At 37.5% G+C, this 72,089-nt stretch overlaps 2 protein-coding genes and 1 pseudogene across 2 annotated transcripts; all 3 read left to right on the forward strand.

Moving 5' to 3' along the window:
* Positions 1-4,976: 4,976 nt before the first annotated feature.
* LOC111892768 (uncharacterized) lies at positions 4,977-10,052 on the forward strand. The gene is made up of 2 exons (XM_023888823.1): positions 4,977-5,831; positions 9,885-10,052. Exons 1-2 carry the CDS (start codon positions 4,977-4,979, stop codon positions 10,050-10,052), a joined length of 1,023 nt encoding a protein of 340 aa, XP_023744591.1.
* A 7,812-nt stretch (positions 10,053-17,864) lies between these two features.
* On the forward strand, positions 17,865-18,726 carry LOC111892769 (RING-H2 finger protein ATL78-like; annotated as a pseudogene).
* Positions 18,727-58,091: 39,365 nt separating this feature from the next.
* LOC111892765 (RING-H2 finger protein ATL78) lies at positions 58,092-59,451 on the forward strand. The gene has a single exon (XM_023888820.3). It carries the CDS (start codon positions 58,137-58,139, stop codon positions 58,806-58,808), a length of 672 nt encoding a protein of 223 aa, XP_023744588.1. The 5' UTR covers positions 58,092-58,136; the 3' UTR covers positions 58,809-59,451.
* Positions 59,452-72,089: the final 12,638 nt, after the last annotated feature.

A 72,089-nucleotide genomic window follows, 5' to 3' on the forward strand; every position in this document is an offset into this window, starting at 1 on the left:
TGTGGCAGGGTTGATCATATCAGCTGGAGGTGACTCGGATTCCTCCAGATGTTGCGGGTATGTCATCTTTTACTACTACTAGATTGATGTTGGGAATACATATCTCTTTGGAATTGTGATTGAGTTTGGATAAGTCAGACCTTGGGTCGGTTTTCCTGCTAGTGGTTGGGTTATCAAGGGTCATATATGCCATCCTACATGCCAAAAGGTCCTTGATGAATCCACATAGGGATGCATCTTGCGGAGTGGGTTCTGCATGTACCATTATCATTCCGGATCTTCGCCAGGATCTATGTGGGGTATTATTTAGAGGATATTCGATCAGGGTTAGAGCGATAGTTCTCCAGTGAAGTCAGCGTGCAGTGGTTCTATCATGGTTAATGTATGGTTGACGATTGTCTATGGATGAACTTTGGAGTTCAACGCACTATCGTTGCTAGGGAAGGACTGGTAGCATGAAGATAGTGGAGTCAGTTGCGAGTGTTACACGTATGGGTGTTCTCTCATTAGATGTTCAAGAGAATTGCATTTCTCACATGGGTTGTGTTCGGTCAGAGTTCAATAGCGCTGCTAGATTGAGAGTGGGAACGAGGATTCGTCAGCTAGAGTGAAGATGAAGGTCTTCAATTAACAGCGTGTGAGATGGATTGATGTATGAGATTGGATCAGATTTCAAGAGTACTCGTCAAGATTTCCAAGGATGGGAGATCTCAAGGTTTAATCGGTTTAAATGCTAGCATTGGCAGGCACGGGTTGTCATTAGTGGGATATTAGAAAGCGAGAAGGATTGGGAATCCTTCAATTCTCATATACCGTGAAGAAGTCAGTGGCCTTTCGTTGGGGTCCTAAGCAGCAGGCAGCCTTCGAGACTCTTAGACAGCAGTCGCGCAAGGCACCGATTCTCAACCTGCCAGAGGTTGTAGATGATTTTGTCGTTTACTATGACGCTTTAATCACAGGCATGGGTACGGTACTGATACAGTGGGGTCACGTGATAGGCGATTTCAGGAACCAGGTTAGAGTTCCAGTTAGGATTCAAGTTCAGTTGTGTGTTTGGTCGAGTGCATGTTCGACTGGTATGGAAAGTGTTGTAAGACTGCAGGGGTAGCCGTAGCATTCACTAGCAATTAGATAGTTTGGAAAGTGTTATAAGACTACGGGGGTAGCCATAGCATTCACTAGGAGTCAGATAGTTTGGAAGTGTTGTAAGACTACGGGGGTAGCCGTAGTATTCACTAGCAGTCAGATAGTTTGGAAAGTATTGTAAGACTATGGGGGTAGCTGTAGTATTCACTAGCAGTCAGATAGTTTGGAAAGTGTTGTAAGACTACAGGGATAGTCGTAGCATTCACTAGTGGTCAGTTAGCATGGGAAGTGTTGTAAGACTGTGGGGGTAGCCGTAGCATTCACTAGCAGTCAGAGAGTGATAGAGTGTCATGAGACTGTGGGTGTAGCCGTAGCATTCACTAGGTTGGTAGATGACATGAGCATGTTGTTAGAATGCAGAAAGAACAGTAGTACCCACCAGGTCGGGTGTAGCGGTGAGGATATGGAAATCCACTTATTGGATTTTGGATTTACCCAAATGGAATAGATATGGTTAAGCCAGTAATGTGACTATAGGGACATCACTATAGTTATGAGATCAGAGAAGCAATGGACTGCTTCAGGACGTGTGAGATAAGGCTACCATTGGTCAGGTAGCAATCACTTTTAGCCTTGGATTTGATGATGACAGGATTCGACGTATGGACTCGATCAGTTAGATCAGGAGGTTGTTAGACCCACAGTGGCATGATAACTAGTCGCAAGTAGTTCCAAAGAAGGATTTCGTTCAGAAGAAGTGTGAGGCGACTAAGTTGGGGTCCTTTGGCTCTGTAATCGGTCTGAAACCCGATATTTCAGATGATTGGCGAGCGAATTGAGACCCAGGAGGTCTCGGTAGCTTATGGGATGTAGCCATGTGGCAGCATACTGCTTCAGGCAGTTCAGTGTCCGGACAGTTTCAACGTCTGGGCAGTATTAGTATTTGTGTTTGGGGTTGCAAGTTCAGGCGGAATAACAGATTGTTTGGGGTATGCCAAGTCACTCGTAGTGGAATTAGTTGAGCTTTGGTCGAGTCTAAATGTTATTGAAGGATAATTGGGTCTGTGACCCTGTTTTATAGTGGGAACCGCGAGTGATCAGAAGTTGAGTAGTCAGTCGAGGGATAAACATACTAGATTCAACGATAATGATTCAGTATGAGTGGTCTGTTAGGGATTCAGATCATCTCGAGACAACAGACTTCAGACGAAGTAGACAAGATTTGGTTGCGAGGAATTTGTTCACCTGCGGATTTTAAGGCTTCGCGAAGATTCGTTACAACTACCCTGGGAAGGCTAAGGGGTGCCCAGGATGGTGACCATGTTACTTGAGGGGTTTGGCACATAAGCAATGGTAAGGAATGATTTCGAGGACGAAATATAATTTAAGTGGGGGAGAGTTGTAACACCTCGTTATAAAATAAATAAATAAATGTATAGAAGCCCTAAAATCAATAACAAATGAGCAAGGCATTAGTTCGAGGAGGTAAAAGTTATAATTATAGAAGTTGGGGGATGAATTGTAATTCACGGATTAGTTTGTAAAGAGTGTTGGAAGTTGAGAGTGCTTTGGTAATTCTGGATTGAATTTTAAATAAAATCATGAAGGAAGGGGTTAAGTGTAAGTATTGGATTCAATTTGAGAATAAATTATGGAGGAGGGGCTGTTTAGTAATTTTGGGGTTTACTATGAAAAGAATTTTTGAAGTCGGGGTATAAAGGGTAATTATTGGATTAGATTGGAAAAGATCCCAAGGGGAGGGACCAGAATTGTAATTATGGGAAAGATGTATATGGATCGGGTATATAACTCCTTTAGTCATCAAACCCTAACCCTAATATGAGAGACGGCCGTCACCCTTATGCCTCCCTCTAGCCGCCATTCACCTCATTTTTCATCTCCGACCCAGTGCTGCCATCTCCCTTCCACTGTCAACGAATAGTGTAGTGGCGAAGAGAAGATCCATGCATCGACGTCGTGTTATTCGGGAGGAGCGGGAGAGTGTGGATCGTGGAGGTCGTGATTGCTGCCGGCGTCGCGTCAGTCGGTGACGGAGGAGCATTTCATCTCCGTCGCACCTGCTTCACTCCACTCTTTCTTCTCCCTTAGTTCGTTGAGGTTCCATAGTCCCTCCATGCCTCCTTCTTCTTACCCTTCCTATTGTCGCTGCTTTATCTCATCACCACCAGCCGCCATGGGTGGTGGCTATGAGTTTGGGTGGATGTGTGATGTTGCTTCGAGATTCGTGTGACTATTGGCTTGCTGTCACCGAGAGCGAGCTCCTGACACTACAAGAATAGAGAGCTATGCAGACGACTCCTATCCAGACGACACCTGTCGTCGGTAAAAGTCGACCTATACAGACGACATGTCGTCAGTACAGGGTTTTCAAACGTTGACTATCTGCCTTTGACCAGAAGAGCTATACAGACGACAAGTTGTCTGTATAAACTCGGCGGGAAACGTGAATTGTTGGCGGTATATCGAAAATCTTTACGGACGAAATGTCTTCTGGAAAAGGATTTAAAAAATAATTTCGATTTATTTTAATCCTTGTAGCAGGAATTCAAAAAGCCACCGTTTTTGTCATCCTATACCGACGACATGTCGTCGGTATAGGGTGATTTAAAATTAATTTCAATTTATTAATTATCCTTGTTGCAGAAACTGGAAAACGATGTCGTTTCTTATGCTATAGAGGCGACATGTCGTCTGGAAAGGTGGGACCGATCCACGTGAATTTTTTTTTTATTTTCTTTTATTTATTAATCACGTGAAGCAAAATGACGACGTATTTGGGTACCTATATAGACGCAGGGCGTTCCAGCACCCGAGTTCATCGGCCACCATAAAGGTAAGTGTTTTGGTCCTTCATTGCTTCTTAATTTGTAATAGATTGGTGCTCGATTTGTAATAATTTGGAGCCCTAAATCAGAGCCCCATTTCTCTATTGGCCAGCAAGAAGGTTCAACTGCTCCATAGAAAAGGATTTCCAGTGATTGACCAATCTCTAATACCAATTTTGAGGTTAGTTTGTTGAGTTCTTTTCCTGTTTATGCTACCACAGTGACGATTTTTTTTCAATAAACAATGATATGTATATGCATTTGTTTATGCACCATAATGTTGCATAAATCTTACATGTCTAAATGTTAAATATGTGAAAACAGGGTATAATGTGACATTTTGCTTTTTCGCTTTTTAAGTGCATACAATGTTATATGTTGGCCACATTTTGCTTTCCATGTGCATACAATGTTATATATTTTACTTATCTACAAGTAAAAGTGATGATAGAAGGCTATAAGATCTTTACAATTTGAGTTTATGTGCAACTTTATAGAACTAGCAAACAAACTTCATGTATACATTATGTTAAGTTAGAAACATTACCTTAAAAAGTATTATCTTGAGTTATTTGATGTAATTAGATGCTATTGTTTGTATTGTAAAGTGTTTAATATGGTTTCAAAGTGTTTAATTTTCTTAGTGACTTAATGTTGGTCATTATGGCTTTAGCTTAATTAGGTTATTAATAGCAACATACTTTTAGTAATTTTAAAATAATTATGAAGTAAAGGTGAATTTATTCAAATCAAATTAAATTAGTTTTAAAATCAAATTAATATTAAATTAAATATAAAATCAAATTAATATGATTTTCTTATTAAAACATGTTGAATTGTTGATTTTTAGTTTAAGTTTCTTCTTCATAACCATGGTGAATACTCTATCCAATCAATCTGATTTTTACTTCTCGAGTATATATTTTTTTTATGTACAAGTGAATACTCTATCCGTTCTTGGGTATATATTTATTTATCTAGCACAAATACAATCTAACTTTCGATAACTATATATATAATATAATTTTTAAAAGTGAAACAGCGATGACGATCGATAAGAGTTGGATTATAGAGAACCGAATGTCTTCAAAATACTTGGAAGGTCTTAAAAACTTTATGATGATTGCTCAGAAACATGTCAACTCTATAGGCAAAGTGTGTTGCCCGTGTGAAATGTTTGTGAATTCGTATCGACATGTTTTGCCTACGGTTTATGCCCACTTACATGCCATTAGGTTTCTAGAAACATATACTACGTGGATTTATCACGGTGAGAAACATGTCGGTTCTTCGGATTTAAGCTACAATTCGACTCCAAGAACAAACACACCCACAAGTAATGAGATGTTTGATGTAATTGATGATGTTATGGCGGAAGAAAACACTAATGAAGAAAATATAGATGAGGAGGGACGAGGTATAGACCCGAAATTTGATGATTTGTTTGAGGAGCTCAATACCAAGTTATACCCTGAATGTAGCGATATGTCCGCCTTAAAATTTTTGGCAAAGTTGTTTCATACTAAAGTGATCAATAGATGGACAAATAGTTCGTTTGATCAACTTGTAGAGTTACTAAGAGCTTCTTTCCCGAAGAGCAAGATTCCAGCTTCACACTATGAAGCTAAAAAGAAGTTGAGAAAGATAGGGTTAGGATATCAATCGATCCACGCTTGCAAAAATGATTGTCCTTTGTTTTGGAAGGAGAACGGTTCCATGCAGAATTGCCCGATTTGTAAGCAGAGTAGATGGGTGGACACAACTACAAAGGGGAAAAAAGTACCACCAAAAGTGTTGCGATACTTTCCTTTGACTCCAAGATTTCTACGAATGTATAGCTCCAGATTCACAGCTAAAGATATGAGTTGGCATAATACTTGTGACAACCGTCAAATTCTGGTCAATGCAAAGTCAAATAAAGTCAACAAGTCAAACCGGTCAACTCAACTAACCCTTGTGTGCTAGGGCTTACGTTATGTATTTACTAAACAACTCGCTAGAATGAGAGATCAAAAATCGAAAAGTATGTACATCTAGATCTCCTTAACCTAAAACTATGGTAAGTGACGAGCTAAACCAATAAAACAATGTTGCATACTCATCCAGAGTGTGTAAGATCCTTAAACAAGGCTTAACAGGGTTTACGGACCTTGCATTGCGAAGCCGGACACTCAAAAAGGTCACAAATGAAACCTCTCTCAATCGTTTTCACTCTATCTCTCTCTATTTAGAAATCTCTCCTAAATCTCTCCAAGAATGTGAAATCTCTCCCAAATATCTCTTTGTATGTGAAATCTCTCCAAGAATGTCAAATCTCTCCCAAATCTCTCCAAGAATATGAAATCTCTCCCAAATATCTCTTTGTATGAGAAATCTCTCCAAGAATGTCAAATCTCTCCAAGAATGAGAAATCTCTCCAAGAATGTGAAATCTCTCCCAAATCTCTCTCAAAAGTTTCTGTAACTTTTTGAAGTCATTCGAGTCATTCCAACCCTTAAACGGGTCAAAAACGGACAAAAAGGGCTGAAGGACCCGAAACCCCTCTTAATGACCCGAAACCCCTCTTAGGGCCGAAAGTCCTCTTAGGGACCGAACCCTTTTGAACTGAACCCGAAGGCTGCTGAACCGAACCCGAAGGGTCCTCTCGGGCCTGAACCTCGCACAAGACCCGAACCCGAAGCCTCGGTCCGTTTCGCTCCATGATGCCTTCGGTCTAGTTCGCTTCTGACTGCTTCGGACCGAGCCTACTCTTCTCGCTGTACCGCTTCGTTTCGCCTCGCACCCAGCCTCAGGAGGACCGAACCTCCGACCCCTTTCCGAGAAGCCTCGCTGGAAGTTCTTTTCTTCCCGGTTTTCGACTACGATTTCATTTTAGCTTCGTTTTTAATTGTTTTAATACCGGATTTTCACCCAAAACTTTATTTTAACATATAAGGACCCATAATTATTAAATTATCACGTTTTTAAGGACAAAACCTTATCCAAAAAGAGTTGGTGATGTACAAGAGGTGGAGTGTTGACTTTCCTTTATTCTATGACACAAGCAACCACCATACCCACTCCATGACTAACCCACACTCCACCCCACCATACCTTGTCACTTCCTAGTCCTTTATACCTCACTCACATGCCATCCCCATGTTTTTGAGAGCTGGACACTCAACCACTCTCCTCATTTCTTTCATTTGCTCTCATTTCACCAAAAATCAAACACAACTTTTCTCTCAAACTTTTTCTCTCTATTTCAAGACTCTAAGGCTGATTTTCAAGCTTTATTCCTCTCTTGGTAAGTATAATTCACCCTCCTTGTGATTATTACACCTCATTCTACTCAAATCATTGATTTCTTACACAAACATCATCACATTCTTGTTAGATCTTCGAACCGTCAAGTGATTCTTCAAGTGTTCTTGAGTTGAACACTTCTTCTCTCCATCATCCATCTTCTGAAATCACTCAATGTGAGTTCATACCCCTACATTTTCATGTTTTCTCAAGTTTTTAGGGGGGGGGGGGATACAAGTTAAAACACCAAGAACATAACTAAACTTTTCTAATAGCCTTCATCAGAAAATTTCAACTCCATTCACGGACTATTTTGGACAACTTAAACATTTTAGTTTTCAAAACTGTTTTTGGTGCAAGTATTTCCACTTCTTAGCTTTACAATGACTACTTGCACATCTCCACACGATTTTTCTACAATTTATGGTGATTTTTACAAAACAGTCTATCCTTTCAAACACAAATCCGGACCAGTCTGTGAATATGAGCATTTTAATACAAGTTAAAGGCTTCCAAAAATCATGATAAAAATTATGAGTAAACTAGACACATTTTAGGAACTCTCAAAATTTACGAATCTAGTTTTCTACTTCGTATGATTTTTCTATGATTTTTCTAAAATAGTGCAGAAAGGTTAAGAGTTAGTTAACAACTTATAACTTTCAAAACACTTTGTAATATGTTGAGCAAAGTGTTAAATCTTTGATGACTTCATATATTACATGTATTTTCTTGTAGTGGCATAATTATATAATAGAAAATACTTACTGAATTTATAAGAATCCCCCATCATAACCATTAGTACAAAACAAAGCAAGGTAAACATAGCTATATTGTACTATACATTTGACTTACAAAGAAAGGGTTCTTATACACCACAAGTAAACATACTAAACTATAGTTAGGTTGCATATACATTTCAAACATTTTGATAAACTATAATAGGTATAGTTTATGATCATTTACATTACAAAAAGGTTTTCATACGAATGGGGTACATTCCAAAGTACCGGGTTTTCATATAAAGGGGGTACATTCCAAAGTACTGGGTTTTCATATGAATGGGGTACATTCCAAAGTACTGGGTTTTGATACGAATGGGGTACATTCCAAAGTACCAGGTTTTCATATAAATGGGGTACATTCCAAAGTATCGGGTTTTCATATGAGTGGGGTACATTCCAAAGTACCACGTTCTCACAAAATAGTTATTATGATATTAAAACTATATTTCATCTAGAATTGTTAGGCTTCAACTATAATCGCTGAGCGTATATGCTTGAGTCGTATAAGAATTTAGTTTCAATTGGCTTAGAATTGGTGGGCCCGCCTCATCTCCTGTTCCTTGTTTGGTTGTGGACCTAGGGCAGACCCACTATATTCAACGTTTTATCTAACTTAAATCTTATAGAACTTATATACGCTAGACAATTATAGGAGAAAGCTACGGGTCATTCTAGGGTTCATTAGCACATCATATAGGAATATTCTGTTCACACTTAACTAAGAAAATATTGGATTTTCTGGAAATTAAACTCTATCGATTTTACAAGGAAAACGGTTTCTACTTCAAACAAAACTCTTATGAACTCACCAACTTAATTGTTGACACTTTGTCAAAACTACTTGTATTCTTTGGAAATCAGTGAAACAGGAAAACGTCAGCGCTTTGAGGATGGGACGTTAAACCATGAACAATTTATTTTTGTCATCATAATGTAATTGATTTTGAAACATGTAAACATATACTTTGATGTAACTTTTTCAATTATATTTATGATGGTTGTATTTACTTTGAGCACTATTATACACGTTGTTGTGATATTGTACATGAAGTCCTCCACCCCCGGACGTTTCCGCCATCCTTGGTTTGGGGGTGTAACAATACTGGACGCTCAATATATGGTATGATGTATCATCCTGTTGATGGGAAGTCATGGAAAGATTTTGATCAGAGATATTCAGAGTTTGCTAAAGAACCTAGAAATGTTCGTCTAGGTTTGGCTGCTGATGGCTTTAATCCATTCGGCAACTTTAATAGTACTTATAGTACTTGGCCGGTTATATTAACTACATACAATACACCACCATGGATATGTATGAAAGAGTCTTCTTTCATGCTAACTTTGCTGATTCATGGCCCTAAATCACCCTCAAAGGACATTGATGTTTTCTTGAGGCCTTTGGTGGATAAGTTGAAAATGTTGTAGGCTGAAGGAGTCCAAATGAGAGATGCGTCAACCAACACCGTATTCAAAATGCATGCAATGTTGTTATGGACTATCAATGATTTTCCAGCGCGTGGAAGTTTGGCTGGATGGAGCGTTCAAGGTTATTAAGCATGCCCTACTTGTAACGCAGACACATCTTCCATTCATGTCACCAACAAGATGTCTTATGTTGGTCATAGACGATTCTTGCATATGAACCATAAGTGGAGGCAAAGTTTATTGTTTAATGGTCAACCTGAGAGAAGGCTACATCCAAGACGATTTAGCAATACAGCTATATTAAAGCAATTGGCTTGTCTCCCCGATCGTATTCCAGGGAAACATCCTGAGCACGGGGGTGCAACAAGAAAGCGCAATGATGAAACAAGAAAAAAAAGAGTTGAATTGGACGAAACGTAGTATCTTTTTTAAGCTTGAGTATTGGTATTCCCTCTAGCTAAAACACAATATAGATTTTATGCATGTGGAGAATAATGTGGATGAGAGTTTTGTAACTACTGCATTGATGAATGAAAAAACCAAAAACAAAAAAGAGGCAAGAGAAGACTTGAAAATATGGGCATTCGGCCAAATTAGTGGCCAAAAGAGAAAGTCAACAAGATGAAGAAAGTCAATAAGAATAAGGAAGACAACAAGAAGAAAATAATACTACCACATGCTGATTACTCTTTTAAACCAATTGATCGACAACGATTCTGTCAATTCATTAAAAGAGTGAGGCTACCTGATGGTTTTGGATCGAACTTTAATGAGAAGGTGAATGATACCGCATCAAATTTGGTTGGGCTAAAGTCTCGCGATCATCACATCCTAATGCAACGATTGTTGCCTATAGGGGTTCAAGCATTTCTCCCAGAAAATGCTTCAACAACAATCATTGACTTGTGTAAATTCTTCAAAAAAATTTGTGCACGGTCATTAGATGTTAACGACATGAGAAATGCCAGAAAAGAAGTGGTGGAGATTTTATGCAATATTGAGTTGATATATCCTCCAGCATATTTTGACATCATGATTTATCTTATTCTTCATTTACTTGAAGAAGCCATTCTTGGAGGGCCTGTATACATGAGATGGATGTATCCTTTTGAAACATACATGAAAAAACTTAAAAATTATGTCAGAAACAAAGCCAAGCCAGAAGGCTCAATAGCAAAGGGTTATGTTGCAGACGAAGCTTTAACATTCTACCTAATGTATCTTGAGGGTATGCAAACCAAATTCAATCGTGTTGATAGAAATGAGGATCTTGGCCTTCCAAAAAGGAAATTTACTATGTTCTCATCAGAATGTCGACCAATGTCCACTAAGAAGCTCGCCGAACATTGTAAAGATGCCAAAAAATCATTGCATTGGTTTGCACTAAACAACTGTGATGAGGATGAGCTGAAAGGCTACATATCGTAAGTTTTGTGATCTATTAACTACTTTTTCGTTAGTGTTACCATATCTTCAAAATATTCTAATTGTTTTGTCTCATATCCAGTGGATTCAAATCAGAATTGCCTGAAAGTGATTTGAAAACAGAATTTCCTCCATGGTTCAAAAGAAAGGTAAATACCTTATATTCTAATATATAATATAAAACTAATTTATATTATTAATTAAATGTACAGTATTATATTTCCTTATAGATTTATCGTCTCGAAAGAGAATCACCTTCGAACTGTACTAACGAATTAAAGGCATTAGCACATGGTCCGTTAGATGAAACTTCTTACATTGACGACATAGTAAATGGTGTTCGATTTGTTGTACATAGTCGTGATATCCAACGTACTACTCAAAATAATGGCATTCTTACATTAGGAGTAGACGGTACATCATTTACGGTCAATTGGAGAACATCATAGAGTTGCAATATGTACATGGTTATTCAGTTGTACTCTTTCGTGGTAAATGGTTCAATGCATCATTAGATAATGGATGTTTAATTAGTAAAAAGAATATGGTTGTTATCGATACCAGTCATGAATGGTATGTCGGTAAAACATTGTATGACGATCAACAATACATCTTAGCCACTCAATCTAAACAAGTGTTTTATCTCCAAGATCCTACTTGAAACAATAATTGGAGAGTTGTGGAATATGTTCATCATCGAAAACTTTGGGATCATCCAAGTATCAGTGTTAATGAGATAGATGTGGTGAATGACACTCGATCAAATGATTTTCCCTTGGCTGTCAATTTAGGTGATGGTGATGATGATACATACTCCGTTGACGGTGATGATATGTACTTTTTAGATAATAATGATGATGGTGAATCAAGTGTGGCTCCTACTATAAACGATGATAGTTTCTTTAATGATGATGATGATGGTGGTGATACGTACCCTTCAGATAATGATGACGATTTCATAAACGATGACGAATTTATTAATGATGATGTTGTACATTTTGTTATGGTTGTTATACATTTTGATTGCTTAAAACTTTTTATTATTTTTTTTAAAGTACGTTTAGTATATTTTCTAGTATTTGTTAAACAGATGGCTACACATGTTGCGAGGGGGCATGGAGGAGACGGTGAGGAACGACCTCCACATGAGCATGCAGGCAAGATACCGGCGGATTGTCAATCTTGTAAGTTACATCAATTTCTTAAATATATTGGATATATTTTTAAAGTTTTAAATTTCTAAATTTTTAGTTCTATGTATCAATGTAGCAAACTCGACGCGTCGGCGTGGAAAATGAACATGCTTAAATATGCGAAAAAAGTTCAAGCACAACGGTCAACCTTTACATGTGGAAATTGATAGCGTCGGGGGGACCTATAGATTCATAAATACAAATGGCAAAATGTTGACAAGGTTTATCTCAAACTTTGTGGCAAATCATGTACCACTCCATTATAGGACTTTGAAACGTGTTCCTTTCCATTACTATGAAGCTATGTATCCTGAGATTGAAGTAAGTACAAAATACTTTTTATATGTGAAAAAATTTATACTTTTTAAATATTTTTTTATTAATTAAATATTTTTTTATTGCAGACATATTTTGATCTTGATATGTATCGGGGTACAGATCTGTGGGAAGCCGTTCGAGGGACTGTACAGAGCGACTGCCAAAGAGCTTATAAACAGCACAAACTTGACGTGAAAGATTATTTTGATAGGGTTGGTGTATATGATGATGTGGAAGGTGCAAGACAAACTCCACCGGATGATATGGACGACGAAGCTTGGAATAACATGATCGATCTTCTTTTTTTGGATGAGGGTTGTAGGAAGCAGTGCAAAGAAGGTAAAGAAAGCAGGTCCAAACTTCAAATTACGAGTGCTCATAGAAGTAGAACATATGCAGGCAGACGATGTGAGGAGGTAATTAAATTAATTTGTATTTTATAAATTTTTTATTAACACTTATATAAATATATTAATTGTTTTTGGCTTATTATAGAGAGAAATAGGAGAAGACCCGCAACATATCGACGGTTGGAGACAGATGCGACTTAAAGAAAGTCGAGGTTAGTGTACACCACAAGCAGAAGTACTTTGGGTAAGTAATAAACAAAGTTAATAAGTTGTTTGATAAATATGTTATTATTATTTTAGTTAGTTTAAGGTATAATATTATTATTTTAGTGTATAAATTTACTTATTTTTTTAATTAATGTACTTTTATTGTTTTCTTTATCTTAGGAAAACATTCAACGAAAGAAGATGGTGATGCAATCACAACTCGGGGAGAACGAAAAGTTAAAAGAAGAACAATGACTCGCTCGTGCCCTCGGTGAGAGACGTGGGCATATTCACGAAATTGGAAGGAAACCAAGCATCAACAATAATTTATTTCCAAATGAACATACCAAACATTCCAAAGCTTCCACATTCCAATCTTCAGATAATCCCAAAGTTGATGTATTATCCCAACAAATTCAATTGATGCAGCAACAAATGCTACAAATGAACCAAATGTTTAATAACACTTTCACCTCTTTCATTCTAAACTTCCAACCACAACCAATGCCACAATTCCAGTTTAATCCCAATATGGTTCCACAAAATAACCCCGAAACATCAAATGAACTCGCGGATGATGATGATGATGATTTTGATGATGGTGGTGATGAGGAGGAGGAGGAGAACTAGAATGGTAATGACAACAATGTTTGTTAAAAACGTGCTTTTTTTATTATTTTGTTTGATGATGTTGATTATGGTGGTGATGATGAGGAGGAGGAGGAGGAGGAAAACTAGAATGGTAATGACAACAATGTTTGTTAAAAACTTGTCTTTTTTTATTATTTTGTTATGTAGTAGAATTTGAATGGTATGTTATGTTTATTAAGTGCTTTTGGATTTTAATGATATGTTATCTTATGTTTATATTATTCTGCAAATATCCCTTTTGGATTTGTTTTAAACGGTATATATATAACAAAACTTGTGGAAGATATTAAAAAAATGGCTATAGAGACAACATGTCGTCGGTGTATCTTTCCAACTGTAAAAATTGTTTTCACTTTTACAAACGAGAAGTCGTCTCTATAGCTCACACATATCCAAACAACAAGTCGTCTCTATAGTGTTACACTTTTACCGACGACAAGTCGTCTCTATAAGGTGCGAATAAAACTTTTTCTAATTTCCTCGAAAATCAATCTCGACGACCCTTTGCAGACGACATGTCGTTTGGACTGACTATGCTATACCGACGACACCTATACCGACGACATTTTCGACTTTTACCGACGGACCTATACCGACGACTTTTTACAGACGACATGTCATCGGTATAGGCTTTAGCGACGACAAGTCGTCTGGACAGAGCTCAAAATTGTCGTTTGCATAGTGTACGATCCTTGTAGTGTGAAGACCACCCTTCATGTGTGCTGCTGCCTAACGCCGTCAAGACTGCCGCTGCCACCTCTCTATGGTGTTGTCGTCGCCAACTGCCACCAGCAGGGTGGCTGGACTCATTTGCAAAAAAAAAGTATGGGTGTATGTTTGTGTGTAATTGCTACTACCGGTTTCGATGGGGTTGGAAGTGTGTTTGTGTGGCCGGAGAGTCCACCACCACCACCGTGAGGTGGTGGCTGCCGCCACTCACCACCGCCAGCAACCATGGTGGTTATGTGTGTGTATGTTTAGCTTAGTTATTAGGTGTGTTACTTTGGTATTTTCATTGTAATTGTAACAAAAAAATTGAATAATGAAAAGAAATTGAAAACCACCACCTTAGGGTGGTGGCCGCCGCCTCCTGCTGCCACCGGCCTCCGTGTCGGGTGGCGGTGTGCTTATCTTGTAAGTTTGATTCGTTTGGGGTACTTGAAACCCTAATGGGCCCAGTGAAGCCTAATGGGCTAAGTGAAAACCCTAATAGGCTTAATGATATTCTAGTGGGCGTAATAGGCCCAATAAAGCCCTAATTGCCCAAAAAGCCCAATAAATTGATAAATGGGCTAGTATTTGGGTTGGAAACCCTAATTAGGGTTTGGAAAACCCTAATGCAATGAAACCCTAATTTGGGGAATTAATTGGGACACACAAGAGTTATTTGATAACTAGAAATATTAAGTAGTAATCAATGGCAAAAATTAATCTAAGCAATATTGGACTTAATGGATTAAGTCTTTAGTGGATTAAGCCCTTAATGGGTTAAGTAGGAAACTTAACCCTAATCATCATTTTATGAGAAACTCTAATTTCACTTGGGTTTATTGTTGGGCCTTTCTATTGGCCTTGATGGTTGGGTTATTAATGGGCCATCCAAAGTCAAGCAATTGGACTAGAATAATTTAATGGGCCTAGGGTAACGCCCATGTAAGGGGCTTGGGCCCAAATTGGAAAATTGGGCCATAGAATATGCCATAGTTTGGGCCATAATGATTATATGATGTTGGGCCTCAGAATAAGACCATGTATAGGCTTGGGCCCAATTTGGAAAATTGGGCCATATGTTGGGCCTTGATTCCTAGTTGGACTTTGGGCCTATGGATTAGGCCTTGGGCTTGAATAAAGCCAACCTTGGGGTAATGTAGTAATTATCCATGTATGTAGTTATGGATATGTGTTGTGACCAAATTATTAATTGGGTGTTATTTTGGTGTTGATAGTTCGGGAATCTGTCATCGAGCAGCTGGGGTTGTGTCTGCGGGACTTCAGCAGTGTAGGATTGTGTCTACGAGACTTCAGCAGTGTGAGGTGAGTTACCTTCCAATAGCGGTGGGTCTACCGCCACAATGTCGGCCCACCAGTAGGAGTTGTATGTTAGAGGATTGTCATTGTGATATCAACTAGGTTTGCTAGTACATGATATGTTATATGCTGGCATGATATGTTATATGTGATAGTAGTAAAGTTCGGTTGTTAGGACAGAAGGGTAGGTCAGGCACCCTAGATATGTCTGACAGTATGTGATGATATGTTTATATGTTGGCATGATAGGTTATATGTGATAGTGGTAGTAGGAGGGGAATAGTCCCCCAAGTTCGGTTGTTAGGACCGAAGGGTAGTTCGAACACCACAAATATGTCTGATAGTATGTTTTTGTTATGATATATGTGATAGTAGCAGTAGGGGTGGAATAGTCCCCGAGGGTCGGTTGTTAGGACCGACGAGTAGGTCAGCACCCCAGAATGGCTTGACACAGGTAGGTCGGCACCACAGAATGGTCGTACCGGGTAGGTCGGGCACCCCAGAATTGTCCGACAGTATGTATGCTTTGTGATTGTATGGTATGTGGTATGATGCGGGAACTCACTAAGCTTTGTGCTTACGCTTTTCAGTTTTGGTTTCAAGTACTTCATGTTTAAAGGAAAGGAGTCAGCTTGATCGCAGCGCATCACACTATGTTTTCCGCACATGAGATCTCTGGGATTACACTCTAATATGGTTTTATGATAATATGTTTTGATTACTAACATTTTGGTTTGACACGGGATATTATTATGAATGTTTTTATACTGATGGTTTTATGTAATAACTTATTTAAAAATGAAATTTTTGGTCTTGAAAATTGGGATGTTACATGTTGTCTACCTCAACCGTGTTTCTAATTTCCGACGAGGAGGATGGAGAATCAACCTCCATGTCCGAGAGAGGAACTTGGGAAGGGATCGGGAATCTATTGAGATTAATGGAAGCTTGAGGCGCATGAGACTCCGAAAAATCAATTGGGGCAACAATGACATTCCTTAATACTCTTCTTTTATCCTGGGCACTATCGAAGTTCATATCTGCCCACACATGGCGAGATTAGATCCACCATTGTTGAAGCGGTCAAGGAATCAAGCTTGGAGGACTCGACATCAAATACATCCGACAAAGCCAGGTCCCCGGAGGTGACATCTTCACTAGTAGACGTAGTAATGGATGATGATGATCGGGGAAACCGAAGTGACATACATGGGAAACGTCAAGGGTCAATTGCTTGAATTGATGCGCATGGGAAATTGCAGGCGGAGATCGGAATTCTTGACAATAATGAAGGTATTATTGTTGTGGTGTATGTAGACCTAATTAATGAACTATAAATATCAATGCATGTAAACGATTGCTATGTGACAATGAAGGAAATTCTTGACACAGGATGGAAATCATTGCAAAAGTTTGGCCTACCGTAAGTTTTATGGTAACCAAGATTATAATGAATTGTATCTTCAATAAATTTTAAAATACCTTGAAACAAGATTATAATGTGGTACATACAAAATTTGTGAATTTGAACAAAACTTGAAACCGCATAAATTGCTACTAAAGCGCATAAACCATCTGTACCGCACCGTAAACACCTCTACTTTACACATCTAATATATCGGTTCTGACATAATTTATGGTTTTCATTTGAGCAAAAGTCATATATTTTTAATCCATTTACTTGTATGTTTGAGCGTAGTATTAATTAAACGTATATAGTCATTCAGTTATTAAATTAAAAACCTTTCCTGAAAACAGGAGAAAAAAGGTGGTTATGCAAAGCATACGAAGATGTACAAAAGCTCCACGCATAGAATTTTTGGTTTTTTTGGACGGCAACTCGTATCATTATTTGACTTCAAGAGAGTGCGTCGGACCCATATAAATAGAGAAACCCTTTTACTAAATAATTGCACATACCATATATAGTGGAAGATCCAAATTAATGGTGGAGATCATATAGATTACAAAGACGAATAGATATATACCACATGGTTGCTCAAACACTAATTTGATACAAAGGTGTCGAAATAAAATCCCACATGGTGGCTCAAATCCTATTCAAATATCCTCTCTTTTTTCTTAAAATACACAAAGTGCGACCCTATTCTAATCACCCCTCTATATATATATATATATATATATATATATATATATATATATATATATATATATATATATATATATATATATATATATAAGCGTTGGTCTTTCATTGAATTCTCATCTAAACAAACCTTGATCATTATTCACAAACAACTTAACATGTCAACACTGTCTACTGAGCACTTTGAGAATGAAACGAGGCATTTTAATTGAAGAAAACTTCTACTTCACACTTATTCATACCAACAACCAGCGGCTGCTGTGATAGGTCCATCACAGTCAAGCCCATATACACAACGTAGCAACTTTGATACGAATGTGGTGATGGTGCTGTCGGTGGTGCTATGCGCTCTGATTTGCTCACTAGCATTGAACTCCATCATCAGGTGTATATTAAGATGCACGGGATTATCTAGTTCAGAAAGTAGCGGTAGCCAGGAAAGTACTTTAGTTAAAGCCAACACTGGAATCAAGAAGAAAGCATTAAAGATTTTCCCAACAGTGAGCTATTGGGAAGGACTGAAGCTACCAGGATTGGACAAAGAATGTGTGATATGCTTGGGTGATTTTTCAACAGGAGAGCGAGTAAAAATACTGCCCAAGTGCAACCATGGATTTCATGTGCACTCCTTAATTGAAACATGTCAAAAGCAATGTTTTAAAAACCGGTTTGAACCGGCCGGTCGAACCGGTTGGACCGGGAACCGGAAGAGGGAGCGGTTAAACTATCACCGGTTTTACATTGATTTCTGAACCGGATTGAACCGACCGGTTTTTAGAAAAAACCTGTTGAATCGGTCAAAATAAACCGGTTGAACCAGTTAAACCGAATAAAAACACATGAAAAAAAAACCATTTACATAATAAACTTTGGTGATTTTTTTTCAAATCTATTTAGTTTTCTTTAATTAAAAACATCTGGTAAATGTTATAGATTCTTTTGATGTGTTTGTATTCATCAAAAACTATATTTCGTTTCGGTATTATACTTTATTTTCTTTTTGATGTATATGGATTGATTTAAAACACTAACACTTATGGTTATGTGTTATTTTAATGTATTTGGATTCATCTACAACTTATTTTTAATGTTTAAACTTGTAAACATCAAATTCATAATTTTTATGTATATGTATGTGTAGGAAAATAAAAAACATGAAAAATATAGAAACCGGTTCATCCGGCGGTTGAACCGGTTAAACCGGGAACCGATCACTATACCGATTCAACTAAAAAACCGGTTTTTAAAACATTGGTCAAAAGATAGTCAGAGGTGGGAACTGTAGCATCATTATATCTTCGCGAAGGTCCAAGAAATATTACTACTCTTACCATATTACCTCTACCACATGAAGGTCTTGTAACAAATTATGAGACTTAACTAGCTTCTTCATAAAATGAACAAATCAAATGTAATTACTGTAATACTCATACGTAGATAGGTAGGAATTTTTTCCATTGAGTAATTTAAATTATTATCGACACCAAAAGTTCTTTCCCGACAATAAGTTACAAACTTTGCAATTGTATTACAAGTCTTTTTTTTCTAAAGTATATATCATCAAATTAAATTCGTTAAAACTTTACTGTAATGTATATTCTTTTATACTTATAAGTTTGTTAATACTTATATATAAATAAAAGGGTACTTTTAATAAATAATATAATCTGAGTATCGTAATTCATTCTTTATAAACAATACACAAATTTGGATGATGGCGTGATGTCTTTTTAGAGGTGCACAAACCATAGTGGTTTTTGTAAGACAAAAAAAAATAACCTAACCGTCACTTCATATTTCGGACGTGTTTGGTACGGAACGTTTTGGAGCGTTTGAGAGCTTGTAGCTTCTAGTGTTTGACAAAATGCTCCGTTTAAAACAAAAAGTCTCGTTTGACACTACAAGCTTCTAGCGGTTTAGTTTAATCAAAACACTCCAAATCCAAAAGCTACTTCATGTAGCGTTTAACAAAACGCTACAAGCTACAAGCTACCCGTTACCTGTTACAAGCTAATTTTGCCGAACACGCCCTTCAAGTTGTCATATAACCGGTTAGGATTTAACCCTATCGCCGGCTAGGAATCACTTACCAGAATAATTGCGGAACAAAATTTTTGCCCGGTTTTAAGCTATTCGCAAAAAGCTGGACTTTCTTTCGGAAAAACAAAAAAAAAAACAGTTTTCCGGGTCAAACCATCCAGCTTGACTTTATTATGTAAAAAGGTCATAGGATTGTTAATATAGTCGTTCAGAATGCCAAAATCACCATTTTGCCCCTCTAATGTTAGTATAAGTAGGTATTGGTTCAATTGGTTACAATACAACGTAAACAATGCCCTTGTCAGATAGTTAGTTTTTATATTCGTGTATAGATTCTCAACACACACTCTGGTTCAATTAGGTGATAAGAACACTCCAAATTCGGTTCTTCTATGCTAAAGAGCTTCTAGAAGGTGTTATAAGTGTTACTAAGAAGCTAGGGATTGTCATACCACCTTTATACATACTATTGGGATTGTCATACCACCTTTATAAGTGTTACTAAGAAGCTATAAGTGTTACTAAGTGTTACATACTATGCTAAAGAGCTTCTAGAAGGTGTTATAAGTGTTACTAAGAAGCTAGGGATTGTCATACCACCTTTATACATACTATTGGGAGGGAGTTCGAGTCCAAAACATAACATATGTTTTGGTCAAAATTACACAAAATAGTAACCTACTTCACTAAAAGTCATTTCACATATGGTTTTTGTAAACAACGTGTATAAAAATCTGTATTATAAGCGAACGGAGTTTATATGGTATTTTAAGGTTTTTTTTTTCTAAATTTAGCTTTTGTAAATAAATAAACCCATAAAATTAAAAAATAAAGAGGACCATAATATACATTATGTACGGCTATTATAGGAATGACATGTCACTGTTACATTTTTTTTATTTCTTAAAAAGATATAGTGACTAAACTATGACGATAATATCTAGTTTCTAAGAAGGAACCTATGGCGACGACAAAAGGTGTCTATAAAGATGAGGTTAGGGCGGTAAAGCTTATGCGACAACATTTCGTCGTAGACACCTACATAGACTTACACCTAACGACAAAAGTTGTCATGACCACATATCCTTTTTCGTGTAGTGTTACGAGTATAATGTGTAAGCGGGTCAGCCCGGTGAGACAATGGTGCTCCAATGGGTATTGTAGATCGTCTAGTGGCTTTTACATAGTAGTCCACTAAAGATTTTTAATATGAAAAAAAATATCGCCCTTAATTAAGTTGAAGGATGATGTGCAAGTCAAGGATAGAAGCAAGATAAGCCAATAGGTTGTTTTCAAATGTGCACATGAAGAAGAAATGTTGGGATATTTTTTTTTCAATTAAGGTTTATTTAAGTCTGCGACAACATGCATTTTCCGTCTATAGCGGGTAGGTAATTTAGCTACCTCCGCAGCAACAATTGCTTCAGCAGGAGCTGTTTTCTTCAATTTGTTGGCTTCCTTCAATACTGCAGCTCACAGTTCTTCTCTGATGGAGGTGTCTCCACTCGGGAAACGGGCAAGCAAATCAACTAAGGCTTCACTTGCCCTTCCCCTTGTACAGCCTTATTAGGCAGGCTGTTTTCATTATGTGTTTATAGTTTATGAGATAGAATATTTCCCGGAGAATGGATCAATCATGAGATGCAAAAGATTAGAAGAGATTAAATCAAATTCAATAGAGATGAAATTTAAACAAATTGACCTTTTATTTATTTTCATTTATTGAATGATACACAAGCATACAATATCCAAGGATATTGATCATAAAGGTAATTCTAAAATGTATACAAATATTGAAACTATATACCAAAAATTTCAAATGTTAATAATAAAATCATTAGGGGCATGTTAATGTTCACAAACCCATCGACATCCATCACGTAAAGCATACTAAACAGGGAGTGAAATTTTGTTACTTGATTTATTATATTCCTTTACAAGCATAACAAAAATTATAAAAAAAATAAAACGATATAATCTCATGATGTAATGAGATAGTTAAAACCCGTCCTATGTGAGTAGCTCTAAAAGTTAATTTCCATTTCACACATTTGTCATATACAATGAAGACGCTACAATGAATACACACTGTACAATGAAGACGTTCATTCCATTTTAAATTTTAATGTCGCAATGCATAAAAGTTCGAAGTCGCACATATTTGATTTTTTGAACGACAATCTATTCTACTCCTTAATTCCATATATATCTACGAATCCTTCAATATCAAGAAACGGATAACAACATCTGATACCGCTAAACAAGAAACCATTTGATGCATTGGTCAAATGTCTAACCATTGTATTTTGAAAAGTAAAGATTGACTTCTTTATTTTGCGTCAAAATTTGAATTTCTTAATATTTTTCTTTTAGAAATTAAATATCTTCCTATTTATTTTTGTTATTATTTTTATTATTCAATTTGGTTATCCATAAAATATATGTAAACCAAATCAAGGAATAATCTCTAATCACAAAGCCACTATTTTAATTGAATAATGATTACAACTTGCATTAATTTTAGTAAAGATTTGATTTTAGTGATATAGAATAATCATGAAAATCAGATACTCCGTACAAAAATATAGTTGTGTCATGTTAATCTCATACTTTTAGTTGAGCTTTTAAACAAAAGTTGTCAAAGATTTCAAATATTTATATAAGAAAGGTTTTGATAAGCAAAATAAATGCAACCATTATCTATGTTTAATATAAATATATAAAGATGTGGTTGTGGATCACCCTTCTTTTCTAGACATTGATGTTTATGTAGCATACTGAAAACGTACATATAGTCAGGTTTGTTTGTTTTGGGTGGGACAATATTGATGAAAATACTACAATAATATTGAGAATTAGTCAAACGTTGAGGTATTTCTTTGATATAATTTTGTTAAAGTAAAAGTGTTTTATTATATGATATTTGTTTCCCAATATAATGTTGGGAATATTAGGGTTTATGGTGGAGATCTGGATACCAACTTGGATCGTGATATCACTTTCCGAACTGATATTTCTACCCTATGTCTGTGTTACAAGAAATTCAGCTTACGATAATCCAAGTGGACACTTACGATTCTAGGCACAGAAATCGTAAGCCAATATTCTAGAGGATTATGTGAAAGTGTAATAAAACGAGAGCTTAAGATCGTAACTCCCTTCTATAAGGAAGAGTTGTTTATATATTAAACAAGATTAGCGTTTCATTAGGGTTGGGCTGTCATTAGTTACTTTGGAAGCAAGTAATGTTAATCTGGATTAACGAGGATTTAGGGTTACCAAAACCAACGGAACCCCAGCCAGGGGCTCTGCCCCCTTGGACCCCGCTAGGGGCGCTGCCCCCGGACTCCCGACTAGTCGTCGAACCGGCTTCTAATTCGATCTTATACATGTGTGCACTCCGTACAACTCCTTAGATATATTAGAGTACGAATTATGAAGCCCCTTAGCTCACATGTTAGTTTCAGTTACTTAAAATAACATGGTAATATCACCAACATATAACACTCATCAATTGTTCTTCGATAGCGAATGACTCAACAAGTCCGTGAAAATTATCTTGGTGAGCGTTTCAAAACTTGCAGTAGTATGAAAGAAGAAAATATGAAGCCACAACTTTTTTTCCATGTGTCAAAATATCATTGAAAATAATGTGGCGTGAGTTGTGAGTAAAGTAAAATTAAGGGTAATAAATGGAGTACACCCCCGGTCTTAAGGGATTGAACATTCGCATTTATTTATTTTCTAACTATTACTTGATCAATTTTTTTCAAAAAGAAAACGCACTTCTAAAATATCTATTTTCATCGTCGTGTTCTAACATTATTATTGTACACTTGATACATATTTTCATGTTATACGATAGGCCTGTGATCTCACAATTGGACACTACATCCTTGGCCATTTTTTATTGATCGAGTAAAAGGTTAAGGGAAAAACGCTTTTCACGACGTTTCCCACTATAGAAGATTTAAAACGATAAATTTGATTATCGAATCAATTGGTTCATATACTTTGTTTATTCGCAAAGTATTTTTGTTGAGACATTGGTACATAGAAAAGGGGAAAATACAACACGAGATAAAATAACTGCTAAACAATGCCAACCCAATAAAGCGGGATAACAAATTCCCATAAGAAACTATAAAAGTATCTATCTATAATATAATAATAGAGATTGAGATAAAGATTAAAAGAGTGAAGTGTCTTGATGTGTAAATCACCTTCCCACTTGCAAAAGCGTAACCACATATTTGTACTATTTAATTAGTGTTAAAGATAGAAACAATAAACCAAATTGGGGTTATTATGGATTTTCACTAAAACTTCTTTTTATAGATGATAACATGTCTAATTTGATGTTTAAACAATCAACGCATATTGAAACAAATGTCATATTTCCTTCAAGATGAAGAGTGTACGTAATTAAAGCTATTCCTTCAAAGACTTCGTAAAGGCTCCTGTGCTTTACTTTAATTTTTCTATCTAACTTGGTACTATTATTTGTGCACCATTTTATTTATCGTACACTTTTATTTGACAAAATTAGAAAATCAAAGAGTGTAATATAAATAATTAGAAGATGTGTGTTTGGTAATAAATAAAATCACCCATCCCAATATCATATATCATAACACGAGTTCTTGTAATTTGTTAGTGGCGTAACCAGAATTTTGTTTTAGGATGGACCAAATAATTTATAAAATATGAACCATAGTAAAATACTTCAAATTATAACAAAATGTAACAATATATGCAGCAAAAATATTCTATTTGCGTACAATTTAAAATTATATATATATATATATATATATATATATATATATATATATATATATATATATATATATATATATATATATATATAAATTTGAGTGGCCCTTGTACTAACGCGGCCACTGTAATTTGTCAATCCTTCGTTGGCGATATATAATATTTCAAAAATCAACCATAAGTTCAAATTAAAATTATCATTTATTATTAAGCTATTAAATCATATGATATAGACGCTTTTAAAAAAAAAACAAAATTAAAACAATAGTGGCCAAGATAACTATCAAAATTAATTAATATATGGTTTTCTCCTTCAATTGGCTTCATAAAAAGCCTCTTTAGTGCTTAAAATTGCCCACTAATTGAAATAGAGGAACTCCATAGACAAAAATTCCATGTCACTTTTACATATAGGATTTTTCCTGGCTCCTTCACCACATGTATGTATCGTAGTGCTAACATCTTGAGAAAACGTCAAAGGAAGATAAGGCACTTTTTTATATGATTGCTCTTTACAAGAGTCCATGTTGAAATATTAAATTATTATATTCCGTTTTAATGTGTATTTTTTATTCGTTATCTCTAAAGCGATTTTTTCGATAGAATGCCATTTGTCTCAAATAAAGACAATTTTGTGTTTAAATTATTTACTAAAATAATATAATCTGTTATATACTTATTACGGCACAACAATATTTTCAATATATTTTTTCAAATAAAATCAAAACAAAGGTTCTTAAGATAGGAATCCTATGTAGGATCGTTTTTAGGTTTGCAAGATCTGTATCGGAATTTTAAGATCCCACAAAATAAAACATAATTTTAAAAGTTGATAAATATTTGAAATATTCAATTTTTTGTTAAAAAGTTATTAAAACTTCAAAATATTAGTTATAAGGCACAACCCAAAATGTTAAACAGTAATTGGTAAAGGATAAAAGATATAAAATGGTTAAAAAAACTCATTCGCCAAAAAAAGGGAAGTTATAATCAGATCAGATCCCGATCCTACGATCCTATCTGCGATCATACTCCAAATACAACCCAACTCGTTTTACAACAATAGAAGGGAATTAGGTATCTTATTGTTAACCAATTAAATGGGTTTTAAACCCACCCCCATCACCGACTTGTGCATTATGTCCCGAGCCAAACCTTTTGTCAAATGGTATGTTGAATTTTGTTGCGACCTTACAAACTCCACCTAAATTATACCGGTAATGATTAAATCTATAATTATGTTATATCTAACATCCAAATGTTTTAGACTTTCCTTTATACATTTGGCTATACCCCTTATTCAAAGTGGCAACACTTTCTCAATGAATAGATACAGGTGCAATTGGGATTGACCAAAATGAAATCTCATAAAACCAATTCCTTATCCGTTATGACTCTTTACCTGTCATGGTTAAAGGAACAAATTCAAATTCCACTATTTTGTTTGTTATGCAAGTTTGCTTTTTTGATATGTTCATGAAATAACGCTCCCGTAAGTAAAATATGGAACCACTTGTAGAAGAATGATCTTCAACATTAGATATTCAACTTGCATATGAATACACTTCTAACACGGAAGGATACCCAAGATAACATAAATTATAATCCATGGTCAGTTTAAACTTGAACTCAATGAATTGCTTGCCAATGTATAGTACTTAGATTAATAGTACACCGACTTAACCTCCCAACTGCATAAACAATATCAGGTCTATTGTTTGTCATGACATTACCAAGCAACTTATAGCTTAAGAGTATTCCAACTGTGAAATTCACTTTCCTTTATTTGGTATTAACTTGATGCCAATATCCATTTAACTACTTGTAAGAGAACAATCATTATAATTGAAATTGTTATGAATTTTCTCAACATAATACCATTGCACCGTTACAATACTCTTGTTAATATGTTTAATCCTTATTCCAATGAGTACATCAGCCTCTCCCGTATCTTTCATGTAGTACCCACATGATCACAATTTCTTAGTTTCATCTACTTGATTATGTCTGGTCCCAAAAATCAACATGTCATATACATACAACAGATGATCATTTAGGTACCGACAACATCATCATATCTACTATAAACACATTTGTCACATTAGTTTAAATTAAACTTGAGATGTCATTATTTAGGTGCCTGTTCTAACACATATAAATATTTGACAAGTTTACACACCTTATGCTTATTACCAGGAATAAGAAAACCTTCAGATTTTTATGTGCAATCATTTCATCTTTGTAGTCCCACATTAGTGTGTTGGTTAACCATACATGCTCCACTAACAACTTGCGAAGAAACGATGTGCGTTTTTATTGATTAGCATCCAATTTCACATTTTTCCTAAAGTAACTAGAGTGAGATTTATTGAATGTTCTAGTACTTCATACACTATACTTTTAATGTGATTAGTGTCCTATCAAACCTATTCGGGTAACGACCATCCACCACACAAAAAAACCGTCGGTGAAAAGGACATACATTCAACGGTCCCTTTATAGACCATTTCCTTATACATCTCTTATAGTGATACATATAGTATCATACTCTTATACATATGTATACGTTGTATTTTAAAACTTTTTCAAAAACACAATGTTTAAGTTTAATTATCTGAACTAATAATTAATTAATTAATCTTTTAAGCAAATGGATTTAATATTTATCTTTTAATTAGACTATTAATTAAATATTATATTAAAATCGAATAGGGATAATTCCATTTAATTATCTTATAATTAAATATTTTGTTTCCTTATTACTTCCTCAAAAATCAAATTAGTGTTTCAAAATTATCTAACATTTATTGGTTCAGATTTTATCAGATAAAATAACATATAAAGATTAATAACTAACATAAAAATCTAATTAGCCAAGAGAAATCACGAAAAAAAAAATTTCTTCGAAAGACACGTCGCCCTATGATGAATTTTTTTTTGGTTTCATCTTTTGTGGTAGCTTGGAGATTGAGTTAATTCTGATCAACTATTAATTAATTATTACTATTTCTAATTAATATAATAATCATATAATATATTAAAAAATCATTTATCTCTCTCTTACAAAAACTTCAAACAATTTCCTGATTATGAGGGCAACCAAAAAATGACTTTACTTTTATTCTTCAACATTATACCAGTTTAGTTAGGACCTTAGACACCTTAATCCAACACTTCATGCATATGAAAGTATGATGGTATAACTATAATAAACACTACTAGGAAACAACCCTTTAATAATACACGAACAATGACACACACTGATTTACGATACACATTTTTTGTCTGTCCTAAAAATGATGTCAACTTTCCAAAATTTGAAGGATAGAAGACACACATTTGTGTGTGCCCTAAAATTAGTGTCCAATAAAAAATATTGCAAACATGGAAGGCACTTAGCCTAAATGTGTGCCATGTAAAGGTGTCGTTTTGTAATTTTTTTCATGAACACGCGTAATGCTTTTTTTAATAGCCAAGGGGGAAATGAAATCCCAAAAAATTAAAAACCCTGCCTTGTTATATCTCCCTTTTTCCCCATGGAAGCAACCTCTCTACCCTCTACTGATGGAAGTAACTCCTCTACCCTCCACCTTCTTTACAAAATCGACAAGGCCTTTAATCTTCCTACATTTCTAACCCTCACAAATCCTAGAAAAACTTCATTAGATGTTTCACAAATCATTCCACACGAGCTCCACACAAAAGCTTTGAGACGTCGGTGACCTTAGCGTTAGAAAAAGGGGATGTACAAATTGCTTGGATTCTCTGAAAGTCGTGAATCACTGTCAAATTGAAGTATTTCGATGGTACAGATCGAACACTCAATTGGATGAAATTCATAGATACGAAATTAGAGAATATATGTGAAATTTTCTTCAAAAGATGTACCAGAAAAATGGCCAAAACGGCTATATGATTCCTTTTTGAAAACTGTCACTGGACAGTTACAATTTGTCATAAAAAACCTACCAAACCTGTCATTAAACGTATTTTAAGGAAAAAGGGTCAAATTTTTAAAAATAGGATTTTTGTTACCTTTTTTAGTATAGCAACATAGCCCAAATAAAAAAAATTTGCGCAGACTTGGCAGCACGACCCCAGCCAGAGGCTTTGCCCCTTGGACCCCGCCAGGGGTTGTCGCCCCTAGGACCATGCTCCCAGGGACACTGCCCCCATACCCCGCTACCACGGGCGCTGCCCTGGACCCCCATTCGTTTATGGGCTTCGTCCCTAAATAACAATGTACTTTGAATACTGAAAAACATGGACAAGTGTGCACTCCTACACCATCCTAACTTGTTCAATATTCAACAAGATCACTTTTGGTCAACAAATTTTTTCTTATTACACTTAAATAATATTTATGATATAAAACCACCAACACTCAGTACCTCACAAAATCTCCCGCTTCAAATAAATCCTCCAAAATTTTAGGGATTTGTGTTCAGGGACTCACAAAAGAAAACCAAACAAGGGAATTGGTGGGCGATTCATACAATCCACTTCCTAACACGTCCTTGTCTCTACCCTTCATCCACTTCCATCGCCTCCAACCTTCATAGATTTAACTCTCACTCTCAATCTCTTTTAAATCTTAATCTTTCTAGGGTTTCGAGAAAGGATTTTTGCTATAATCGAAGTTAAGGTGTATGCCATAGGGCAATACATAATTAGATCCAAAACGATTCTTTTGTGTCCTACTTAATCTGTTAAGGTAAATCTCAATTTTCTTATGTGAAATTTAGTGAAAATCGTTGTACTTCTGTTTTTACGTTTTCACATTATATACTGTTTTTATTTGAACTTACTTATATATATATATATATATATATATATATATATATATATATATATATACACCCTTAAACACGGGGATAGCATTTGGTAACCTAAACTCTATTTTTGCTAATTGTGTTTAGCTTTATTCCTAGGTGAAATATGACTAAAGAAGTAATTCAATTTTAGGATGTTGACTTGTGTTTCTAGGTTTGTTGTCAAAAAACAAAAAGAATTGTATTAAGATAAATCGATGATTAAAATTAGGATAGTTAAGTAGTTTCACATATGTCTCACTATTAGTTTTCCTGCCTGACATATCATTAAAATGAGTTTTTCAACTAATTTTTGATTAAAAACTCTTGTTTTACCAGCAAAATTTTCCACAATGTAATTACTCCCTATCAAATAGTTTTCAGATCTTAATACATGCATATAATTGTTGACTTCTAATCAAGAAGGGGAGTCTAGTAAGCCATCCTTTATGACTTTCAAACTTTTTAACTTTCATAAGTGTTTATTTAAGATTTTGTATTGCTAATCATAAGTCACTTAAACATATCATACAATATTACATGTGAGCTTTATGTTAATGCTGATAAAAGGAAGTCACATGATGAACTTGGGATTTTAACTATAGGTCTACTTCCACATTTTAAACTTGTATGCAAGTCTCAGTTCTATAATTTTATTATATAAGAACATCATTTTCATTGAAAAAAATTTCTTGTTACTAACATGAGGTTCACACCAGCTAACCAAAATCTATAGCACAAAAAGGGTTTATGGTCACCTGGTGAAGATAGAAATTCAACGACTACATTATCAACCATGGTCCTGGATGTTTTGTCCCCATTAATATCAGTAAATTAATTTACATCATAAGTTATAAGTGATAATAACTCGTGTCTTGACATTTAGAGTTTACTTTATGGTATTGTCAATATCACAGGTTCATCACTTCAGTAATTTGGTTGTTTATTTATTTTTACTGTTGTATTCCTTTCAAGGTCCTGGTGGAATCTTTGAAGTTAAGGAACACCGTTGATGCCGTTAACATAACTAGAATGTCCCCCACGATTACAACAAAAAACAAACCTCAGGTAGTGCTAAGTCTATAACCCATTGGAATATTGAAATATTAAAATAAAAGGGCAATAAAGTAATTTCAAGACAACCCCTACATAAATCAATTACTCCTTGGTCCTTGTTGCTCTTCTATTTTAAACTAGGAATTCTTGGGGATTATCAGATACCATAATTGAGAGATTATAGAGGGAATTTAGAAAACAGAATAACAATCTTGATTTTCTGTTTGATTAGGTTTACTTGTTGAAAGATAAGACCTTAATGAAGCCATTGTTAGGGAAAACCATGTAAAAAGATCATTCTTATTTCCTTTTTTAATGTAGAAATATCATTTTTTCTACTGGCCTAATTGGTTTTCATGTACCTAATAATGGTGGTAGGTTTTTTGGTATTAATCATTTATTTTAAGTTTTTGTTTATAATTACAAATTTAATTGCTCTTTTGCATCCCTATTTTGCTCCACATGGAAGCCATGTTAAATCGATCTGGGACTCCTATGTTTATATTTCCTATGTTTGCTTTTGTATCTTTTGTGTCATTGTGCTCAGGTAAAAAGAGGTGTCTAGATGTCAAGAAAGTTTTAGTTATTTAAAGATCAGATACACAAGGCCGGTTTACTATCTTATGCTCTTCCTAGGTTGGAAAGAGGAATTAAGGAAGAGGTTTCTTTTGACGACACATTTATTGTATGAAACACAAAATAGATTAGATGAATGAATATTGGTACCTTTATTGTATGAAAGAGTCTTTTGTTACATAATGTATATTAAAACATTTAAAATTATGAGACGCAATGAGTGTCGTAAATGCACATCACAAGTTTATGACACGCAAATGCGTATCCTCTTCCTTTATGACAGGGGCTTCCTTGATACACAATTAGTGTCATATATGCGTGTCGTAAATGCGTGTTGTAAGGTTACGACACATATATGCGTTTTGTCTTCCTTTATGACACGACCTTCCTTGACATGCATTTACATGTCATCTCTGGCTTTTATGAAACGCAATGCGTGTCTTTAAATCGTGTTTTTGTAGTAATGTAAGTAAACAATAAAATTGCACTATTATTACTAATTATATGGTAGTTAAGAATACTTATAGCTTTGATACTTACCAATATCTTACATCTTCAAAGACAATTTTATATAAGATGCATCTCCTTGACTATTTATCTAGAAATGAAAAACTCTTTCTTTTCTAGTGATATGGGCATCATCTGGTGAAATTTCAAGGAAAGATATTGGTTTTTCTAAGGTTGATAGACCATCCTTACAAATATGAAAGGCTTATGATACTGAATGGCACCTATCGGAAGATATCGTAAGAGTGGTATCTTGACTTTAGAATATGTCTGATAAAATAAAAGAACGTTTAGAGGAGTACGGTACGTCTGAAGTACACCTTCGATTGGCAAGATGATGGAATGATTGGTGTAATTCTTGAACTTGTCCCATAATCTGGAATTTCCATCACCAATCGAGTTGAAGCATGATTGTGATGGTTTTTATACAAACAATCCAATGTGTGCATGCAACCCCAGATACGGATCTATGTTTTCACTATTAGTCATACAACATTATGAACACAAAAGGAAACCTAACATGCATCTACTATTTTCGAAATTGACATAAGAGAATAAAATACATAACTTTTGTTGTTATATAGTAATAACAACTAATTCCTTGAGTTTCCTTTGCTCTTGAAAGCAAGTACCACAGGTGTAGTACCTCTAATGGCTCACAAACACACTTTGAGTGAGAGGATTAATATGAGAGAGAGGAAGAAAGGTACTAAGCTCTAGAATTCAGACCTAGTAGGGTTTTCCAAAGGAGTACTCGAATTCTAGTGCCTTAGGGTGCTATTTATATTTGAGGCTAGCTAGGGTTTCAAGGTGGAAACCCTAATCCCTTAGCTTAGGGCCTAAGCAAGTCCATGGACTCCTTTCCTTAAGCCCTTGGACGAAAAATCCTAGATCCTTCTAGGATTTTCTTTCAAGCCTTAATAAAGGTGACCCAATAGCCTAAAGTATCAACTATCAAATAATTACAAAACAACCCCTATACTTTTAATTAATTCCTTTAATACCGAAATTAATTCCTAATTAATTTCTGATTAAATACTAATTAATAATATGATTCCAAATTAATATATTATTCATATAATATATTAAAAATTCATATTTATACCTCAATTTATTATTCTTAACAATAAACCAACCTCTCTCCTCAACAGTCATCCTGTTTAGTCACTAGTGTGAAGACAACCCAAAAGGACCATGCTCATAATTGGGTCAAGCACATACAAAAATAGTTATGGAATTAGACACTAATCCAACAATGTCCCACTTGGATAAGTCTAATAACTATTCTGCATATGACTTCAGAACCTGATCAGCAATCGGAGCTTTCAAAAGCCGCTGTCAACTCTGATCTTATCAGAAGCGTGTCCTTTAGATAAGGGATCATATATTCCTCCATTCTAGATATCATATGAACTGAGACATGGATTTTAATCATATTCTCTATTCACGTGTTGTTTCCCGATTTTCGATTTATGACGACTGACAACAAACTACAGTTGAACACATCAACTTAGTCCCGGCTTGGCCAAGCGCTTAGGGTGTCATCACTAAATCATCGAGGGGCCCATAGATATCGCTTTTATCCCACTTTGGGTAAAAGGAACGGATAAACTTGGACTCAATGCTCGCTTTCACTCACTCACTGAATTACCCACAATAATATGTTTTATAACACCAAGTTACTGGTGCGTTTACATATTATCAATGTGTAACCGAATCACAAGATACAACTTACACATCTAGGTTTCAAGAATATAAGATATTATTGTCTCACCAATCACTCGTGATAAAATCCATGAAGCGATCCAAGTGAGCGTGGGTTTAATCCAGTAATCTAATCTTATAGCAGCACTCATGAACGCGACAGCAACCTTTTGCTATGTCTAAAACACTTTAGACAATCTACAATCAGAGTCATGAGAGTCTTCTTTCATACCTACTTCCAAAGAATGAGCAACTGTGGAGGGTTTGAATAATCTTATTATTTGGGAAGTCAAAACATGCAAAGTGAAACACAAGAATAATCGAACCCAATATGGCCCCAAACTTTTGAGTATAAATAAAACTCCTTTTATTTAATCACCATATTGATTACACATTATTCATTGTATAAAGTTTCGGGTAATCAACTTATTACTTGAATTATAACTACAATTGTCCCATGCTCTTAGCATGGACACTATGTTTACCTATGGTCCTAACTTTGTGAAATAGTATAATTGAATAACATTTTTCAATCACACTCATTTCACAATTCCTAATCCATTAGTGTAAGAATACAAAATTCTCGCTACTACTAAATATGTTAGATTCCAACATTTTTTGCAACAGTCCTTTCGTAATGCGACAACACAAAAGTTATCAAGACTCGGCCAATGAAATTAAAAAAAATACTCTATTGGAGATTGTTACAAGACAATTTCATAGTCATGAAGTCTCATATTCAAAGTATATTCCTTTGAACATCCTTCTTGCATAAAAGTTTCTAATCTAGACATTGATTCTCGAGATCCAACTCCCAGTATGTAAACATTTCCATATTTGCCATATGACAATTCATTCTAAATATAATCTTATTTATTCGTAATAATGTCAATATGGTCAATCCATGACTATACTTCCAACTGTCCACAAGCGACCAATCCTTGGCAAACCATACATTGTCCTTGGCAGTTGTTTAATTTATTTTACTCAAAACCGGTTCTATTTCCTTTTTCCCTCTAAATGCCCAAGGCATTTGGAAAATTTTAAAACGGTCGAATATTACAGCATATGCAATCGATTCTATACCCGAAGCGTATGGGATACAATTCATAATGAAAAACATGATACTTTACCAGTTTCTTACTATAATATCGTCATAATATTTCTATTTGCTGTGTTCTAAAAATTCGAACTATGAAGAGGATGTCATAATCTTAATCGAACTTTGAGAATGCAAATAATAAATATACCCTTGACTGAATTCAATTAAAATTTCTCGATCTAAGCTTTTAGATTGGAAACGAAGTATAACATTCTTTCCGTTAATTATAGCAAAACAACTTTTCAACCCCTGCAACTTTGCAAAGTGATACCTTTGTTTTTCTATAATTAATATTGCCAACTTGCAAAACTTAAATAATAATCATGCACCCACTAACATGATGATTATATTTATCCCAACATAACATTTATGCTCCTACTAGCTTTGACACGTATTCAAAAAATAGTTGGACTTTTAAAAGACAATACTTATGGACTTCCAAAGTTTATATTTCCAATACGACGTGCTTCGATAAGCCTTTATCTAAGCTTATCAAACTCATACACCTTTCTTCAGACAGCTCACATGTGTGTCTAAATTAATTCAGAACTTATATTACGAAGTCCCAAATGTTCAGACAAATTGCCAAATCTCACAATTCGAACTATGAAGAGGGATGTCGTAATCATAATCTAATTTGAGAATGAAATTTACATTATCGCTATCTCCTTTAAAATCTATCTTAGTTAAACCGTTTCCTCACAATCATTTTCATGAAGCAGAGAAACCTTATAACACTAAGATTTTATGGTGCATGTGTTCCTATCCATGTGAATTTGTCATAAGCATAATCATAAGATAATGTTTGTGACAAATTCAAACTCTTATGGATAGAACTTGTTCATTCTTAATTTCTTGCCATCAAGGGTCCCACCATTGCTTCCAAGTTATTTAGCAGCTCACCTATTCCAGTCAATGTACTTTCATTAAACAAGGTGTTTGCCCTTATGCAGTGTATTGAGAACTCGTAGAACTCATATCCATAATCACTCAACTGGATTGGCACATAAATAAAATTATGTCAACACGATAGATTACAAACCTCAAGTCGTGTGCTAGTGTTTAATAGGTTTACTCTTGATTAGTTCTTGAATCTTTTCAAGATCTTCAGACTCCCACTAACCTCCTAACATATTAGATTCTCTTATCACGAACCATTTCTTGATAAACAAATATCCAAGAGTTAGTGTGTGTCTATATCAAGACAAAAACATTACACACATTTGGTCTTAGTTGGTCCTTGTCTTCTCTAAGAAATCCCAACTTACCAATTTCAAACGGGCAAGAGTAAGAAAAACAATTTTCTACTTCACATTTGATGAGTGAGTGTCACTCAATTCACAATCTTGGAGTATGATTCTAAGACTTGATTGGAACGAAGTATGACTCATCCTTTTGTTTTAACCATTTCAACAATTTTCGATTCCTCTTCTTAGCCATACTAGTTCACTAAGATGTCCTTAGAGGACCAATTGTGATATGGTTCTTAATAATTAAGATGATCATAAAATCGGATACAATAGTACTCTCCCTTCTTCTTAGATTGGAGAAACTTTTATCTTTCTGCCTAATTGATTCTTCCTATTCGTTATGCCATTCATTGAAACTTTTCAATGATTCAGAATTACAGTTAATCTTGTAAGTATAACCACAATTACTAGACCTTTTGGTAAATCACGACGAATAGTCTTATTGTTATTTGTGGTGGACTTGATTAGTGCACAACATTGTGCTCTAGTCCTTTAGTCCTTCACTTGACTCACATACTTGTGTGATCAAGAAATTAGTCCTAATTTCCTAAGTACCAAGATTTTCATACATCACATGATTCAAATCATATGATTCCAAGTTTCTGTCCAATTGAATCTTGGGTGATGGTAATATTTCCTTACTTAGAAAATTTTGGCACTACGATAAATAACATAACTAAGAATCACATCCATTTATAGAAATACACAAACATCAATTTTTCACAACGATTTCATTGCAAAGATATATATAAATAAGACAAATCAAAATTTATTTTATTCATAAAAGCAGCGGAAAACATGTCCTTACAATGCAAAATTAACTGAAAAACTATGTAATCAAATATTCCTAACAACTCTATCATAACTTTCTATGCTCAAAATCTGATCTTCGAATCCATGCGATCGTGATCCATTTCTTCGTAATCAGACTCATCTTGTTGTTCTATCAATCTTCCTCTCTTTTCTCTGATCCTAAAAAACATTCAAATGTATTCTTATCACATTATGTATTAAGAATCAATGAATAGGAACTTAATGGAGTTAGATAGTGGATTTTACCTGAAGTAGAGCCATACTTCTTGACTCTCCCATCTCTTAGATTCTTCAGGTCCTCTGGGCAGCTTCGTATCCAACGCCCCTTCTCTTGGCAATAAAAGCAAATTGACCCTTTTGGAACAGCACATGGAACTACTTCAGACTTTGCCTTTGTATTATGATCAAACTTTTCGACCATGGCATGCCTTTCGTTTCCATTGCCTATATCCATAGAGGTCTGGAAGGCAGATCCACCAATCAACTTTGCTTTTCCAGTGCGCCAAATCATCACCGATTCAGCAGAAATAACCAAATAGGTGAGATCGATGAGGGTCACGTCGTGGTCTATCATATAGTACTCTCTTACGAGTTCACTATATGAGTCAAGAAGTGACTGAAGAACCTAGTCAATAGCTAGCTCCTCACGGACAACGACTCCCAACATTCTTAACCTATCAATGTGTGACTTTATTTCTAAGACGTATGCACACACTGACTTTCCTTCTTCATGTTTACATGCCAAAAAGGCTTGAGTGAGCTTGAACTTTTAAAACTTTTGAACTTGTGGGTTTGGGAGAACAATAGGAGGAGGTGGAGGAAGTGAAGCATGATCTCGTGTTCCTTGATCGAATCGTGGAATATCATTTTCATGTGGAAAGCTTGTTCCATGGAATTTGGGAAGACCATAGTTAGATTCAAACATCTACAAAATGGGAGAAAAATCAAGTTAGTCGATTGATTGAGTCCTTAATAAATCACCCAAATGAGATATTAAGGCTAGGACCCAACACAATACTCTACAACTTGGGAGAGGGATGTCGTAACCCAAATTGCAGAACATTTGAAGGTAAGTGAATGACGATTCACTAATTTTCCACCATGAAAAACGAAAAGGAGATTAGGTTTTAAATGAACTGAAAACTCCTAGATCTTTTGAGATTCATTGAACTTTTCAATGACATGTTTAAATCACGATATGCCCCTCGATTTGTGACTGGGATGCCGAGGATCACAAAACAGGGTGTGAATAACCATGCAAATATACATGGTGCCCCCAATGTTACAGTGATCTATTGGATGTGCCGGTTAACCACACATGCTCTACCGAACTATGACAAACATTGAGTCACCCTTTGCTACCTTTCCTTAGAACCATTTAGTGTGCCGTTTAACCACACACACTGCACTAACGTCTTCGCAAGGGTACAAAGTGTAATTACATGGAATTGCATCAAATTCACTTTTGCCTAAAGTAACTAAAATTGGGAATTTTGAAAAAACAGTCAGATACTTTATACTTCATTATACTTTTAATGGAAAGGGTTTGCCCTATCCTACCCGTTCAACTAACGACCCTCCACCAATCAAGGAAGCGGTGGGTGAGAGTGGAAACCCGTTAAACGACCATTTTATAGGCCATAACCTTATACCCCCTTATAGATCGGCTTCGTGAATGAGGCCTACTAACCGTAACGACTAGCAGTTTAAGTTATACATATATAATATTAGACTTTTAATGTTATATATAGTATAAGGGTGTATTTTACACTTTTAAAATACTAGGTGGTTTAATTTATTAAATTACACCTTTAATTAAATATAAACCATATAATTATGAATTTATTAATTCTCTTTTAATTATACTTTTAAATAACTTAATAAAACCATAAGGGTGTAATTTGAACTTTTCAAAAAATTAGGGTTTTAATCAAATTTAAAATTTCTAAAATTTAAAATCTTTTAATTTAAAATTTTAAATATTAAAACTTTGATTTAATAATTATCTCAAAATTAATCAATTAATTTGAATTATCAAATGTTTAAGGATTGTCTATTAAATTAAATAATTAATTTAATCTAATCCTTTAAATCCCCTAAAATTCGAAAATTGGGATAGGATAATTCAAAAGATTTTTAATTATCTATTTACACAATTAAGGGATAATTACAAGATATAGCGTTATCCAAATCCCTAAAATTTGGGAATTTTATCTAGGGGACAAGGCAAATTTCGAAATCCAAGGGTTAGACAACCCTAATTTCGAAATCTTGTTGGCTAAGAAAAAGGATTTAGGAAACCCTAATACAATTCGAAAACTAGGGTTTTGAAACCCTAATTTTGAAAATCCAAGCCCTAGGGTTTATTAGTTATAAACCCTAATTTGTCAAATTCATACATTTGTATTGAATATAATTGAAAACAAAAACTAATGGATCTGATACCACTGATGGTTTTAATACAAACAATCTTATGTGTGCATGCAACCCTAGATACGGATCCATGTTTTCACTATTAGTCATACAACATTGTGAACACAAAAGGATACCTAGCATGCATCTACTATTTTCAAAATTGACATAGGAGAATAGAATACATACCTTTTGTTGTTATATAGTAATAACAGCTAATTCCTTGAGTTTCCTTAGCTCTTGAAAGCAAGTACCACAAGTGTAGTACCTCTAATGGCTCACAAACACACTTTGAGTGAGAGGATTAATATGAGAGAGAGGAGGAAAGGTACTAAGCTCTAGAATTCGGACCTAGTAGGGTTTTCCCAAGGAGTACTCGAATTCTAGTGCCTTAGGGTGCTATTTATACTTGAGGCTAGCTAGGGTTTCAAGGTGGAAACCCTAATCCCTTAGCTTAGGGCCTAAGCAAGTCCATGGACTCCTTTCCTTAAGCCCTTGGACGAAAAATCCTAGATCCTTCTAGGATTTTCTTTCAAGCCTTAATAAAGGTGATCCAATAGCCTAAAGTCTCAAATATCAAATAATTACAAAACAGCCCCTGTACTTTTAATTAATTCCTTTAATCCCGAAATTAATTCCTAATTAATTTCTGATTAAATACTAATTAATAATATGATTCCAAATTAATATATTATTCATATAATATATTAACAAATCATATTTATACCCCAATTTATTATTCTTAACAATAAACCAACCTCTCTCCTCAACAGTCATCCTGTCTAGTCACTAGTGTGAAGGCAACCCAAAAGGACCATGCTCACAATCGGGTCAAGTATATACAAAAATAGTTATGGACTTAGACACTAATCCAGCAGATTGATGATAGACGATACGCATGGAAGAAGTCCTAGTGGAGTGTAGGAATTTTTTTTATGATTAATTGGACATATTCGTATGTGTTTCATTTTTTGGTGATTTTAGGACTTGGGGACTACGAGACAATACTTGGGACGAGTATGATTAGGTGTGAATTGTAGTAGAGATCTATACTACTAGAAGTACAGGACTCACACTTGGATCAGGGAAAGAAACAAGGTTACCAAGAAGCTAGTGGTTGATTCCGTTTTTATTCTAGTATGTCGTTACCATTATTTCGATAATGACTAAGAAGATGATTGATATTCTGAACCTAGTGGTAATATCAAATGAGTCCAACTATGATAACTTTGTTACGTGGTTCAGATAACCAAGTTCGATGTAGCATCTGACTTAAGCCTGAAGATTGAAATCAAAGCAATCAAATGTATCTCGCTCGTTGTTAAAGAAGTTATTAGCTAGAAATGCTACATGCTAAAATGTGATCATATCACACTAGAATTTGAAGGAAAGTATATTCCATTATGGAATTTGACTCTAAGAGACTTGAGTCTAAGCGTTGCATCATACAATGAAAGGTGATTAGAACATGACACATCGATCTGTTACAATAGATAAAGGAAAGTACTTATCCTAAGAAGAAGAAGGAGTCCTCAATAAGGATTTATTTTGTAACTCGTAGGTTACGATTGAAAGTCCAACATAGTACGAAGGATAGGTGTAAGATTCATCATCGCCAACGGTCAAGAAGTCCAAGAGTTAGATACTCGTTCGAAGAAACATAGATGTTATGATTATTATCTAGGATGAAAAGATAATGTATAGAATCATTATACAAGTCCTATTTTCGTTGATGATTCCGGGACATAATCATCCTAAGAGGGAGATAATTGTAACGCCCGTAGATCCGGGCTAGTCAATTTAGAGACGATATACATCAAAAGTGACTTTTTGATAAAAGATTATTAAGAATGAATTATCTTAACTAAGTTGTAGTGGTCGTGACAAGGGTTCCTGATATATGAAGAATGCCGAAATCCGAGTTATAACGAAGAAGTTATGATCGGTCGAAGTTTCGCGATAGAACCGACACGACACTGCGTGACGTAAATAGTGAATTTACGATAGAGCGATATTTAGCCTTAGTGATCTAAGGGAAAGTCGCAGAATACATTAAACTGAGAGCGTGGATAAAAAGAACGTCTAAATCTTACTTCATATGAGGAAGTTATGATTTTTCGAAGTTTCGACTTAGCGGTATGCAGCCCAAAGTTCAAATATGAGATCGAGTGATTTCTAGCCGAAACAATCTAAACGAGAATCGAAGATCTCGTAGATAGTAGTCCAGCGGTGAAAAGACAGATGAAAACAGACGTCAGATGAAGGAGTTGTCAATTCCTAACGAAGTTTTCCTGTCCTGGCCTACTAAAAAAATAATACTCCCTCCGTCCCAAAATTATTGTCCACGGATAAAAAACACACAGATTAAGGAAAACATTAATTACTAGTAACTTTATATAATAAAATGACAGTTTTGTCCTTACTTTGCATTTAATATTCTATTAAATTTTTAGTTGGTTAAGTAATAATGATGAGTATTTTGGTAAAAATGTTATTTATTTTTAGAAGTGGACTATTATTTTGGGACAAACCAAAAAGGAAAGATGGACTATAATTTTGGGACGGAGGGAGTATAATAAAAAATAAATTCAAAATTAGTCGACGGTGTCTAAAAGATAGTTGTAGAGCATAATCTCACCTATGCGTGGATAAAAAGAGCGTCGAAAACGGACCTCGTATGCGAAATATATGAATTTCTGAAGTTTGGGGCGCGAACCCCAACACTGTGTTAGAGTTCACGACGTGAATAGAATGTTCACGACGTGAACTCAGTATTTATGCCTTCTGGAGCCTGACAGACACAAGTTACAATGACAAACCTGATGACTACTGAACTCATGACGTGAATATTTGAGATTCACGACATGAATCCAGAAAAATGACCCTATAAATAGAAACCGAATGGTAGCCGGCCATGGTTGCTAATTCCTTCACCCTCTCACGTCCTACACCCTATCTAGCCTTCTTGAAGTGCCCCCAAAGCCCTGGTATCATCCCAACACCCAAAGCGAGTCTCGAAGCCCCGAAGATCCCGAGAGAAAGAGTTTTCGAGCCGAAACTCTACCCGTGAGAAGTCTGGTTTCTGAGAAAACATTCTGGTTTCATCAAAGAATAATGCTTGAAGAGCCGTAGTGCTGTCCGATAATCTTCTTATCAAGTGAGTGCATAGTCCCTTTCATGAACATGATTTTAATACAAATATTGTTTGAATGTATTAAATATATATTTTGTGTGAGTTATTTATTGACGTCTGAATTAAGTGTTAAAGAACATACCTGATTGTTTATGGTAATTTAGGTTAAAGAGTAAACATAAGATTTGTTATAATGGTTATGGGGTAGTATCTCTTTATGAGTATGAGTGAAATATATACGGAGAATAGAACTATAAAATATGTCATTGATCCGGAAGCATGGATTAGACATAGTTATTCGTCCCTAGTTCGAGAGTATGGATTAGACTTAGTTAATTATCATTAATTCGGGAGTATGTATTAAGACTTAGTCGTTTGTCATTAATCCGGGAGTATGGATTAAGATTTAGTTAATTGTCATTAATCCAGGAGTATGGATTAAGACTTAGTCAGTTGTCATTAATCCGAGAGTATGGATTAATACTTAGTCAGTTGTCATTAATCCGAGAGTATGGATTAAGACAAAGTCAGTTGTCCTTAGTCCGGGAGTATGGACAGGACATAGTTATTTGTTATTAGATCTGGGAGTATCGATCAGGTCGAGATGTTAGTTTTAGATCCGGGAGTATAGATCAGGTCGAGAGGTTAGTTTTAGATCCGGGAGTATGGATCAGGTCGAGAGGTTAGTTTTAGATTGGGGAGTATGGATCAGGTTGAGAGATTAGTTTTTAGTCTCGTTGGGAGGATTGACGGGTTGGAGTAAGAGTTGGTTATATATATATATATATATATATATATATATATATATATATATATATATATATATATATATATATATATATATATATATATATATATATATATAGAGAGAGAGAGAGAGAGAGAGAGAGAGAGAAAATTTTATATCATGTGAATTCTAAATAATATATATGGTATAACATTGTGGGATTGAAACCCCTATGTACTCACCAGGTTTTCCAAACCCGACCCACTCAATATTTTTGTATCACAGGTATCTATACGAAGACACATTACACTGAGAGATTAAAGAGATGTATATCATTAGTGTAGATGAATGTAAGTTCGGTTTATGCTTATGTGTCTGTATTGACCAGGAAATCCTAAATGTTTTAAAAACGAATAAAATACATCTCTTCAGAGATGCTCGGATAAAGTATTTATCATGTTTTTTGGGAACAAATTCCGCAACAATTTTCTTTAAAAGATTACTCTGATTTTAAAACAAATCATATATAAATCGGTCTTTTCTGGCCGTGAAATTTGGGGATGTCACATATTTTTATTCTATTTATTTTATAAAACAAAAAACTCACATGTGCTGGAAAATATTAGCCTCAATGCAAGGTTAAGATTAGGAGAGCCTTCTACAATGCCTTTAAATGTTAAGTATCTCTTACAACCCATCCTCTCAGCATATTTAAGAACCAAATTGCCCTTTTTAAAGGATTCCTGACAATGAAAGTTGATGGATTGCTATGTTAAGAGCAAGAATATTTAACAAGTAAGCAAAATGAATATCAATCCCTACATTAAACTCCCTAATATTAAACGAAATAAATTATAGACCATTATAATTTAAGAGATACCTTTAGATTCGATTGTTCATGTAGATAAGTCATCGATAGAGGCATGGATGCTAGGCGGAGGCCTTTTTACGATTTTGTGAATATGGAATTGAAGGTAGTCACCATACAAGGGAAGGTCTAACTGCTTATAACTAGTTTCAACATAACATTGACCATGATGTTAAACTACCAACTTCACAGTGTTGGAATCTTAGCTTTTCTTGATAATACAATAACTTTTTCTAGGTCCATCTGGGAAAAAGGCATGGACGCCTAACAAAAAAAATAAAACGATTCAGTTTTTTACATAAACCCATCACAATAAGAAAAAGAAGAACAATTTAATACCTTGAGGGTGATCGTTATGTACTCATAGTGTAACATCCTATTTCCCATCATTTATTCTTTCAGGTCTGTGGGCCGAAAGTCAATTGTGTAAGATTTAAACCTTTGAATTGTGTTTTGGGCCGAAATGTAGAATAGGAAATGTCATTGGCCAGGTTCTTGCATGAAATATGGATTTTTGTTTGAGAAGTTGTTAGTCCAACATATTTAAATAGGGTTGTATAGATCCTCAATACCTTTACGTAGATATAAAGAATGTCGAAAATGGAGTTGGAACGAAGAAGTTACGACCGTTTGAATTTAGAACGATTTTTGGGTTAGCCGCGTATGATGGGCGTATGAGGAGTTCGCTAGCAACACTAGGGCATCTCTAGTATGCTGGGTGTAAATTGAGTACGCTGTGCATACACGATCAATGCCCAAACCGTATTTTCGTGGTTTGATCCCTATTTAAGCTCCTTAACTTCCCTAAACCCATTCCATTCTCAACCTCCATCTCTCCAACACCCTCCCTTGAAACCCAAACCCTAATTTGAGCCTTGTGAGCAAAAAGAAGGTTTTTTTTAAGTGTGTTGGAGTTTCTTGGTGCACCTTGGAGAAGAAGGAACTCATCGAAGAAGCTATGGTTGAATTGGAGTTTATAGATCCAAAGCTTGTTCACCTTGATCTTTCTTTTGGAGGTATAAAGTTTGAATCTTGATGATGAAATTGTTAGATCTAGCTAGTTTTAGGTGTTATGAGCTTTTGGTCACTTTAAGTGCATAACGTTTAGATCTTGAAAGTTTGTGACCTTGTTATGGATAAGGTTAGAAACTTTATCCATCTAAACATCATATTGATTCAGATCTAAAGGTTGGAGACTCGGACATAATGGATTAAGTTGAAAAAAGATGCATTTTTGGTCTCTTTGAGACTTAAAGACTGGATCTTGTTTGTTGAGACCATTCTAATGGATAAAGTTGGAAACTTTATCCATTATAGAGTTATTAGGAACCATAAAAATGTGATCTTGGTCCTTATATCCCTTCCATGCAAGAGTTATGATGTCCTAATGGATTAATATGTTAGGGTTTTAGCTTTTGGAACCTCCCTAGCCATGGAAAGTCATAAAGGTGGAAACTTTATGACTTAAGACAATGTTTTGAGGCTAGATTTGAGTTTGGGTGAAAACTCCTTAAGGGATTAAGTGTTTAATGAAGTAGTGGGATCATGCTATGTACGGTGGGCGTACGTTGAGTATGTTGGGCGTACTCAACTGCCTTGGGACTTGACTTTTTTTTTTTTTTTTTTACTTCTGTTGATCGTTGACCTTTTGACCACGTTTGACCTTCGGTCGAAGTTGAGGATTTTGGGCCATTGATTAAGATTTTATCTGGTTTTGGTGTTAGTGGATTCGCGGGAGCAAGCAATGAAGAAGGGAGCATATCACAGTCTTTCAAGGTTCTTCAGGTGAGTTTCGCTTCAGTGTACCCGTCGGTCGAAGGCACCAATGACGCCCACTAGTTTTGGTTATTTTTAGTAGAAGATTGCCATAAGGACTGTATATATTCATGTAGGATAAACTGACGACTCTTTATCTAGGCTCTTCTACCTATTCCTCATTTTGTTGTGGTTCCAAAGTAGGATCACTAGTCCTAGTGTCTATCTCACCTCTAAGTATATACGGTTATGCACTCGTTAGATTGTTGGTTTATGGTATGTTGCTATGCTGCAGTGACCTATTAGATCTGTATCTTGGTAGTTGGTATGTTGCTATGATGTAGTGACCTGTTAGATCTGTATCCTGGTAGCTAGTATGTTGCTATGCTGTTATGATATGTTAGATTTGTATCTTGATATTTAGGATGTTGCTATGTGGTAGTGATATGTAGATTTGTATTTCTACATGTACTTGCTGATTATCATCTAGTGGAGTGCCCTAGGGATTGTATGTAGTCATGTTGGATAGCCTGAGAATTCTTGATATAGGATTTCTTGCCTATTCCTCATATAGTTGTGGCTCTAGAGTAGGATCATCTGTTCGGGTGGCTATCTCACCTCTGGGTACTTATGGTTACGCATTCCATTGAGGTTAGCTGGTAGCATGACTGTGTGCTGTGAGAGCACTAGTAGGCGGTAATGAGTTGGATGATTGTTGTTCGCCTATATTATGTGCCTACTTGATCCTGATTATTTATATGTTGACATATGGTGGTAGTTGGTTAAGGTAGTCCTGCTTTGTGCAGTAGGCCAAGATATCCGGTGCGGGCCGACTATAAGGTTAAGGCACAGAGGCTCAGGAGGAGCTTTTAGGTTGAGGCAGTAGGCCAACAAAGGCTAGGTATTCCAGCCCGGTGGCTGAGCGGACCCGATGCTTGCTTGTATGTTTATCGTTTGGGTTATTTTGGGAGAAACTCACAAAACTTTATTCTTACTAAGTTGTTTACTGTTTCACGTATCGTCGTTCGTCATGGAAGGCGAAGGCGTGACCGTACACATTTATCAGCAACAATGAAAATTTCGTGCTTTAATATTACTCTGATTTTCAATAAATGTAATGGTTTTCTTCAAAATTGATTAATGAATGGGAAGCTTTACTTAAATAAAATGAAAATTTTTAGTTGTAAAAATGGGACGTTAAACATAGAAGATTGTTTCCCATTCTTTTTGTCTTTCAAAAACTCTATCAGTGGAAAATATGCAGCTTGTTTGCATACCCGGAAGATATCATAACCATTAAAACCACCGCATAAACCAACTATATGATCAAAGTCAATATTTTATATATTTTTTCTTCCTTTAAAGTCACTTTCAAAATCTTTTCTCACTAACTATTTCTAGGTTTTCCAATTTCAAAAGCCTATGGAAGACATTAAACTATTAATTCATTAAGATATATCTGTCGATTCGTTGCTTCATGTACCATTAGTCGAGCATTCTATAAAACAAATATATATATATATATATATATATATATATATATATATATATATATATATATATATATGTCAAGCTCCGTGAAAGTATAATTTCAAATGAAGTGAACAATTACTATAAGAATACTCATAATTTGTAGTGGACCCATTCCACAAGGACGAGAACTATGTTTTCATACTGGTTAATACCTCATTGTCTGATCAACGTCGATGCCCAATATGGTAGCGTATAAACTAGGCCTAAACCAACTAAAAGCGATAAAGAATTATTTACCTTTTCCCTGTAGTATTACATAGTTTTGTTTCTCGTAAGTATCACGTCTTTAATGAAAAAGACATGATTTTCTTTTTCTACAGGAAAAAGCAACATAAATCACATAAATCATCTATGTGTCTCCTCTGTTATCACATAACCCAAGTTGACTTTCCCTATCTTTTCGTTTTCAATGGGACAACAAGACTCATGATTATGTCTCACTAAAGAAGTGGATGCTAAATTCAGGGATTTTGTTGAAGAATTTGCCCTCTTAGAGGCTTCCCACTCCATCGAGTTTAAATACAATATATTTGCATGGTTTAGTAGATATTTTCATTCATGAATTTATTATTTGTATGAAAAAGGAGCACATGTTGTTATGGAAATTGAAGGATACTAAGAATTTGAATGGCAAACAAAATCTTAGTAAAGTTCGTGCTAACTCGGATAGCGTTGGGAAGCAACTTGCTAATGCAACCATTGTGAATTCCTTGAATGCTAGCTTAATACTCCTCCACAACTACTAAATCGAAGTTACGTTCTCATCGCCGGAAGATAATTACTTGTGAGCCTTACGTCAAGGTTTTCGTGCCTCAAGCAATAGTGGCGTATACGCATGTGTTGAAGAACTCGAAAAACCCTAAATGGGACAAAGGATTTATAATTTTGTTAGCCCACACCCTTGGCCGGATGGAGTTTCAAGCGAAAGACAGTGACGTGCTAGATGTTGATGTGTTGGGGAGTGTTAAGATTCCGACAGAGAAGATCGTCATCATCACGACTATTTCAGGTTGGTTCATGATGGAGAATTCAAGTAACAAGAACTCAAAACAAGGCAACAATGTATTTGTAGAACGAGTTTCAAATTTTTGGGGATTTAGGTTTCCCGCTATTTATTAAAAAGGAAGACGAACGTTACTAAAAAATTATAAAATGATGGCCAATTGTAAGACAGACAAAAGTGCATGTCGTAAATTCTTCAAATTTTATAAGGCATGCCTTTTTTTACGACACCTACTGTTGCGTGACATAAAGCATGTGTGTGTCATTAAAGGACATGCCATTATTCACGTGTCATTAAATGCCTTTATTCTAGTCATGACAATAACAAAATGTAAGAACTAAAAAGATTCAACAGGTCGCGCAATTGATAAAAAAAAACATAATTAGTTATTTCTTTTACTGGCATAAAGGTTAGACTAGTAGGAGTACTGAGTGTAATTATGAGGAGTGTAAACTATATAAATGAACTAAAAGTAATAATCCATGAAACTGATTTCTATGTGATAAAAAATGAAATTATCTCATAAAAACTAAGGTACAAGGTTGAAATCATTGCAAAAAATTAGGCCTATGGTAGGTTTTGGCAAACAAGATTATAATGAATTCTATCTTCGATAAATTTGAAAATACCTTAAAACAAGATTATAATGTATTACAAATGTTGTGAATTTGAACAAATCTTGAAACCGCATAAATTGCTATTAAAGCGCATAAACCGCCGGAACAACACCATAAACACCTCTACTTTCAACATCTAATATATTGGTTCTAACAAAATTTAAAGGTGCGTTTGGTTGTGAAAAACTATTTTCATTTTCTATGAAAATGTTTTCATAAAATACGGTTGATTTTTCATTTTCAATTTTCAATTAAAACCGTTCGGTTGGAACAGGTGGAGTTTTCATAAATTTGGAAAACTTTGGAAAACTGTAAAAACCAAATTTTTCTAATTTATATACAATTTGGAAAACTGAAAATTTTCATTTTCTTAGAAAACCTTGGAATACTGAACGAACCAAACGCGTTTTCAAAATTTCTGTTTTTCTTGGAAAATTTTCCTAAAAAACTTGTAACACCATAAAAATTAAGGTAAATTTTCACATTTTCAAAACGTATTGTTCGTTTACAATTATTAATAAAATCTCATTGTATCATAACTCGGTTCCACAAAACATTTCCCAAAATCGAATTACATAAAACTCCATGTGTGTGTGTGTACGAATCACGCCGACGCCTTCCCGCGCTCCTCACTAGTACCTGAAACACATAACACAAAACACTGTAAGCAAGAAGCTTAGTGAGTTCCCCAAAATACCACTCTAACATACATTAGCCATTCAAGGCTATAACTCTGCTGACCCTCTGGTCAGTGTGTCTCAGTGGGACCCTCCAGTCTCAACTCTCTCTATGGGCCCTCTAGCCCTAACTCTATGGACCCACTGGTCCTAACTCTGGAAACTCTGAATCATGCATATCACATATCACAATAACACATAAATAACATACAATATACTAGCACATAGCTCTGTTACCACTCTAGGTAATGTATAGTGAGAAGACTCGCCTCAAATGTCTCGGTAAATCTCTTACTCGGTAGAAATATGGTCTAGCCTCCGCCTAATCACATCAAGTAAATACTCTCATAAATATAACTCTCGAGACTAGACGCAACCCTCTCTTGGCATCCTCAGAAGGGTAGAAGACATTCTACCCCTCTCTTGACACAAAGACCCCATTGTTGACCAAACCCTCAAAGTTAACAAAGTCAACGGTCAAACTTTGACCTGACTCGCCGAGTGCACTTGGGTGACTTGGCGAGTCTACACGTGTCCACTATCCCTCTAGTCTCGCATGACACGTCAAGTCTTTCCCCTGCTCGACGGGTTACACCTGGCATGAATCGCGGGGCCACCTCGACTCAACTCGCCGAGTCCCAATATGAACTCGGCGAGTTCCGCCTTGAACTCCAGTCCTCTAATTCCCTCTGACTCACAGAGTCATTCCCCCAACTTGGCAAGTACTCACTAAGTGAACTATGGGAAACCCTAGCCGTACTCGCCGAGTCTGGTCTTGGGACTCGACGAGTCTATGCCATGCTCAAGCTCAAATGACCACCTGAGCTCAGATCAGTTCCTCTAATCCATAGATCTGGCCTCGTTAAGCAATATAAACACGTAAAGTCTGGATCTTGATGCCTATGCAAAGATCCAATGGCTCTATTTGAAGAAATTGCCTCAAAATGTCGCCCTAAGCTCATATTACCCAATTTCAACCCATAAAGATCAGAGAGTTAAGGTCTCTGGACCTCTTTGGATCTAGATCCGCAGCCTCAACACAAGAAGGGACCAATTGCACCATCAATCACACTCTAAATGGGCTAGAAACCCTAACTTTCAAGGATTAACACCCAAAATTGAAGAAGGATCGAATATATACCTCAATATGAAGTTCTTAGGCTCTGAAATCCAAAGAATAGCGCCTTCTTCAGCTCCCTCTTTCCTTGGTCACCTTCTTCTTTCAAAAACACCCACACAAGGATAAAAAATGGCCTCTCCTTCCTCACAAATGCTCTAGATCGCTTAGGGTTTCACTCACAGTTCTGGTAGCCGCAATTGGTGGCTATAAGACCTTTAAATAAGCTTCAAACCCCAGGGATTAGGGTTTCATTAAACAGCGTGGACTCGCTGGGTCCACTAGTCGACTCGCCAAGTCCGATCATTAACCCGAATGGAATTCGCGACTCTACTCGGAGAGTCTAAGCATCAACTCGCCGAGTCCCTCCAAAATCTCCAAAATAAATGAAAAAATAATGTACCTGGAAATCTAGATGTTACAATTCTCCCCCACTAGAATCAGACTTCACCCTCGAAGTCTCTTTCCACAAATAACTCTGGATACTACTCGCGCATCTCTAACTCCGGCTCCCAGGTCATCTCGGAACCCTTCCGATGTTGCCACTGGACCTGAACCAATGGCACCTCCTTGTTTCTCAATGCCTTGATTCTTCTATCCCGAATCGCAATTGGCCTCTCAACATAGTTCAGGCTCACATCCACCTGAATGTCCTCTAATGGAACCACTGCTGACTCATCAGCGATACACTTCCTCAACTGAGACACGTGGAAGGTATCATGAATCTGACTCAACTCCGCAGGTAGCTCCAAACGGTATGCTATCGTGCCCACCCTAGCGGTCACCCTGAAAGGACAAATATACTGAGGCCCCAACTTGCCTCTCTTCCTGAATCGGATCACTCCTTTCCAAGGAGATAAATTCAGGAGTATGAAGTCACCAACTTGGAACTCGAGCTCCGAGCGACGCCTGTCTGCGTAGCTCTTCTGGAGACTCTGAGCCGTCAGTAACCTCTGCCTGACATGCTGAATCTGCTCAGTGGTCTGTAGTACTATCTTTGTACTACCCATCACACGCTGACCGACCTCACCCCATCAAATAGGAGTCCGACACCTCCTCCCATACAACAGCTCAAAGGGTGGCATACCGATGCCTGAATGATGGCTGTTGTTATAGGAAAACTTAGCCAAAGGCAAAAATGTGTCCCGACTCTCTCTGAAGTCCAGTACACATGCCTGAAGCATGTCCTCGAGCGTCTGAATCGTCCGCTCGCTCTGCCCGTCGGTCTGTGGGTGTTATGCGGTGCTAAAATGCAGCCTCGTACCCAACTCATCATGAAATTTCTTCCAGAACCTGGAAGTGAAACACACATCTCGATCTGAGACAATCGAGATCGGCACTCCATGCCGTGATACCACCTCTTTCACGTACAACTCTGCCAACCTCTCAGCGGAAGAGCTCTCACTGATAGCAAGGAACTGAGCGCTCTTCGTCAACCAGTCCAGAATCACCCAAATTGCATCGACGCCCCTAGCAGTCCTCGGCAATTTGGTGATAAAATCCATGGTAATCTTTTCCCACTTCCACTCGGGAACCTCCAACAGCTGCAACTTACCATTCGGTCTCTGTTGCTCGGCCTTAACCCTGCGACAGGTCAAAAACCTCTCAACGAACCATGCAACAACCCTCTTCATATAGGGCCACCAATACTCTCTCTTCAGGTCCAAATACATCTTAATGGCCCCGAGATGGATCGAAAACTTCGATCTATGCGCCTCCTCCATCAAGTGGGTACATGTTCCGCCCACAAACAACACCCAAATCGGACCCTGAAAGGTCATAAGCCCTCGGCTATCGGTGACGAAATCCGATACCTTCCTGATAACCCGCTCCCTCTTACGGTTCTTTGGTCTCACAGCCTCAGCCTGGGCCCCTCGAATGGAGTCAAACACTGGGGTCATCACTATTAGCCTCATACAAACATCTCGTATTGGGGTGCCCTCCGCCCTACGACTTAGGGCATCGACTACAACGTTAGCATTTCCTAGATGGTACAGGATCTCACAATCGTAATCCTTCACCACATCCAACCATCTCCTCTGTCGCACGTTCAGGTTGGGCTGATCCATTAAATACTTGAAGCTCTTGTGGTCCGTGTATATGGTACACCGAACCCCATACAGATAGTGACGCCAGATCTTAAGGGCGAACATGACTGCCCCAACTCCAGATCGTGGGTGGGATACATCATCTCATGAGGCTTCAGCTGCCTCGATGCGTATGCTATCACATGCCCCCTCTGCATAAGCACTGCTCCCAACCCCGATATTGACACGTCACAATACACTACGAAGTCCTCCATCCCCTCCGCAAGGGCTAACACTGGGGCTTCGCATAGTCTCTGGCGAAGTGTCACGAAGGAGGCCTGCTGCTCTGGGCCTCATGAAAAAGCAACACCCTTCCGGGTCAACTTGGTGAGTGGCACGACAATCTTGGAGAAATCCTTGATAAATCTTCGGTAATAGCCTGCCAATCCTAAGAAACTCCTGATCTCCGTGGGGGATCTCGACACCTCCCAACTCATCACTGCCTCAATCTTGGCCGTATCAACCAATATCCCATTCTGGTTAACGAGGTCCCCAAGGAACTGGACCTCTCGTAACCAAAAATCACACTTGGAGAATTTGGCGTAAAGCCTCTCCGATCTCAAAACTCCAAGGATCTCCCTCAAATGCTCCTCATGCTGCTCTCTGGATATCGAATACACCAATAAATCTTCAATGAACACGATCACCGAGCGGTCCAACATCGGCCTGCACACTATGTTCATGAGATCCATGAACGGCGCCGGTGCATTGGTAAGCCCGAACGGCATCACCATGAACTCGTAATGCCCGTAACGAGTCCTGAACGCTATCTTCTGGATATCCTCATCTCGCACCCTCATCTGATGATATCCAGACCTCAAGTCAATCTTGGAGAACCTAGATGATCCCTGCAACTGATCGAACAAATCGTTGATCCTTGGCAACGGGTAACGATTCTTGACCGTCAACTTGTTCAACTCTCGGTAATCAATGCACATCCGGTGTGAACCATTCTTTTTCTTGACAAAGAGGATAGGCGCTCCCCACGGCGAACTGCTCGGCCGAATAAACCCCTTCCCCAATAGCTCTTGAAGCTGCGAGGATAACTCTTGCATCTCTGGAGGTGCAAGGCGATAAGGCACCTTGGCAATAGGTGCTGCCCCCGGAACCAAATCGATACGAAAATCTACGTGCCTCTCAAGAGGCACACCCGACAACTCCTCCAGGAAAACATCCGGGAACTCTCGCACTATCAGAACCTTATCAACTGACCTCGGCCTCCCCGAATCAACCCTCGTATCCATCACATACGCCACAAACCCACTACAGCCCTGCTGTAGACTCTGTCTTGCTCTAGCGGCCGAAAAAAATGCTGACCCAGAACGTGTACCCTCATCGTACACCATAAGAACTCCCCCACTAGGGTCTCGTATGGTCACCAGCTATCTCTCACAGTCGATGACCGCTCCAAATTTGCTCAACCAGTCCATTCCCACGATGACACATACATCACCCATCGCAATAGGAACTAAATCAATCGGAAACTCAACGCCGAAAATCTCGAGTACACACCCTCGGATCACCTTGGTGGCATACACAACCCTTTTGTCAGCTATGGAAACTCTCAGAGGTTGACTCAACGCCTCTCGACTAATACTGATGTGTTGACTAAAAGCCAAAGATACAAAAGACTGACTCGCACCCGAGTCAAATAACACCAAGGCAGGTACAGAACTCACAAGAAAAGTACCTACGCATAACATAATATAAACACAATATCTCAAACATCAAAATAAATACATGAAAGAATACATACCAACCACAACATCGGGCGCTGCGCGGACCTCCTCCGCGGTCAACTGGAAGGCTTTCCCTTGCGCCTTCGGTGCCTCGACCTTTACGGGCCGACTGTCTGTAGCTCTCACTGCAGCAGGGGCAGATCCCTGAGATGCTCCCTGAGCTGTCACTCGCAACTGTTGACACTCTGCCTTCCGGTGTTCGGTCTGGTTGCAGTGGAAACATACTGCAAACCCCTTGGGGCAATCCTTGGCCATATGCCCCTCCTTGCCACATTTGTAGCAAGACCCTGCTCTCACACCCCATCATGGCTCTTTCCGCACTTGCCACAAGAGTGGCCCCTCTGACTCCCAGATCTCGAATCAGCGGGCTTGGCCTGCTTGGCTGTTGGCTGAGACTGCGGCGGTCGCCGATCTCTCCCCTGAGACTCAGCCTCCTCCCTAGCCTGGGTCTCCAGCTTTATCTCCCTCTTCCGGGAATTAGCCTGAAGCTCAGAAAATGTCTGGTACGTCAATTTCACCACGAACTGCTGTATATCCCTCCTCAAAATGCTCAGATATCGGCTCATACGTGCCTACTCGGAGGACACGTGCTTTGGGCAGAACATCACCCGCTCTTGGAACATCCTCGTAATCACTGTAACAGACTCAGTACCCTACTTGAGGGTCAGAAATTCCTCGGCCAAACGCTCCCTCTCCACCTGGGGAACATACTCATCTCGGAACATAGCAGTGAACCTCTCCCAGGTCACTGCAGCAAGCTCAACAGGCGAATAATGCGCTGTCAAAAACTTCCACCAGTCCTTCGCTCCCAAGCGAAGTTGGTTCAACGGGATGAGCAAGTGAAGAAACACCCCTCGATGTCTAATATCCACCTCATCGCTGCAATCGGGTCCTGGGTCCCATCAAACTCCGGTGGTTTTGTGTTGCTGAACTCTCAGAACAGCAACCCATCACCACCCTGCGGCCTAGTCGCAGCTATAACTGCAGTGGCCGCAACAACCACAGCCTCAGAAAGATCAGTGTATCTCTCGTCAAGTGTCTCGATCAGGGTGGTCTTGATAGACCCGAACATCTCTTGTATCTTTGCCCTGATGGCCGCATCCACCTCCTCATGAATGATCCTACAGATCTCCTCATTCCTAGCACTGCTTCTCCTTGGTGTGTGGCATGTCCCAACCATGATCTCCCTCTGAAACATGACATAAGAATATTAGGGACTCGCTCGAGTATACCCACACTCGATGACTCCACCCTACCTGTTCCTTAGTACTCTAAGGATTCTTACTTGGACTGCGTACTGACCCGGTGTCTTCAGTAGTACGGGCCCAATACTACCGTCCACACCGCATTGGCATCCATCCCAAATCCTCCTCCCAAAGACCCAAATCCCAAGTACTCTACTCTCTTTAATCATATGCTACTCACTAGCAGATCTCTCATAACCTCCTCGCTGCTATCTAAACACTATCAAGCATCCCTAGCAGCAAAACTCCTAGACTAAGGCATCACATATTAGGCCACTCTAGTCCTAATAAGAATACCTAGTCTACTCTAGCATGCATAATATAACTCATCATATAAAATAACATAATATATCTCCTAACACTTATTGCAAGGGCATTTTGGGAAATCACCGTTCGGGCGCTGGCTGATCGTACACACGGCTCTGCTCTGTTTGTCTCAAAACTCTTTTTACTCTTTTAAAATTGTTTTGTTATCAAAACATTTCTCAAATCCTCAGTTTGAGTTCATATACGCCGAAGATGCATCCGAATCCCTCAAACCAAGGCTCTGATATCAACTTGTAACACCATAAAAATTAAAGCAATTTTTCACATTTTTAAAACACATTGTTTGTTCACAATTATTAATAAAATCTCATTGTATCATAACGCGGTTCCACAAAATATTTCCCAAAATCGAATTACATAAAACTCCATGTGTGTGTGTACGAATCATACTGGCGCCTTCCCGCGCTCCTCACTAGTACCTGAAACACATAACACAAAACACTGTAAGCAAGAAGCTTAGTGAGTTTCCCAAAATACCACTCTAACATAAATTAGCCACTCAAGGCTATAACTCTGCTGACCCTCTGGTCAGTGTGTCTCAATGGGACCCTCCAGTCCCAACTCTCTCTGTGGGCCCTCTAGCCCTAACTCTAAGGACCTACTCGTCCAAACTATAGAAACTCTGAATCATGCATATCACATATCACAATAACGCATAAATAACATACAATATACTAGCACATAGCTCTGTTATCACTTTAGGTAATGTATAGTGAGAAGACTCGCCTCAGATGTCTCGGTAAATCTCTTACTCGGTAGAAATATGGTCTAGCCTCCGCCTAATCACATCAAGTAAATACTCTCATAAATATAACTCTCGAGACTAGACTCAACCCTCTCTTGGCATCCTCAAAAGAGTAGAAGACCATTTTACCCCTCTCTTGACACAAAGACCCCATTGTTGACCAAACCCTCAAAGTTAACAAAGTCAACGGTCAAACTTTGACCCAACTCGCCGAGTGCACTTGGGTGACTCAACGAGTCTACGCGTGTCCACTATCCCTCTAGTCTCGCATGACACATCGAGTCTTTCCCCTGCTCGACGGGTTACACCTGGCATGAATCGCGGGGCCACCCTAGCTCAACTCGCCGAGTCCAAATATGAACTCGACGATTTCCGCCTTGAACTCTAGTCCTTTAATTCCCTCTGACTCACAAAGTCATTCAGCTAACTCGGCAAGTACTCAGTGAGTGAACTATGGGAAACCCTAGCCCTATTCGCCGAGTCTGTTCTTGGGACTTGGCGAGTCTACGCCATGTTCAAGCTCAAATGATCTCCTAAAGTCAGATCCATTCCTCTAATCCATAGATATGGCCTCCTTAAGTAATATAAACACGTAAAGTCTGGATCTTGATGCCCATGAAAAGATCCAATGGCTCTATTTGAAGAAATCTCCTCAAAATGTCACCCTAAGCTCATATTACCCAATGTCACCCCATAAAGATCAGGGAGTTAAGGTCTCTGGACCTCTTTGGATCCAGATCCGCAGCCTCAACACAAGAGGGGACCAATTCCACCATCAATCACACTCTAAATGGGCTAGAAATCCTAACTCTCAAGGATTAACACCCAAAACTGAAGAAGGATCGAATATATACCTCAATATGAAGTTCTTAGGCTCTGAAATCCACAGAATAGCGCCCTATTTAGCTCCCTCTTGCCTTGGTCGCCTTCTTGCAAAAACAACCACACAAGGATCAAAAATGGTCTCTCCTTCGTCACAAACGCTCTAGATCGCTTAGGGTTTCACTCAGGGTCTGGTAGCCGCAATTGGTGGCTATAAGCCCCTTTAAATAGGCCTCAAACCCCGGGGATTAGGGTTTCATTTAACAGCGCGGACTCGCCGAGTCCGGTCATTAACCCGGATGGAATTCGTGACTCTACTCGGCGAGTCTAAGCATCAACTCGCGAGTCCCTCCAAAATCTCGATAATAAATGAAAAAATAATGTATCTGAAAATCCGGATGTTACAAAACTGGAAAATTTTCCACAACCAAACGCAGTCTAACGTTCTCATTCCAGCAAAAGTCATATATGTATATTTTAAATCCATTTACTTGTATGTTTGAGAGTATTGTCAATTAAATATATTGGTTAAGTTATTAAATTAAAAACGTTTCACGAAACAGGAGAAAAAAAGGTGGTTACCCAAAGTTACAACCGTAGTAGAAGATCCAAATGGCGGAGATCATACATATTACGAACATGGACAAAAAGCTCCACGCATAGCATTTTTTCTTAACGGAACACATATCATTATTTGACTTGCAGAGAGTGCGTCGGACCCATACATATAGAGAAACCATTTACTAAATAATTACACATACCATAGTGGAAGATCCAAATTAATGGTGGAGATCATATATATTAAAAAGACGAATAGATAAATGCCACATGGTGGCTCAAATCCTATATTAATATCCTCTCTTTTTTAATTAAAATACACAAATTGAGACCCTACTCTAATCACCTCTCTATATACTACTATATATATGCGTCGGTCTTTCATTGAATTTTCATCTAAACAAACATTGATCATTATTCACAAACAACTTAACATGTCAAGACTGACTACTGAGCTCTTTGAGAATGAAATGAGGCATTTTATTTCAAGAAAACTTCTACTTCACACTTATTCATACCAACAACCAGCGGCTGCTGTGACAGCTCCGTCACCGTCAAGCCCATATACAGAACATAACAACTTTGATGCGAATGTGGTGATGGTGCTGTCGGTGCTGATATGCGCTCTGATTTGCTCACTAGCGTTGCACTCCATCATCAGGTGTGTATTAAGATGCACGGGATTCTCTAGTTCGGAAAGTAGCGGTAGCCAGGAAACAACTTTAGTTAAAGCCAACACTGGAATCAAGAAAAAAGCATTAAAGAGTTTCCCAACAGTCAGCTATTGGGAAGGACTGAAGCTAACAGGATTGAACAAAGAATGTGTTATATGCTTGGGTGACTTTTCAACAGGAGAGCGAGTAAAAATACTGCCCAAGTGCAACCATGGATTTCATGTGCGTTGCATCGATAAATGGCTGAGTTCACATTCATCTTGTCCAACTTGCAGGAACTCCTTACTTGAAACATGTCAAAACTTTGTCACAGGTGGGAAATGTAGCAGCAGTATGTCTTCGCAACTGCAAGAGCAAGGTCCAAGTAATACAACTATTTTAACCATATTGCCTCTGTCGCATGAAGGTCTTGTACGAAATTATGAGACGTGACTAGCACAAAATGAACAAATCAAATGTAATTACTGTAATAATCATACGTAGATAGGTAGGAATTGTCCATTGAGTAATTTAAATTATTATTGACACCAAAAGTTCTTTCCATACAATAAATTACATGTAATCACTACAACGATAAGACCCTATACCGATGACACTTTCAACCCCTATACCGACAATAAGTCATCGGTAAAGCCTGTACCGACGATTTGTCGTCTTTGAAAAGTCATCGGTAAAGCCTTGCCGGTAGAAGTGGAAATATCGTCGGTGTAAATGTCGTCGGTACAAGTCAACCAATTCCGACGACTTGTCGTCAGAACACAGTCGTCGGAAATGATCTTCGACAAAAAAAAGTTTTAATATATTTTTTAACAGACGACTTATCGTCGAGAGAGATTTAGTTGTTCAGATGACTTGTCGTCGAGAAAAATACGTAACTATCAATTCCTTTTTAGCTATACCGATGACATGTCGTCGGTAAAGTTTAGAACCGTTTTACAGTTAAGATTTTTTAAATATACTAAACATGTTTTTTAAACAGCTCTTGACATTATATATGTAGAATACTTTCAAACACTAAATAACCAAAACAAGCCATCAAAGTTCAAATTCAAGAACTATTACATACCTAAAATAACAAATAAAAGAAAAAACCAGTTTTCAACAAACATCGACATCGGTCCTCTTGTTCACCTCAATATCGTTGGTTGGCTCGGGGGTATTTTTTGGATAGAATTGAAAGTGTGGCATTGATGGTGGTTGGAAGTTAGGAATTTTGGATGCCAATCATTGTTGCATTTGTTGCATATTTTATTGCATATATTGTGCTTTGTTGGGTTAATACAACAACTTGGGAATTATCCGTATTTTGAGATTGGAATTTGAAAGATTTGGATTGTTTGAAATGTTGATTTGGATTTAAATGATTGTTGATGCTTGGTCTCCAGCCAACTCAGTGAACATGTATGTGTCTTTCACCGAGGGCACGAGTGAGACAATGTTCTTCATTGCGTGTTAGCCCTCCTGGAGCTCTTCTTGCATCTTCTTATACTCCAATTGAATCTTATCCTAAAATGAAAAAACAATAAACATGCATTAAATTTAAACACTGAATAATATAATTAACTTTAAAAAAATATAATAATAATAATAATAATAATAATAATAATAATAATAATAATAATAACAACAACAACGACAACAACAACATATTCACTTCATTTATTATTTTCCCCATCTCGTTCTGGTTATGGTGTACACCAACATCGACCTTCCTTGAAACGTATTTGTCTCCAACCATTATTATGTAGCGGGCTTTGTCCTTTGTCAATCTATAATAAGCCACAGACAATTAATATATTTATATAAGTGTTAATAATTTTTTTTATACAATACAAATAAATTTAGTTAACTTCTCGCATCGTCTGTCTGTATATGATTTACTACCATAACCACTTGTATGTGGAAGTTTGATCCTACATTCTTTACCTTTTGCCGATTGATTCCTATAACCCTCATCCAAAAAAAGAAGATCAATCATACCATTCCAAGCATTGCCATCCATTTCTTCCGATGGGTTTTCTCTTGCACCTTCCACATCATCATATCCACCAGCTTCGTAAAAATAAGTTTTCGAAACATGTGTGTTCTTTATAACCTCTCTGGTAGTCAACATTTACAGCCGCTCAAACATCTTCCCACAAACTAGTACTTCGATACATATTAAGTTCACAATATGTCTGCACTAAAAAAACAAGTTTAATTAGTATTAAAATATTTAAATAGTATATAAAATGTTACTTATAAAAAATATTGTGAACTGACTTCTATCTCAGGATACATAGTCTCTTTATGTTCGAGCGGAACACGTTGTAAAGACCTAAAATGGAGTGGTATATGTCCTACCACAAAATTTGAGATAAAGCTTGTTAACATTTTTCCGTTTTCCCAACAAATCAATAAGTCTACCCATCTCTATCAACTTGCACGGGTAAAGGATTTTCACCGGTGGACACAAACATTTTATGCATATTCATACTTTATTTGCCACATACTTTCTTCGGGCTAGCTACGTGGACACATAAAATTGGAAATTTAGAAAATTAGAACTTTAAAAATATATTTAATATACTTACAAATTTCATTTAACTTAAAAGATTCACAACCCGCTGGTATCTTGCATGTGCCCCCGTGTGGAGGTCTTTGCCCACCGTCTCCTCCATACCCCTTTACGACATTTGTTGCCATATGTCTAACAAATATTATAAATGTACAACATCATTAATCAGAATGTATAAGTTATAAATTATACTAAACACACTTTAAACAAAACTAATAAACAATTTTAAGCAATCAAAATGTATAATAACCATAACATACCATTAATTAGAATCACCACTAGAACAATATGCATGTACAACTTATCATTAATGAATTTGTCATCAATTCTGAAATCGTCATCATTAATTGAAGAGTACGTATCACCATCGTCTTTGCCATCATTTATAGTAGGAACCACACTTGATTCACAATCATAATTACTTTCTAAAGAGTATATATCACCACCATCTTCAGCGTGTGTATCACCACTGTCATTGCCTAAGTCGACAACAAATAAAAAATCATTTGATCGAGTGTCTTTGATGATATCTATCTCATTAAAAATGATACTTGGATTATCCCAAAGTTTTCAATGATGAAAATCTTCCATAACTCTCTAGTTATTTTTCGTGTAGGATTCCGGAGAGAAAACACTTATTTATTTTGTGTTGCTTAGATGTATTGTTGATCATCAAACCATGTTTTACCGACATACCATTCATGACTGATATTGATAACAAGCATATTTTTTTATTAATTAAGAATCCATTATTTAAGGATACATTGAACCATTTACACTGAAATAGTACAACTAAGTAACCATGTAAATCGTTCAACTCTATGATGTCCTCCATTTGACCATATAATGGTGTATCGTCTAAACCTAATGCAACAATACCACTATTTTGAGTAGTGTATTGGATATCACGACTAAGAACAACAAATCAAACACCATTTATAATGCAGCCAGTGTAAGAATATGCATTTAACAGACCATGTGCCAATTCCATTAATTCGTTAGTATAGTCCGAAGGTGATTCTTTTTGGAGACGATAAATTTGTAAGGAAATATAATATTCTACATTTATGTAATAATATAAATTAGTTTTGAATTATAAATTTATAAAGTATTTACCTTTCTTTTGAATCATGAAGGAAATTTCGTTTTCAAATAAGTTGTGGGCAATTCTGATTCGAATCCGTTGGATGTGGGACAAAACAATTAGAATAGTTTGACGATGTCATAACACTATCGAAAAAGTAGTTAATAGATCACAAAACATACGATTTGTATCATTTCGTCTCATCATCAGCGCATTTGTTTAGTACAAATCAATGCAATGATTTGGTTGGCCTCTTTACAAAGTCCGACGAGCTTCTTAGTGGAAAATAGTGGACCTTGTGATGAGAACACATAAAATTGTCTTTATGGAAGGTCGGGATCCTCATTTCTATCAAAACGATTGAATTGGATTTGCATACCCTCAAGATACATAAAGCAGGATATCAAAGGTTCATCTTCAACATAACCCTTTGCATTGAACTTTCGAGCTTGGCTTTGTTTCTGACATAATTTTTAAGTTTTTTCATGTAGCTTTCAAATGGATACATCCATCTCATTTGTACAAGACCTCCAAGAATGGATTCTTTAGGTAAATCAAGCACTAGTTGAATCATTATGTTGAAGAATGTTGGTGGATATATCAACTCCAAATTGCATAATATCTTCACCACTTTTGATTGGGCTTTTCTCATGTCGCTAACATCCAAGGACCATGCAAAATATTTTTGAAAGAATGTACATAAGTTAATGAGTGTTGTTGAAACATTTGATGGGGGGGGGGGCTACTAAAATCCCTATAGGTAGCAACCGTTGCATGAGGTTGTGATGATCACGAGATTTTAGTCCAACCATATTTGATTCAATATCATTCACCTTCTTCTTAAAGTTCGATCCAAAACCATCAGGTTGCCTCACTTCTTTAATGAATTAACAGGAATGTTGTCGATCAATTGGTTTGAAAGAGTAATCAACATGTGGTAGTATTGCTTTCTTCTTCTTGTTGACTTCCTTCTTGTTGTTGTTTTTATTCTTCTTGTTGACTTTCTCTTTTGGCCATAGATCTGGCTGAATGCTCATTTTTTATCAAGTCATCTCTTGCTCCTTTTGTGTCTTTGGTTTTTTCATGAGAAAACATGACAGGAAACCACCCCAAAGACTTGGAAATGCTTTTCGAGACCTTATATGATCAAACAAAGGAGGTGTATCGTCATAAGGGTGTGTGTGCGGCCAAGGTGTGCGGCTAGGCTGTGAGTGCGGTTGCTCACAGAAGTGTGCGGCCGTACACTCCTCATTCATTCTCGAAATGTCGATTTTTAGATGTTCTAGTGCTAATACCAAGTCCTACTAGTGAATGAAGGCCAAACTCTTCAATTTGGAGAGCTTTAAGGTGTGTACGGCCACCTTATGAAGGTGTGCGGCCGTACACCTTCATGTGATGAAGAACATGATGAATTTTGATGGTTAAGGGCTTAGATCAATGGGTCCTTCATGAATGATAAGCTAGGTGATGGAAACTCACGTTTTTGAGGCCTTGAGAGCGTTCTTGGATGAAGTTTTTAGAGAGAGAATGTAGAGTGCAGCCAAATGAAATGAATGAGTGAAGGGGTCACCCTATATAAATAGGGATAAGTGTGCGGCTGGAGGATAGGTGTGCGGCCATACACTCGGGTGTGCGGCCACACACTGATGTGTGCGACCATACACTCAGGTGTGCGGCCACACAGTCATTTGTGCAGCCATACAGTCGGGTGTGCGGCCACACACTCATGTGTGCGGCCATACACTCAGGTGTGCAGCCATACACTCATGTGTGCGGCCACACACTCCTTTTGATGGAGTGTTTGGTCTTTTTGCAACCCTAAATCTTAAGCCAACCCATCCCTAATTCAAACTTTGGTTGTACAAGACTTTAGATCATCCAAACAGACTCAAAACAATGCTAAAAGGTAGCTGAAAATGAGTTTAACATTGATAGAATTTGACTAAGGTACAAGGTAGAAGTTTCGGGTTGTCACATCATCCCCCCGTTAGAGGGAATTTCATCCCGAAATTCAAGAATAGAGTACAATCATGAACTTGGAAATAGATGAGGATACTTCTGCTTCATTGAATCCTTGGGCTCCCAAGTGAATTTAGGACCCCGCTTGGCATTCCAGCAGACGTTCATTATCGGGATGCGACTTTCCTTGGTACGTTTGCTTCACGGTCCATGATTTCTGTAGGTTCTTCTACAAAATGTAGACTTTCGTCCAGATCGATCTCGTCGAGAGGAATCACAAGTGTCTCGTCGGACAGACACTTCTTTAGGTTCGATACGTGGAAGACAGGATGGACGTTGTTGAGTTCTCGGGGTAACTGGAGTTTGTATGCTACGGGACCGATCCTAGCTACGATCTCGAATGGACCAATGTACCTTGGGTTTAGCTTTCCATGTTTTCCGAAACGTATTATGCCTTTCCATGGTGAGACCTTCAAAAGGACGCAGTCACCGACCTGGAATTCCAAGGGTTTTCATCGTTTATCGGCGTAGCTCTTTTGTCTATCTCGTGAGGCTTTCAGTCGTTCTCGGATTTGCACGATCTTTTTAGTCGTCTCTCGGATAATCTCAGGACCAGTGAGATTGTTGTTGGGGACTTGACCCTTAACTAGCTGCATGTCACCCACTTCAGCCCAACATAGAGGGGATCTGCACTTGCGGCCATAGAGGGCTTCAAGCGGCGCAACCTTCATGTTGATATGGTAGCTGTTGTTGTAGGAAAATTCGACCAAAAGAAGATGAGTGTCCCATGACGCGCCGAAGTCGATGACGCATGCTCTCAAGATATCTTCCATGGTCTGAATTGTTCTCTCACTCTGTCCATCAGTTTGCGGATGGTAAGCCGTGCTCATATCCAATTTAGTTCCAAGAGCCTTCTATAGTGATTTCCAGAATCTCGAGGTAAACCTGCTATCTCGGTCGGAAATAATGGATACAGGTACCCTATGAAGGCGAACTATCTCTTGAATGTAGATCCGTGTGAGTCTCTCCATCTTGAAGTTTTCTTTGATTGGCAGGAAGTCGGCGGACTTCGTCAACCGATTGACAATTACTCAGATGGCATCGTGCTCACTCGGAGATCTGGGTAACTTGGTGATAAAATCCATCGTTATCCTTTCCCACTTCCACTCAGGTATCTCTGGCTGATGGAGTAGACCTGAGGGCTTTTGATATTCGACCTTCACCTTAGCGCAAGTTAGGAACTTGCCCACGAAGGTAGCGATCCCTGCTTTCATGTTCGGCCACCAATATATTTTCTTGAGATCGAGGTACATCTTGTCCGAACTTGGGTGAACGGAGAATCTAGTCTTGTGAGTTTCGTTCATTATAACCTCTCTGTAACTACCGAACTTTGGGGTCCAGACCGGGTCCATGAAATAATAGACTTCGTCTCCCTTGATCTCTAGGTTCTTTTCCATTCCTCTCAAGGCTTCACCCGACATGTTCTCTGGTTTTAAGGCTTCCAGCTGAGCCTCCTTGATTTGTGCGGATAAATGGGAATGGATAGTCATGGTCAGCGCCTTCACTCAACGACCTGGGTACGCTTTTCGGCTGAGGGCATCTGCCACCACATTGGCCTTGCCGGGATGGTAGCGAATTTCGCACTCGTAATCACTAAGTAGCTCAACCCATTGCTGCTGCCTTATGTTTAGCTCCTTCTGGTCGAAGATATGCTACAAACTTTTATGGTCAGTGAAGATAGCACACTTGGTTCCATAGAGATAATGTCTCCAAATCTTTAACGCAAAGACCACTGGTCCTAACTCTAAATCGTGAGTTGTGTAATTGACCTCGTGCGTTTTCAACTGTCTCAAGGCGTAGGCGATGACCTTTCATCGCTGCATGAGCACACAACCTAGGCCCTGATTAGATGCATCACAGTAGACAACGAAGTCCTCCATCCCTTCAGGAAGGGACAAGATAGGTGCGATGCATAGGACCAGCTTCAACGCTTGGAACGCAGTGTCTTGCTTCTCGCTCCAACAAAAGAGTACGCCTTTCTGAGTCAGAGTGGTTAAGGGTTTGGAAATTCTGGAGAAATTCTCGATAAATCTGCGATAATAGCCAGCGAGACCCAAGAATTGTCCGATTTCTGTGGGCGTCTTCGGCGCATACCAATTCTCTATCGCTTTGATCTTGGAAGGGTCCACGTGACCAAGGAAATTCAGCTTCCTAATCCAGAACTCACATTTTGAAAATTTTGCATATAGCTTCTCTGACCTTAAGGTTTCTAGCACCTGCCTCAAATGATGTTTATGATCGTTCTCACTCTGCGAATAGACAAGTATATCGTCAATGAACACAGTCATGAACTTGTCTAAGAAAGGGCAGCAAACTCGATTCATCAGGTCCATGAATATTTCCAGTGCGTTGGTTAGACCAAAGGGCATTACTACAAACTCGTAGTGTCCATAGCGAGTTTGGAATGTTGTCTTGGGCACATCATTCTCGTGAACTCGCAACTGATGGTACCCTAATCATAGATCGATCTTTGAGAAATAACTGGCTCCCTGAAGTTGGTTGAAGAGATCGTCGATTCTGGGTAAGGGATATCGATTCTTGATGGTCAGCTTATTTAGCTCTCGGTAGTCAATGCACATCCGAAAGGATCCATCCTTCTTTTTCACAAATAAGATCGGAGCTCCCCAAGTTGAGGAACTCGGCCTTATGAATCCTTTGTTGATCAGCTCATTGAGTTGGCTGGATAATTCATGCATTTCTGTTGGCGCTAAACGGTAAGGAGACTTAGCTACAGGAGTAGCTCCGGGGATCAAGTCAATGCGAAACTTGACTCGATGCTCGAGAGGAATTCCTGGGAGATCTTCAGGGAATACATCAGGAAAGTTGCAGACTTCGGGGTTGCTCTCAAGGTCTTTACCCTCTTGTGTCTCATTAACAACATGAGCTAGGAACACATGGCATTCCTTCCGCATGTACTTCTGAGCTTTGACGCACGAGATGATACGAAGGTTTGAACTGAGTTTATCACCATAAATCATAAGGGCTTTGCCAGAGGGAAGGTTGAGGCGAATAGCTTTTTCAAAACAAAGGATATCAGCATGATTGGGGCTCAACCAATCCATACCGATAATGACATCGAAACTCTTAATAGATACAGGCATAAGATCGATAGGAAAGGAATGATTTCCTAAGGTAAGAGTACAACCTATGGATATATCGTTCGCACTCTCTTTCTTTCCATTAGACATCTCAACGGTAAACATTTTGGTTAAAGTTTGGGATTTACATTTGATTAGATGTTTTAATGCATGGCTAACAAAACTCCTCTCCGCACCGGAATCGAGAAGAATGCACGCATGAGAGTTGTCAAGGAGGATCGTACTCGTAACAACGGTAGGATCAGCGACCGTTTCTTCCTGGCCCATTGCCAGCACCCTTCCTGCATTGCCACCCATTTTTTCCTTGGGACAATCTCTCTTGAAGTGACTCACCTCTCCACAGCCATAACATGCTTGGTCAACACCCGCCCCGGGAGCCTGATTGGTTGGTTGGACTGGTCCTTTGCAAAATTGAGCTGTGTGTCCCTTCTTGCCACAGTTGGTGCACGACATCTCCCGACACTGTCCCTGATGATGGTAGTTGCAGTTATTGCACAGTGGTAGTTTTCCAGCGTACCGACTGCGGTTCGTTAGAGTAATGGGGACTGCAGCAGGAGTAGTAGCAGCGTTGACTGCCACTATTTGTTGTTTCTTGGAGGGCTCCTGAGAGGATTGGCCGTTGCGCTTGTTTTGAAATCTCTTCTTCCCACTACTCTCCTTTTGTGGTGTAGGAGTAGCCATCACCTCGTCAAGATCGAGTCCATGATCGATTAGAGTCTGAGCCAGATCCTTGGCGCTCTCAAATATGGTCGGCCTCGTAGCCAAGACATTTCCTTTGGTTGGCTGCGTCAGCCCCCAGATGTACCTCTAGATTTTCTTGCTTTCCGGGGTGACCATTCCTAGACAGATGAGTGCCAAGTCACAGAACCTAGCAGTGTAGGCGGTGATGTTAGAACCCTTCATCTTCAAGTTCCAAAGTTCGTGCTCCAACTTTTGCACTTCGCCCCTCGAGCAATATTCTGCAAGCATGAGTTCCTTCAGTTTTTCCCAACCCATGGCAATAGCCACCGGTAGGGTTAGGGTTTTGACTCGGGCATTCCACCAGGTCAAGGCTCTATCGGTGAAGGTGCAAGCAACGAACTTCACCTTGTTTGCTTCGGAACAGGCACAAATTTTGAAGATGGATTCGATCTTCTCGAACCATCGAGTCAGAGCGATGACTCCTCCGTTTCCATCGAAGGACTTGGGTTTTGCAGTCATGAAGTCCTTGTAGGAACACTCCTTTATATTTCCCTAACTTCCGTCTTGTCTTTGAGGATCGGTTCCACCTCCAGCCCCACCAGAGTTTACTTGTGCCATTGTTACGGTTACAACAGCAGTAACTGCTGCCTGGAACATGACGGGGTCGAACTGGGGAGGTGGTGGTGGTGGCGGAGTGTTTTCCCTTCTGTTGGGTCTTGGTCAAGGAGGCATCTTTTTCTAGAAACAATCAGGAAGAAGAGGATGGTAAGTCCTCAAGATATATGAAACGAGATATATTTCATCCTGATGATAAAATGTTCTACCAAGAGATAAGCACAGGAAGGTTACTGATGCAAGTAAGTTATCGCTTAGGAAAGAAGAGGTAGCAACACTTGGAGTGATTATATATAGTGAGTTTGGCTCTAGCTAAAATACTCCTATAGTATTTTATGTGAGATGTTTTGGTAAGTTTTTCGGCTTGCTGCAACACCATAGTCACGCCCAAGCACATGTTGGTCATGTCTCGAATGAATATAGTTGATCAAGCTATATTGACCCTAGATTACATAACTGCCCAGGTTTAACCGCAATGTCCAACATCCAAATACTTTTGTTTTTTTCTACTTACGACATGGATTCTGATACTCGGGTATACTTATATAAAAATACTTGCATTTTTGAAAGTATACTTTTTAGTTTACAGCACTTAGGCCCCTTAATATTTATAGTTGTATACCATGCAAGGTTCGGTATACTTAGTTCTCTATAAACAAGGGCTTTGATACCAATCTGTCACACCCCGAAACCGTGATGGCAGAATCGTTCCGGGGTGGAGGACGTCATGTGTAGTACCACAACATTTGTAAAGCAAGCATAGTAAACACAAACCAAACATTGAATACAATCATAAAAAGTATTTACATTGATTTGAAACTTGTTTTAAATACATCTAAAGTATGTAAAATATAGAAAAACATGACTCTTATTGCTCCGGCTCCTCTAATCCAAGAAGTATCTGTTTACTGATTCCCTGAGAATAGAAGCAGTTTTGAAAAATATCAGCATAAAGCTGGTGAGTTCATAAGCATTGAGTTTTGGTGGAAAAATGTTCCTTGAATTCTTTTGAAAAGTGTTCCTCAAGAAAATCCTATATTTTCTTATGAAAAGCGTGTTTGTAAACCCAGGAGTGTGTGGGTCCAGGCTCTGTGTGTGGTTGCTCACAGGAGTGTGAGGCCGCACAGAGGGTGTGTGCGGCTGTACACAAGACTGTGCGGCCGTCCACTCCTCATTTGTGCCCAAAATGTCGATTTTTAGATGTTCTAGTGCTAATACCAAGTCCTACTAGTGAATAAAGGCCAAACTCTTCACTTTGGAGAGCTTTAAGGTGTGTACGACCACCTTATGAAGGTGTGCGGCCATACACCTTCATGTGATGAAGAACATGATGAACTTTGATGGTTAAGGGCTTAGATCAATGAGTCCTTCATGTATGATAAGCTAGGTGATGGAAACTTACGTTTTTGAGGCCTTGAGAGCATTCTTGGATGAAGTTTTTAGAGAGAGAAAGTAGAGAGAGAAAGTAGAGTGCAACTAAATGAAAGGAATGAGTGAAGGGGTCACCATATATAAATAGGGATGAGTGTGCGGCTGGAGGATGGGTGTGCGGCCACACACTCGTGTATGCGGCCATACACTTGGGTGTGCGGCCACACACTCCTTTTGATGGAGTGCTTGGCCTTTTTGTAACCCTAAATCTTAAGCCAACCCATCCCTAATTCAAACTTTGGTTGTACAAGGCTTTAGATCATCCACACAAGCTCAAAACAATGCTAAAAGGTAGCTGAAACGAGTTTAACATTGACAGAATTTGACTAAGGTACAAGGTAGAAGTTTCGGGTTGTCACACCATCTTTAGAGTAAGTATCACCACTGTCATTGCCTAAGTCGACAACAAATAAAAAATCATTTGATCAAGTGTCTTTGATGATATCTATCTCATTAAAAATGATACTTGGATTATCCCAAAGTTTTCAATGATGAAAATCTTCCATAACTCTCTAGTTATTTTTCGTGTAGGATTCCGGAGAGAAAACACTTATTTATTTTGTGTTGCTTAGATGTATTGTTGATCATCAAACCATGTTTTACCGACATACCATTCATGACTGATATTGATAACAACCATATTTTTTTATTAATTAAGAATCCATTATTTAAGGATACATTGAACCATTTACAGTGAAATAGTACAACTAAGTAACCATGTAAATCGTTCAACTCTATGATGTCCTCCATTTGACCATATAATGGTGTATCGTCTAATCCTAATGCAACAATACCACTATTTTGAGTAGTGTATTGGATATCACGACTAAGAACAACAAATCAAACACCGTTTATAATGCAGCCAGTGTAAGAATATTCGTTAGTATAGTCCGAAGGCGATTCTTTTTGGAGACGATAAATCTGTAAGGAAATATAAGATTCTACATTTATGTAATAATTTAAATTAGTTTTAAATTATAAATTTATAAAGTATTTACCTTTCTTTTGAACCATGAAGGAAATTTTGTTTTCAAACAAGTTGTGGGCAATTCTGATTCGAATCCGTTGGATGTGGGACAAAACAATTAGAATAGTTTGACGATGTCATAACACTATCGAAAAAGTAGTTAATAGATCACAAAACATACGATTTGTATCATTTCATGTCATCATCGGTGCATTTGTTTAGTACAAATCAATGCAATGATTTGGTTGGCCTCTTTACAAAGTCCGACGAGCTTCTTAGTGGAAAACAGTGGACCTTGTGATGAGAACACATAAAATTGCCTTTATGGAAGGTCGAGATTCTCATTTCTATCAAAACGATTGTATTTGGTTTGCATACCCTCAAGATACATAAAACATGATATCAAATGTTCATCTGCAACATAACCCTTTGGCATTGAACTTTCAAGCTTGGCTTTGTTTCTAACATAATTTTTAAGTTTTTTCATGTAGCTTTCAAATGGATACATCCATTTCATCTGTACATGCCCTCCAAGAACGGGTTCTTAAGGTAAATCAAGAACTAGTTGAATCATTATGTCAAAGAATGTTGGAGGATATATCAACTCCAGATTGCATAATATCTTCACCAGTTATCATTGGGCTTTTCTCATGTCGATAACATCCAAGGACCGTGCAATTTTTTTTTAAAGAATGTACACAAGTTAATGAGTGTTGTTGAAACATTTGATGGGGGGCCTAGTAAAAGCCCTATAGGTAGCAACCATTGCATGAGGTTGTGATGATCACGAGATTTTAGTTCAACCATATTTGATTCAATATCATTCACCTTCTTCTTAAAGTTCGATCCAAAACCATCAGGTTGTCTCACTTCTTTAATGAATTAACAGGAATGTTGTCGATCAATTGGTTTGAAAGAGTAATCAACATGTGGTAGTATTGCTTTCTTCTTGTTGTTGACTTCCTTCTTGTTGTTGTTTTTATTCTTCTTGTTGACTTTCTCTTTTGGTCATAGATCTGGCTGAATGCTCATTTTTTTCAAGTCATCTCTTTCTCCTTTTGTGTCTTTAGTTTTGTCATTTATCAGTGTTGTATTCAAGACACTCTTATCCACATTTTCACCACATGCATCACATCTATATTGTGATTTGGTTCGAGGGAAGACCAATACTCAGGCTCAAAGAAGATACTCCATTTCGTCCAATTCAATATTCTTTTTTTTTGCTTCATCGTCATGCCTTCTTATTTGCAGCCCCGTGTTA

The sequence above is a fragment of the Lactuca sativa genome, chromosome 4 (assembly GCF_002870075.4).
Source record: "Lactuca sativa cultivar Salinas chromosome 4, Lsat_Salinas_v11, whole genome shotgun sequence".
Taxonomy (NCBI): domain Eukaryota; kingdom Viridiplantae; phylum Streptophyta; class Magnoliopsida; order Asterales; family Asteraceae; genus Lactuca; species Lactuca sativa.

Excerpts from the sequence above, each read along its gene's own strand:
- LOC111892765 (XM_023888820.3), top strand. The coding sequence starts at position 58,137 with ATGTCAAGACTGACTACTGAGCTCTTTGAGAATGAAATGAGGCATTTT.
- LOC111892768 (XM_023888823.1), top strand. The coding sequence starts at position 4,977 with ATGACGATCGATAAGAGTTGGATTATAGAGAACCGAATGTCTTCAAAA. Across the intron at positions 5,832-9,884 it reads GTGACAACCGTCAAATTCTG|CTAAAACACAATATAGATTT; the intron begins GTCAATGCAAAG and ends TATTCCCTCTAG.